The 64,187-nt window shown below is 37.7% G+C and overlaps 3 protein-coding genes across 7 annotated transcripts; 1 reads left to right on the forward strand and 2 right to left on the reverse strand.

Moving 5' to 3' along the window:
• Nucleotides 1–496: 496 nt before the first annotated feature.
• LOC106869851 (V-type proton ATPase catalytic subunit A) lies at nt 497–31,329 on the forward strand. 3 transcript variants are annotated; one of them, XM_014915771.3, is made up of 15 exons: nt 497–738; nt 14,515–14,604; nt 18,449–18,577; nt 19,172–19,261; nt 22,163–22,284; nt 22,692–22,829; nt 23,458–23,609; nt 24,489–24,651; nt 25,155–25,263; nt 26,173–26,410; nt 27,488–27,695; nt 27,853–27,912; nt 28,665–28,759; nt 28,980–29,151; nt 29,352–31,329. In XM_014915771.3, the coding sequence occupies exons 2-15, from the start codon at nt 14,529–14,531 to the stop codon at nt 29,445–29,447; spliced, it is 1,848 nt and encodes a 615-aa protein (XP_014771257.1). In that variant the 5' UTR covers nt 497–738; nt 14,515–14,528; the 3' UTR covers nt 29,448–31,329. The 3 variants fall into 3 exon arrangements, with proteins under 3 accessions (XP_014771257.1, XP_014771258.1, XP_089194067.1); XM_014915772.3 differs by having other exon boundaries at nt 728–871; XM_089337941.1 differs by lacking the exon at nt 497–738 and adding an exon at nt 12,204–12,264.
• Nucleotides 31,330–32,174: 845 nt separating this feature from the next.
• On the reverse strand, nt 32,175–45,006 carry LOC106869850 (conserved oligomeric Golgi complex subunit 8). 3 transcript variants are annotated; one of them, XM_052974934.2, is made up of 14 exons: nt 44,931–45,006; nt 42,498–42,569; nt 41,280–41,404; nt 40,684–40,787; nt 39,708–39,879; nt 38,510–38,671; nt 38,006–38,057; nt 37,295–37,473; nt 36,647–36,846; nt 35,428–35,506; nt 34,753–34,937; nt 33,749–33,917; nt 32,662–33,162; nt 32,175–32,595 (listed from the first exon to the last, which is right to left on the reverse strand). In XM_052974934.2, the coding sequence occupies exons 1-14, from the start codon at nt 44,992–44,994 to the stop codon at nt 32,320–32,322; spliced, it is 2,340 nt and encodes a 779-aa protein (XP_052830894.1). In that variant the 5' UTR covers nt 44,995–45,006; the 3' UTR covers nt 32,175–32,319. The 3 variants fall into 3 exon arrangements, with proteins under 3 accessions (XP_052830894.1, XP_014771255.1, XP_089194065.1); XM_014915769.3 differs by having other exon boundaries at nt 32,175–33,162; XM_089337939.1 differs by lacking the exon at nt 44,931–45,006 and adding an exon at nt 43,057–43,954 and having other exon boundaries at nt 32,175–33,162.
• A 2,890-nt stretch (nt 45,007–47,896) lies between these two features.
• Nucleotides 47,897–58,636, reverse strand: LOC106869841 (glutathione hydrolase 1 proenzyme). The gene is made up of 12 exons (XM_014915743.3): nt 58,340–58,636; nt 57,643–57,813; nt 56,602–56,727; nt 55,877–55,962; nt 54,736–54,928; nt 54,281–54,450; nt 52,421–52,570; nt 51,820–51,959; nt 51,176–51,363; nt 50,404–50,647; nt 49,836–49,949; nt 47,897–49,192 (listed from the first exon to the last, which is right to left on the reverse strand). The coding sequence occupies exons 1-12, from the start codon at nt 58,354–58,356 to the stop codon at nt 49,049–49,051; spliced, it is 1,743 nt and encodes a 580-aa protein (XP_014771229.2). The 5' UTR covers nt 58,357–58,636; the 3' UTR covers nt 47,897–49,048.
• Between the last annotated feature and the right edge of the window lie 5,551 nt (nt 58,637–64,187).

The following is a 64,187-nucleotide window of genomic DNA, read 5'->3' on the forward strand; positions in this document are numbered from 1 at the left end:
TGTCATCCTTCCGGGGGGGGGGGGTTAGAAGAAATAACTACAAGTTGAATAATGGGGTGATGTAATCGACTAACCCCTACCCCACAAATTCAGACCTTGTTCCCATAGTAGAAAGGGTTATTATTATTGCTCAGCCCTCATGTGATTCTTGATCAAAGACATTCTTGCAATGACCAACCTATTTTTTTTTCATACATATATTATCTCAAGGTGATTTATCACCTTGAGACCATCAGCCGTGTCGCTGGTATTTATGACGGAGGGAACAAATCTCCTTCCTCCAGACTAAACAATTAAAATACTGTAGACAAAACAGTCAGATAGATATTACGGCAATGACTACCACCCCCATAATATTATCATGTGATGGTGAGTGAGAGAGAGGGAAAGAAAATTGGTTGTATTAAAAGACATGACTAAGCGAGTCGCACGAGACATTTATCGACGTGGATCTGGAGAGTAGTCAGTGCGCATGCTCTGTCATTCACATGATCTCCCCCTCCTATTGTCTTCACTCTCTACTACTCCGTCTCTACTACTTTAAATCTACACCACCTCTTACTACCTTCACTCTCCATTGCACTCTGCTACTTTCATTCTACACCGCCTCCCACTACATTCATTCGCCTACACTCTCTTTACTACCTCCTCACTACGTCACCTCCCACTACCTTCACTCATCATTACTGTCTCTGCTACTTCCACCGTGCCTCACACTACCTCCATTACACACCACAGGTAAGAAGCAGCCGATCTTCTCTATTCTCTCTATTTTCTGTATTATATATTAACTGTCATCACATCACTCGGCTTCTGCCATTTATGCCACTCCATGTCTAATTTTAGTTTCCAAAAGGAATAATTCGAAGATGTAAGTCATTTTATTTCGTGCTGTGTGTTTATAGACAGGGACACAGTATATGGAAACACGAAACCAGTGTCATGTCTCTGTGTCTGTTTCTCTCTGTGTATGTCTTGTTATGTTTGTCTATCGAACTCTTGAATGGTTGAAGTAGAGGGAGGAGACACTACAACTGATTGATTATAGACCTTTCTCTCTTCCCTGTATGTGTGCGTACACACACACAAATATATTTAATATACATATATATATATGTATGTATGTGTGCGTGTGTGTATTGATATCGACATCGGCTGACAAGAATTCATTTGGTTAGAAACTCCAATGCATTCTACACACCGCATGATAATTGTTTGTGTTTGAGCATATATATTACTTGAACGAGTGAATAGTAAAGTAATCGTAATTTCCAATTTGAATTGTCAGTTTCCTTTTCTCACTTTCCCCATTTTAATCGCTTTCCTCATACACACCCACCTCTTACTCTGATCATCATCGTCACACACACACACACATAAGCATAAACTTGTGGGTCAGGACCGTTCAGCTATCAAAAATCTTTAAGGGACGGGCAACCAGAAGTGTATGTACGGATACAGATAGTACAGATGTATATATTATATTTGTATGAATGTATAAGTATCTTCTGCTGACCCATCGACACAGACCAACGAAGAATTTTACAGTTTCAAGAAATAGCAGCCAAATCTGTCTCGAGTTACACCCTATCATTTTATAGAACGAAGCTACATTGGAGTCTGTTGGGTTTGGTCTGATCAATCGGATGTAATCTGGGGACAAAACTAGTATACACACACAAACACCTGTTTATTGCACCGCCACTGTCTCTATAACATATATGGTGTTCTAAATTAATATATTTATCGATATATTTTACATAACATAGAATGTTTATAGACACCCGCCCCCAAATACCTATAATAAATGTATTTCAATACAAATACCCTTCAGATATATATATATATATATATATATATATATATATATATATATATATATATATATACATATATATATACAGTCATGTGGTATTTGAACCCGTTGTTATTGTGTCAGATAGATAGATAGATAGATAGATAGGAGAGGTGGGTGGCTAAGATAATAGGAAGGAAAATAAGATGTGATAATCATACATTTCCCTGAGATTTCATAAACTTGGATGTGATTGTGCTGTTCTCACTAGGAACTGAAACAGAAGCATGTTTTTCGCATTATGTAATAACAATTAGGCCGTCATAAGTGAAGTTTGATCTCTTGACCTGTGGCACACAAAGCACGGAAACTAGAATAGAAACCTACGAACTGTACAAATACATACATACCCATATATATATATATATATATATATATATATATATATATATATATATTAATGTTTGTATTTATGTCCAGTTATAATTAAAACAATTTTACATTAATCTGATGCTTTTGTAGAGTTCAAATTTATTCTTATTCATGAATGTTGACACTGACTTCGAAGTTTCGACCAGTTATCTATCTGTCTATATATATATATATATATATATATATATATATATATATATATACACACACATACACATGGCATTCATGCATAAGTATATGTGCGTGTTTAACCACATGAGAAAATAAATGTTAATTATATTATTGCCCATTGCACCAATGTCAGATCTAAAATACTTCCTTCTCGCAAGTAATGCTGGTATTATTAGGGTTGGGGCGAATGTAGAAGAGGTGGCGAACATTGATGGGCATAAGGAAATAATTAGTTCTACAGAACAAAATTCAAATCGCGATCACTAATTGGAAAGTAGGAACAGTAGGGTTATACCTAAATATATGTCACCTTTTGGAATTGTGTTTTTGGAAAGATGTGTGTGTGTGCATTGCTTATTTGTAACCCCAGGCCAGCTCCGAGATAGTAAACCCATGATCAAAGTCATTCTAGTCATGACCATCCCATCTTTTTTTGCAGGAATTCTCCATCTATAACTATATTATTCAATATTTTCGCTTGTGTTAATCCGATAGTGCGTACATTAAGGGAGATTTGGTTGCTATTTTTAGTATGTCGACTGACCAGGTAGACATTTCCACGTGTTGTTGTTGTATTAGCTATGGTTCATTAATGTTTATTAGATAAATATCTGAACTCCCGTCAATCAACTGTAGCAGTCGCTAAAAATCTGCCCACCCACGCATATCTTGTGAAGCCGCCGCTGCAACGATACACCGCACCGTTGCCTTACTACTCTGTGTGTGTATATGTATGTTGCTGTATATATATATATTATATATATATATATATATATATATATGTATATGTATGTATATATACACACATATACACTGCACCTAATTCTCTTGCATGCCTTTGGTACCCTCTACAATTTATACAATCAACTATAAACGTATTTCGTTCAATAAAGCTCACTTTAAATAGACGCAGACACATACACACACGCACGGTCTTTTATTTTCATGGCTGACGACCCCTCCTCCTAAAAGTATCCCATTTCACAATAACGTGACAGCGAACCAACCACTTGTAAATTCTCTCCTGCCTCTCTTATTTGCCCCTCGCTATCTCAGTGCCCCTCCCTCTGCCCCTACATCGTCCCAGATTATCAGTTCCCACTGTCAGAAGTGGGGATCACAATATTTGTGAAATGTCTACTGCAGCTCCCATCTTCTGGTCTTCACACACACACAAACACACTCTATCTCTTTGTGGTGTGTATTATGTAAATATCTGTCATATAATAGGGAAAAGTCACCTGACTTGGTCTTGTGTCTAATATCCGTCAACAAGTTCATATACTTATCACTAATCACGGTAAACGCACACAGCTACATACTCAATATTATTTCCCTCTCACACATACATACGTACAGACTTACACACACACATGCAAGTTTTTGTGTATATGTATATGTGCTTGTGTGTTTGTTTGTGTATACACACACAACACAACTTTTTTGTCTGTTTTGCTTACGTAGCAGTGGTTAACACCATTCACACCCTTCCGCTTCAACTCTGCAGTTAAAAAAAAAAAAAGGTCCCTCTTCCGTCTTAACTACAGCTAAAACAGATCTGGAGAGGGATTAACAGCAGACGTTGTGGCATGGTTCCAACGACTGAAGACACTCGCTGTTCAGTGATGTAGCACTTAAAACTAAACAATATCTAATCAATGCTGAAGTCAATATTGACAGTGAACTGTTTAAAAATGTTAATGGATTGATTTTGATTTGTTGAGAGATACTTCTAGTTGCAGCAATTCTTGGATTGATAGATGAGTTTGTTTTTAAGCCTGAAATTGATCTAGAGTTGCCTCCTATACTTGTCAAAATAATTAAAGCAATACTCATTGACTTATATTGTTATTTTTTTAAATCATAGCACAGTTAATTTTTATTAACTTTATCTACATTAAATATGCTAGCACTAACTGACCTCACTATCCAGCTTTCTGTGGATTCAACACTGCCGTTGTTGGTCCACACTCTTCATTACTACACATCTCCACTACCACATGCACCACATGTCCTCCCTGCTACAGTATTATACTGCTTCACATATCCTCCTTATCTCACTGTGTTCCCATACCACACATGACCTCACCACTACACTACATGTAATATTTGATGTTTATCAAGCTGAGGGCCTCAACTTTACCACCTCCTTGTGGAGCTGAGTTGCTGACCCAATGCCATGTCCTGTGAAACCTAACTATGGAACTATAAACCTCACCATCAACACCTTTACATCTATGAGTCTTTCGCAGTCTCTCCTTCCTTGCCCTTTCATTCTGCTACAACTGTTTAAGTATTATTAATCTATTAGCTTTCAGATATTAATCTACTTGACTTTTGATTCTTTTGCAAACTGTTTACAGTATCTAGTAATGTTTACCACCACAACCACCACCTCCTCTTATCTCACTTCCAGTCTCTCTCCTTTCTCTACCACCTTCCCCACCTACTGTTTTCTGTTTCTGTTTTACCATTGTTTTATGTTCACTATGTAAATATTTATCCCCCCATTTTACACACACACAGACACACACAAACAAACATGCACATACTTTTTCATCTCTTATTTTTAATTTGCGAGTTAAAAAGGCGACTAAGAGCTGAAAGTTGCATTGATAAGTGCCATGCGTGAAACTGTTGGTCAATTAATCACTTTTGTAACTTTCTGCCAATTAAAAATAGAAGATGAAACAATGTATATTCATTGAGTTTTTCTCCTACTTGTTCTACCAAGTCTATATATATATATATATATATATATATATATATATATATATATATATATATAAAATCATACATGCATACATCAATCCTAACCTTTAAATATTTAATACTTATTTTAATTGTTATTTTGTCTGTAATTGCAGTTTTTCACTCTGTAATTAATGGTTTTCTATATTTACTTTTGGTTTCATTATCATCATCATCTTTAATAAAATATGACCAAGTAATTATTTGTCTCCATCCTTTTACTTAATATTTGGTTCAAAACAGTATTTGTTGACACTAAAAAAACAATTTGAAGGCTACAATTAGTTGTACTCTCTTGTAATTATACTGTTAGTTGGGGGAAGGTTGGTGTGAAGTTTGTGTGTGATAGGATGGTATCATAAGCACTTTAATTTTGTAGATGATTTTTGCCGTTCATCGTTTCAGGGTTGATAGAACAAGTACCGGTTGAGCACTGGGGGTTGATGTAATTGATTAGCCTGGTTCTCCGTCAGTTATGATGACAAGTTCTGATTGATTCGATCAAAGGAACAGCCTGCTCGTGAAATTAACATGAGCACTGCACAGACATGTGTGCCCCTTAATGTAGTTCTCAGGGAGATTCAGTATGACAGAGAATGTGACAAGGCTGGTCCCTTTTGAATTATAGGTACAACTCACTTTTGCCAGCTGAGTGAACTGGAGCAATGTGAAATAAAGTGTCCTGCTGAAGGACACAATGCATTGCTAGGACTTAAGCGCATGGCCTTACAATCATGAGCTGGATACCTGAACCACTGAGCCACATGCCTTCACTAATTAATTTACTCCTCCCTTAAAATTGCTGGCCTTGTGCCAAAATCTGAAACAGTTATAGTCACAAGCATGTGATTAAGAGGTTCATTTTGAGACCACATGGTTGTGTTTGATCTTGGCAAGTGCTTTCCTACTGTGGTCTTTAGTTCACCAATGCTTTTTGAGAGCAATTTACTGGGCAAAAATATGTATTGAAACCTGTTGTGTGTGTGTGTGTATGTATAATGTATGTATCTCTGTCTGTTTAATGGTATGTTGAGTTGCATCTTTTTGTCATAAAGGCAACTTAGAGGTTTAAAAAGATTGATAAAATATGTACTACAGTGGACATGACTAAATATTCGAAGGCAGTGTCATAGTATGGTCACAGTACAGTAACTGAAACCAATGGAAGATGCAAATGCAGTGATGTTCTATGTAGCAGTTTATATTTTTGAAAGGGGTGTATATTTGTAATTTCAAAATTCACTGGTCTTTAGTTTTTGACATACCTGACTGGGTTTCAGGGCACACACTTCATGGTATTATATTACTGAACTAACTGTTCAAAGGACAGACATTAAACATTTATCTCACATCAAACAGAAATCTGTGTTACTCATTCTCTCTCTCTCTCTCTCTCTCTCTCTCTCTCTCCTTTCTCCAGTGTGTGTGTGTATGGGTGCTTAGTAACTGATAAAGTTACTTATACAGTATTTTGAGTAATACATACTGTAATTATTTTATGATAATAATTGTTTCAAATTCTGAAACAAGGCCCGCAATTTTAAAGGGAGGGGGATACTTGATTATGTCAACCCCAATACTTGACTGGTACTTTTTTTTTTTATTGAACCTGAAAAGATGAAAGGTAAAGTTGACCTCAGTAGGTTTTGAACTCGGAACATAAAGAGCCAGAAAAAATGCTGTTAAGCATTTTGTCTGATAAACTAATGATTTTAGTAGCTTGCTGCCTTAATAATTGGAACTCTGTCCATTCGACGATAAATATTCCAGTTGATCTGATCAACAGAACAGCCTGCTCATGAAATTAGCATGCAAGTGGTTGAGCACTCCACAGACATGCATACCCTTAATGTAGGTATAGTTCTCAGGAAGATTCAGCATGACACAGAATGCAACAAGCCTGACCCTTTGAATTACAGGTACAACACATTTTTTTCCATCTGAGTGGACTGAAGCAACGTCATATATTATCGACCTTGGAAGGATGAAAAGGCAAAGTTGACAAAATATTGTTGTGTCATGGAACTTCAAGTTTACACTAGTTTTAACTCTTATCTTTAAATGTTCAAATTCTGTGAGCTCCTCCTCCTTCACCTCCTTTTCTTCATCACCACCACCATCATTGTAGAATGACATGTTTATTATAGTTTTATGGGATTCTAAAATAAGGAAGACATTAGCACTGGTTTCCCTCAAGAGCAGAACTATATAAATGAGAAAAGAACTGTTACTTTTACCTCTCATATTCCTGATAGTGAAGCACCTTCATCCTTTAAAAGCCAATATATATATAATTTTTACTTACCTTGTTGTTTAGCTCGAGATCTGCCTTGGTCCAGAAGACTTATGATCAAAACATTCCTGTTGAAATTATCTTTTTGTTTATCTATATTGGTCAATGTGTATATAGTTTTTTTCTTTTTTAAGATATTATATAGTTTATGGAAAATTTGGCTGCACTTTCTAGCATGTCAAGCACGCCACATAGAGGTTTCTTTGTTGATTTATCACAACTAATTAACATTAATGGTGGTAGGAAGAGAGTTTCAGAGGGTTGGCCTTATGGATAGGAAGAATTTGCAGGATGACAGTGGGTAGTGTGAGACTTAGGAGTAAAAAACAAATAGTGAGTGAAGGGGTCGGAGGATTCAGATGTAATGAGAAGAGCTATTCTAATTTCCACTGATTATACAAGTCTTTGAGTCTATATGGTGGAAATACCCATCAGAAGAATTATAAGGGATTCCAGTTACCACTAATTCTAGAAATCTTTTTGACCTGTCTGATGGAGGTGTCCATGAGAAGATTTATCTTTCATTCCAATTAACATCAAATCTTGTGAAGTCTTTTGTAGAAGAACTATCTTTACTTTGTACTCCAGCTGGGCTCCTGGTAACCATAGAATTGAACAGTTTCTGATAAAACCTCATTAAATACCAATCTCACCAGATAAAAACTACCAAATAAAGCTTTTAATTAATGATTCTTTGTCAGATATGTATATATATGCACAAGGTCAGATATGTATATATATGAAGGGTCCAGTTGATTAAATTGACCTTAGTTTATTACTGGTACATATCATAATGGGATTTCAGCTAGAAATACAGAAAAAGGATCCTGAAAGACATTTAGTTTGGTTGTCTTTTTCTACCAGTCAATATCCTTGAAATTCTTTCAGTCTTTGGATTCACATGTCACAGTCTCAGGCATATCTGTTATTTTTTACCAGTTCTTCACTTAATTATAGTCACAGCATAGTTTATGGCAAGTAAAAGATGTAAATCATGAAACAAATTTACCAATAAATTTGGCAGTAATTTTTCAGTAAAGGCCTACTGAGAAATATCTTTCAAATGTGTTAAGTTTTATGTAGACACACGTCCTAGATCTTTCTCTGTGACAAACCTCGCATCAGATTTCAATTTAAGAATGTCACAGAAGCTGTTATGTTAAAGCAGATCTTCATACAAAAAACACACACCATAAAATGGAGCATCTGACAGGTTTAATCAATGACTAAAATTTACAAGTCATTGTCTTAAACTTTATTATTTTCTATACTTGTACCTACTGCATATGTGACCTTAACCCAACCCATATTACACCAAACTATTTTATATTATCACACTATTATACATTGGTATTTGAAGTGGTATACTGTATCAGTGTGTGTGTGTGTGTGTAATGGCTCACTCCAAAATTATGTGATTAGTTATTTCTAAGTACAGTGTTGACAAAAGAATGATTGGAAATAACATGGAGTTCATGGGTGTGTAATTAATATCATCAAAACTCTTCTAGCTGAAGTATAACAGGTTAAATAATTGGAAGCAAACAAAATATAACATGTTAAAAACAATAATAATAATAATAAAAAGAATGAAGATGATGATATATTCTTGTTCAATTTGAATATAAACTTTACAAATATATGTCAACAAATGAAGACAGTCTTTCATTCTAGATCAATTCCTCTCCCTCTCTACACCCTTTACATACATACACACCTGAAAACAGGTTCCTATAAACATTTCAGTCTAGGAGTGAGCAACTAACACATTCTTGGACTGAGCTAACTACTCCCATAATCCTTGGTCTTGCTTCATCTGGCTCTTTACATATACAAATAGGTTATTTTCTTTGTAAATATCCTCTTGCCTACATTAAAACATTGAATACTTTTAGACATGACCAATATTTTACTAACCTTTACAGATAAGAAACTATGATTCTACTCTGTGTACCTTAATTCAACATTTCTGATTTAAAAAAATTTCATTTCACATTGTATTTCACTTGGCCAGTCACCTTGTTGATACACTGTCTTGCCTTATCTCAAGTTTTTTTTTCTTATTTTACCATGAGGTCTCTTCTTTATTTGGCCCCATTTTGATTTTTTAGTCTGAAAGTAGTTCAGGGTATAGCTGTATTTGTTTATCTATTTCCCTATATGTATATATGCATGTGTGTATGTATTCTAAATCTTCCTGTGTATATATTTTTATGTAGAACTACCCCAATCATTTGCATTTTTTCCTATTTTTTGTATTATATTTTCCTCGTACTTTCATGATAGTTTAGACCCAATTTTTCTGACTTCTTCCCCACCACACATACATATATGTTAATTTGGTGACCAATAAGAAAGAACCCAATAATACAGAGTAAAGAGACAAGGTTTTTATTGACTTCTGACACAACATGATCAGATATTATGACTCTTATCTTTCAGAAGAGACAAGAGTCAAGAGTTATAATATCTGCTGAGTGGTTGGAAGGGTATCCAACTGTAAAAATCCTACCAAAACAGTCACAGAAGTCTGGTGCAGGCTTCTGCCTAGCCGGCTCTTGTGAAATCGTCCCACCCATGCTAGCATGGAAGGTGGATGTTAAACAACGATGACAATGATGATGATGATGATGTGGTGTCTGAAGACAATCAACATCCAGTTTGTGTGTGTGTGCAGGCAATTTTCTGTTGCTACCCACTATTAAACAGGTGCTCAAGCAATTAAACTATTCACACACCAAAGTTCCTTTGCTTTCTAATCTAACCTTTATTCTACCTGGTCTCTCTTTTCATCCATTGGGCTGAATATTCCTCTCTGCCATTTTCTCTTTTGTCACTTAAATCCACTGATATAGAAGCAAAAATTTAATCCTATTCTTTTAATTCTATCCTAGTGGTATTTATTTTTGTGTTGCCACTATAATTGTTATAATATGTGTGTGTGTAATTTCACTTGTTAATTTCCATAGATGGGATTATTCTATATGAGGTATCTACTGGCTACTTTTCTAAAATTTGTTCTTCAATTTCCAATCTATATCTGACCCTTAGACTTTCAAACTAAACAAACATTTAAACAGTCACACTTTCAGATTTAACACTACCTATTATTTCTTTCATATTTTCACACTGTTTCTGTTAAGCTTTACCCCTCTCCTTGTTTTCCTTCCTTCCTTCTATCCTGTATTATTAATTCACCTATAAGATTTTTCCCATTAGCTCTATAAAAAAAAAAATAATAATAATAATAATTGAAAGAAATTTGTAAGCTGATTTATCTAAATATTAAAGATTCCACTTTTCAAGTATTGAGTTCTTTATCTACACTTGTTCCCATGAACAAGTACATCATGTCGGTGTGTATGTGCATATATACATATGCATATGTGTGTATATATATATAGATAGTATATATGTGTATAAGTACTGTCATTACTACATCATTTTCGCCATTAACACATGGTGGATTAAGCCTGCCTAGATTATTGATAATTACTTATAATCTCTTTATTTCACGTGCATTAGTGTTCTTGTTATTAATATAGTGGACTTCAGACCTAGCATATTCCAAACTACTCCTAGTCATCTCTGTTTACCCTCTAAAATAGCACCACTATTGTTTTATGGGTAGTAAGTCACCATACTCCAACAAGTTATGCAAATCTGAGACAGTGGGGAATCATCTATGTGGTTACTTGTGCTGCTAGATATAGAAGCCAAATATCTCTCAAATCATAGCTAGTACATTTTAGATCATAGGTATGCTGTGTCAGGACTGATCTGGTCTCTAAACATCAACAAAAGCCTGAATACTTGTTGGACAACTGACTACAGCTATTGGGATTTGTTCCTGAATGACAACTGTTTGATCCAGTTTGTATGACTGAACCAAACATACATGTTTTAGTGTAAAGTTACTAGGAATATGTATTGCCTCTTAGGTTCTCTGTTACTTGCAGAAATTATTGTCTTGTCTCTATGACTGAGTTTGTCATAATCAGTGATGGGAAAGTTCAATCTGTTTCCAACAATTGCCTCCAGATTATGTAAGCTGTTCTCTTTTCACCTGCTGTAGAATTAATAAAACAACAACTTACACCTATTTCAGGAAATTTAGGCTTTGTGTAAATTACACATTCTGTTTTAAATTAGACATTTACACGAGAATGTCCATCTATTATTCTCCAGCTTTTGTCAAGTCCTCTTTACTGCTTCTTTGTGTATTATATTCTAGCGTCTACATTTCAGTTACCTGTATAATCAAACCGGGGACCAGCTGAAAGCATTTTCTTTTATTTCAATGCTTACTTTCCAATTTACTAGCTTATTCCACTGTCAATAGTCTGTCAATGGCTTATAATTCTACCAGCTGTTGCAGACACTTATGGCTGTTTATTCTGGCATAAATGACCAATTTGCTGTCTAATTGTTGATGCAAGCAGTTCCATTTACCCACAGCTGAATATATTTCATGTATTTCAGCAATTTTAGATAAATGAATAACTTAATACAAAACATGCATACATACACATGCATGCATGTGCACACACACACACACACACACACACACACACACACACACACACACACACACTCACAGCTACTCGCTACATGCAACACTGCTTCAAGTATTATTTTTTCTTTTAGATTTCCTTTTTTTTTATAATTTCAAAATAAGCTTACTTTTGTTCTTTTATTCTTGGTAAAAGTATTGTGAAAATTCATTTACTTCAAAGTATGCTCCATTTTATTACAGGACTTACCAATATTATTGGTACAATTCTTCTCCTCCTAGAGACAATGGTTATTGTTTTTGCTATAGGTAGGAGTGCCATATTAAATATCTTGCAGTATTTAGTTGTTGTTTAGCCCCAGGTCAGTCTTCACTGAGTAAAACTCTGATCAAAAGAATTCCAACTGCAATTGTAAAATTTATTTTATTCACTCGTAGTGGATTTACAACTACATTATCCAATATCTTTCTGCCTTTACTACATAGGATACGAGGGAAACTTGTTTGCTCTGTTACTAGCTTCAGTAACCACGTTTTGTAAAACTTTTTCTTTGTTTTACATTAAAATCCTGCAGCAGTCAACTTTACATTTTTATCCTTCTATAAGATTTCAACAAAACAAAAGGCCTAATTTTTTGACATGTGTCTAAATTAAAAGGCTCATGTGCGGGCGACACATGAAATCTTTCAAGCGGGATCGTTGCCAGTGCCCCTGGACTGGCTCATGTGCGGGCGACACGTGATAACTTTCGAGCGAGACCGTTGCCAGTGCCCCTGGACTGGCTCTTGTGCGGGTGACACATGAAATGTTTCGAGCGGGATCGTTTTGCCAGTGCCCCCGGACTGGCCCATGTGCGGGCGACACATGAAATCTTTCGAGCGGGATCGATGCCAGTGCCCATAGACTGGCTCATGTGCGGGAGACACATGAAATCTTTCGAGTGGGATCGATGCCAGTGCCCCCGGACTGGCCCATGTGCGGGCGACACATGAAATCTTTCGAGCGAGATCGTTGCCGGTGCCCCTGGGCCGGCTTGTGGGTGACACGAGGTTTTTCGAGCGAGGTCGTTGCCGGTGCCCCCGGGCTGGCTCGTGTGCGGGCGACACATGGGGTCTTTCGAGCGGGATCGTTGCCAGTGCCCCTGGACTGGCTCTTATGCGGGTGACACATGAGGCTTTTTTTTTTTTTCGAGCGGGATCGTTTGCCAGTGCCCCCGGACTGGCCCATGTGCGGGCGACACATGAAATCTTTCGAGTGGGATCGTTGCCAGTGCCCCTGGACTGGCTCATGTGTGGGCGACACATGATATCTTTCATGCGAGATCGTTGCCAGTGCCCATGGACTGGCTCTTGTGCGAGTGACACGAGGTTTTTCGAGCGAGATCATTGCCGGTGCCCCTGGACTGGCTCTTGTGCGGGTGGCACATAAAAGACACCATTTCGAGCGTGGCCGTTTTCGTGCGGGTGACACGTAAAAGCACCCACTACACTCTCTGAGTGGTTGGCGTTAGGAAGGGCATCCAGCTGTAGAAACTCTGCCAAATTAGATTGGAGCCTGGTGTTGCCATCCGGTTTCACCAGTCCTCAGTCAAATCGTCCAACCCATGCTAGCATGGAAGGCGGACGTTAAACGATGATGATGATGATGATGATGATGATGATCTTAGGGTGGTGGATTGTTAGAAATGTTAAAGTGTCAGAAAAAAAATTCCTTGCTCTTTATATTCTGAATTCACATTCTACTAGGGTCAACTTTACTGTCCATCCTCTTGGGGTTGATAAATTAATCCTTTATCATTTAAACCAGCCAAATCTGGCCCAAATATTCTACATGTTTTACATTCAAACTGGCCATATTTAGCCTCCCATACCTAGCTTACACTGACATTCTAAAAATAAACCATCACATCATTGAAACCTAAAAGCTATAAGATAATGCATGATTAATTCAAAACAATTTGAATAAAAAACGTATTATATTTAACAGTAATCTGAATGCTAAAGGGTTAAAGTATGAATACCTTCCCTCAAAAATTACTAGTCTTATGCCAAAATCAGAAGCCATTATTAATTATCATTATTAAGCAGTGAGGCAGTGATAATTGCAGAACACTGGACTTAAGTTCTGACAAAATTAATTTTCATGTTTGCTTCTGAGATCAAATCCTGACAAAGCTGAGTTTTCTCTGTAATGCTTTATACAAATCCCCACTTCTGTTTGTTGGGTTAAGTTCTAGTCTTAAACATGTCTTTGTTGTTGATAATTTCTATTAGTGCTAAAATGTCAGAAATTTGTAAAGGTTTATGGGTGTGTAGTTGATTGAATGAAACTCAATATATAACTAGTAGTTATTTTATGAACCCCACAAGTAGGAAAGACAGAGTTGACTTTAACATGGTTTCAATTCATAGTGTAAAGAGAAGTATTTAATAATAATAATTATTATTTTATTTATTTTTGTACTTGTCTTTCTATGAATTACTTATTTGAATTGAAATGTTTTGTCTTGGTGTTGTGTTCAATATAACTGACCAATTGATTTCTATATTTCGCTGTAGAGAGGTAATCAATCATGGATAAACTACCCAGAATTCGAGATGTTGAGAAAGAAAAGCTCTATGGCTATGTCTATGCAGTTTCAGGGCCTGGTAAGTTACATTTTCTTACTGCTTGTTGTTATTGATCTTTCACTCTTCCTATCAGCTTTGAATCTTGTATCTCTCCTTTTATTTCATTTCCCCTTCATCCTGTCTTTTGTCTTCAATTTTCACTACTCACTCAACTTCCTTGTTAACCTTGAAGTGTCTGTCCCACTTCTGATAGTTTCTGAGATGGTAATGTCTAAACTGTAAGTCACTAAATTAATCTGTTCTCAACCACCCACTCAATTGATTTACTCTTTTACTACTATCTCCCCCCCCCCACCCTCTAGCTCCTCAATCAACTGAGTCTGGTACATTTCAAGGTCATGCTACGCTGTCTCTTGACCTTGATCACTCTTTATTCTCTGGGCTATTGTGATATTACCAATATATTGACCTTGAATGACCTTCACCTAGAAATACTTCATACCAGTGGTTCTCAATCTTTTTAATGTCTGGGCCAGATCTAAAACCTGATCTTTTTTAGGGGGCCACATCAAAAAATGTAAAACACAAGAATGGAAAAAACTAAATCTAAATGTAATTTGGGAAAAAACTGCGTTATTAAAATCTAAATAGAATTTGAGAAAAAGTGTTATTTTTATTTAAAAAAATCCACTTGTTTTTCCTTGATTTATTCAAATTTATTATAGTAGTGATGGTAAAAGTAGTAATTGTTAGACAGTTTTACCAGCCACTGCAAAATTAGTTCACTGACAACAGATTTTATTGTTAAAAATCAAAATTCCAGACAGTATTTGTTAGTTGCTGACCCTTAGTGTTAGAGTCATACAAACAAGTGTTTGTTGTTTGCTTCAATATAAGAAGTAAGTTAACAGGATATAAAGATGTTTGAGGATCGTCTTCAGAATATTTCCAACAAACTCTTTGCTATTTCAACCACTCCTACAGTATTCCCATTACTCTTCTGTAATATACAATAACGGGATATGTAAACTGTTAAACCGAGAGACAACAGAATACAGTATAGTCACCTTACTCAAACAGTCACATGTTAGCCCAATATTACCAACAGTAGAACAGTGACTGTTGACCTAATTTGACAACAGTCGTCGTTGGCCTAATTAGACAACAATACTGGTGTTAGCCCTATCTTTGATAACTAAATCTGTCACAGTTAACCCTTTGCTATATTTTAGACAGTTATAGCTAATGTATATATTAAGCAATCAGCCTCAATGGTAACCTTGTTGTGTATTTTGTAATAGCCATCCATGTTAGCCTTGTAATAATACAGTCCTATACCATATTACACAATTTATAGTATGTTAGCCTTATAGTATATTGTTAGAAAGTAGCAGCCAATATATATATATATATATATATATATATATATATATATATATATATATATGAGAGCTGTGCGAGCCATGTACAGAGATGCTGCCAGTAAGGTGAGGGTTGGAAATGAGTACAGCAATGAATTCCGGGTAGAGGTAGGGGTCCACCAAGGTTCCATCCTCAGCCCCCTCTTATTTACCATAGTCCTCCAGGCAATCACAGAGGAGTTCAAGACAGGTTGCCCCTGGGAGCTCCTCTATGCTGATGACCTTGCCCTAATTGCGGAGTCACTATCAGAACTAGAGGAGAAGTTTCAGGTGTGGAAGCAAGGTCTAGAATTGAAGGGCCTTAGAGTCAACCTAGCTAAAACCAAAATCCTAATAAGTAGGAAGGTAGATAAAACACAAACCCCTTCAGGTAGATGGCCCTGCTCAGTATGTAGAAAAGGAGTAGGTAGTAACTCTATAAGATGTACCCGGTGCAAGCTATGGACACATAAGAGGTGCAGCAACATCAAAGGCAGGTTAACTAGCAAGTTAGTTTTTGTTTGTGGCAGATGTTCAGGTGCAATAAAGACTGTAAACAAACAGGAAACAACTTCTATCTCATTCCAGGGTGAAAAACTAGAGGTAGTTGATAGCTTCCGCTATCTGGGCGACCAAGTTAGTAGTGGGGGTGGGTGCGCTGAAAGTGTAGCTGCTAGAATAAGAATAGCCTGGGCAAAGTTTAGAGAGCTCTTACCCCTGCTGGCGACAAAGGGACTCTCACTCAGAGTAAAAGGCAGACTGTATGACGCATGCGTACGAACAACCATGCTACATGGCAGTGAAACATGGGCTGTAACTGCTGAGGACATACGTAAGCTCGCAAGGAATGAAGCCAGTATGCTCCATTGGATGTGTAATGTCAATGTGAATACCCGTCAGAGTGTAAGTATCTTGAGAGAAAAGCTGAACATTAGAAGCATCAGTTGTGGTGTGCAAGAGAGACGATTGCGCTGGTATGGACATGTGGTGAGAATGGATGAGGATAGCTGCGTGAAAAAGTGCCACACCCTAACAGTTGAGGGAACCCATGGAAGAGGTAGGCCCAGGAAGACCTGGGCTGAGGTGGTGAGGCAAGACCTTCGTACATTGGGCCTCACCGAGGCGATGACTACGGACCGAGACCTTTGGAAATGGGCTGTGCGTGAGAAGACCCGGCAAGCCAAGTAAGATCGTTGCCAGTGCCCCTGGACTGGTTCTTGTGCGGGTGGCACATGAGATGCACCATTTTGAGCGTGGCCGTTGCCAGTACCGCCTGACTGGCTCCCGTAGGATTTTCGAGCGAGATCGTTGCCAGTGCCCCTGGACTGGCTTGTGCGGGTGGCACATAAAAGACACCATTTCAAGCGTGGCCGTTTTCGTGCGGGTGACACGTAAAAGCACCCACTACACTCTCTGAGTGGTTGGCGTTAGGAAGGGCATCCAGCTGTAGAAACTCTGCCAAATCAGACTGGAGCCTGGTGTTGCCATCCGGTTTCACCAGTCCTCAGTCAAATCGTCCAACCCATGCTAGCATGGAGAGCGGACGTTAAACGACGATGATGATGATGATGATATATATATATATATATAGTATTATTATTATTATTATTATTATTATTATTGTTATTTTACTAGTGTCAGTCATTGCATTGCATCTGTGTTGGATTTTAATCACTCATATTGACCCCATCCTCTCCCAGGACATAGTTGGTGCCTATTGATCTTTGGTGAATAACACGCTTTGACATAAGGAGAAGAACATAAGTTTATCCTAGTTAATATAAGCACTGACACATGGTTATAAATAGATATATATATAAGGGAAATTCACTGGCTTCTTGATAAAATTCTTGTAAAAGAGTTTTATCCCTTTTTGAATTTATTTATATATATATAAGATCACCTGAAGGCAACGCTGACAAAGTGTCATATCCCTCCAGACAGTCTCGAATCAATGGCTGCAGATCACACTAGCTGGTGCGACATATGCAAGACTGGCACCACCAAACTCCAAAAAGATCTACTGCAGAGTGATGTGGCATGCTGTGCCTGGCACCACATGCAGAAATCTGAAAGTCAACAGCAGCAAGGCTTTGCATGATCCACCTGCGGATGTATCTGTCTCTCCAGAATCGGACTTCATAGTGATCAGAGGTCACACAGCTTTAAATGATGTTTGGGAAAGTACTCATTACTTTGCGATGTTCATGAAAATGAATGAATGAATGAATGAACAAGTGTTCATAGCTTACATTGGGTGCAGCATATGGAGTTTATACCGACTCCTTTTCTGCATATTGAACAAGGTCTTTTCTCTGAAGGTACACGGGTTCTAGAGTCCTGTCTTCAGGCAGGAAACTGAGGCACACACACACGCACACACATACACACACACACACACATACGCGCACACCTGCACACACGTGTGTGTCTGTGTGTGTGTGTGTGTGTGTGTGTGTATTCGTGTTCTCCCCCATTTATGTCAACTATTCCAATAGCTGTTCTTTTTTTTTATATTTCAGTGGTCACAGCCCAGGACATGTCTGGAGCAGCAATGTACGAACTGGTTCGTGTTGGCCATAGCGAGCTGGTTGGAGAGATTATTCGACTGGAAGGAGACATGGCTACTATACAAGTCTATGAAGACACTTGTATCCTTTTATGACTGTGTTTTCTCATGTTTCAATGCATGTGTGTGTGTGTGTGTGTATGCATGTGTATATGCATGCATATATGCACACACATACAATGTATGTATGTATTATATATATTTATTTATTTAAAAATACTTTGCAAAAAATATTTGATACTGTCACTATTTCTTCCTTCTTTTCTTTTTAAAAGGCTCATGCACTGTTCACTTCCTGTGCATTATTCTATGTACTGTTCATTTACTTTTGGCTACTTTTTCTGATGAGTTGTAATGCACCTAACCACTGTATACAATAAGTTCATTAATATTAAAGTTTTCTAACAATTGACAAAAAAAATCTTATATGTTTCAGGTATGCATATGCGTATGTATGTATGTATACAATGTGTTTGTGTGTGTGTACATGTATATTCTGTATGATAGTGTATACAAATGTCAGTCGGAATGTAGCCAGCATAATCGTGTGTCTTTCTCATCCAATAAACACAACTGCTTTGGTACGGTTTGCACTTACACTTATATTGCCAATAGTCCAATGCCTCCCCCGCCATTGTGTGTATATTCAAAGTTGCCTTCCTTAACATTACTAAAGCTGGTGTAACTGTAGGGGACCCTGTTTTGAGAACAGGTAAACCCCTTTCAGTTGAACTGGGACCAGGAATTATGGGCAGCATTTTTGATGGTGAGATATTTATATTCAGATTTTCACAATACACTGTATTATATAGATTTCAGATTTTAGCACGGGGTCAGCAATTTTGAGGAGGTGGATATGTTGGTTGCATTGGCCCCAGTACTCAACTGATACTTATTTTATTAACCCCAAAAGGATGAAAAATAACATCGATCTTGGCAGAATTTGAACTCAGGATATGAAGATGACTGAGATGCCACTAAGCATGCTAACGATTCTGCCAGCTTTCCACCTCAATACAGTGTTTTATATTAACATGTCTCTCTCTTTACCTGTGGCTAGTAGTGATGATGGTGATGGTAGTAGCTGGTTGCTAGTATGGTGAGTGATGTGGGTGGTAATGGGGATGACCCCTGTGTAAGAGGTATCTTATGTAACAGTAGGGTATTAATCCAGTTTGTAGTGAATGGGGAGTTTTCTGGGGAAGCTACCAACCTTTCTTGGTAGATGTACTCAATATAGTGTTGAGGTCTATAATGATGGTAGGTGGGTAATCGAATATTATTTAGTATTCCTGGTAATATATTAACTATGATCCAAATGGTTATCATTTATCTTTGTATATGATAACCATTCTGGATTTATTGGCTGGATTTAAACATAGGACTCCCAACAAGACTTGTAACTTAAATTATCCAGACCTACACTGTTTTTTAGATGAAGTTGAACCATCCACCACCTTTTTGTAGGTGAGTGTTAGACATGTTGTCTTCACATAGGATACAAGTTGACCTTGTCACCTACCGTAATATGTTGGATTATTGTAAAGGTTTCATTGGTATCTGATTCAGTTGTTTAACTATACAAACTGTTTGTAATAGATATTTCCACATTACCAACCTCATTTTTCTTTTCTCTTTTGGTGTGCTCTGCTTGTGTGCATGTGTGCACTTGCTAATACTTCTCCCTCCCCTTACCCTCTGTTTCTTTCCTCGCCTGTCATCTGTCCCAATCAGGGCTGACTTAAGGCAAGGGTACACTGGGCTGTTGCCCAGGGGCCTCATGGGTCTAGGGTCCAAATTCTGATCTATGTATTTTGTGGCTTGCTGTCAATAAATAAATACTAAAGGATCCTGTTTGTTGATTTGCCTGGGAGCCTATAATGCTGGTTGGATGGCTTTGGTCCTGTCTCTCCAGTGTCACAATGATGTGTCTTTATCCATTATCCTATCTCTTCCTGTTTGAGGAACCAACATCACATTGCAGAAACTCCAGGTTAGCAGGCCACTGTTACTAAATAACAGCCTAAATAAACAATATGTGTGTGTGTGTATTTGTGTGCATGTGTGTGTATGTGAAATATCTAAGAATTTCATTTCTATCAAAGCCAACTTATATTTTACATTTTGTCACCCATTTTGTCTACTTATTGTTAAATTTGCCTTGTTTTCATCATTTCCCACTCCTCAATTTTGTCCCTACTTCTCACTAAATTTGCCCTCATTCTTCTCAAGTTCACCCAATTCATGAAATATAAGAGCTAGAACATTGTAACTTCTTTTCTTTATGATAATAAAAGCTGTCCTAGAATTCCCTTTATTCATACTGTAAATAGAATCTGTCATATGACACCTTTTTAGTTCACAACTGAACATCTAGAAAATTGTTTATTTAAAAAAAATTCCTGATTATCTTTCATTTTGTTTTAAGCATTATTTCCATATTTGCTGCAACACAAAAATAAAAAAAAATTTTTTAAATTATTAAAATATTTATTTTGTTTACTTATAGTCAAACTGTAAAAATTGAATTTAGATAAGATCAAAAAATTCCTTTAGTTGTTAAGAGTATGCAGGAAATAGAGAGAGTTGTAATTTTAGAAAGGTCAGTTGGATTATTGCTTCTAGCGTACACCTACTTTGACAAACATTTCTAAAGTATTCTGTCAACAAAACTTACCATGGATACTGTCATTAGAAAATTGATTATTTTTTCAGACATTGTGTACAGAAATCTCAGAGATTTCTTGAAATATATAATTTTTAAAAAAATGTTTTTCTTCTGTTTAAACCACATTTGTGAAATAGCCAACATATTTTGTAAAAACTACTGTACACCTGGTTATTTTCCTGTTTATTCACTGGCTTAGTTTAAGCTGAGATTAAATTCGAGAATGTTTAAAACAACTGCTGCATGGAAACATCTGAAGCATTTAAAATACTCATGAATGATATACATCTGGGACAATAGCTGTCTGGAGAAATGACAACAAAGATACCTCAACATTTAGTCTTGATAATTGCTTGTTCATCCACTACCTACTATGGTACATCTATAGTGTATAGGGTACCATAACTGCTGTGGTACATCTACAGTGGGTGGAATACCATTACTGGTTAGATAATTATAGCAGAGATTTTATTGAAACTGTATTGTTTTATGTCAGTGCATTGCTGCCGCGTGGCATGGATCATGTGGCACTTTAAGTTTACATAGTGCTGTGCACTGCGGAATGTTGCATCATTGATGTATTGTTAAATACATTTAGGTTAATGTCCCAGTGGTATCTTTTGTGATTAGATGGTATAAGATGTGGTGCTTTTATGATGGTACACATGATGTAATGCTTCTGGGATGGTACAGAATTCTATCTCTTGGTTCTTAAATAAGTAAAATGTTGAACCAGTGTTCTGAGAGTGTGCATCAACTTTATTGGGGATATTATCTTTAATTCAATCTCAAAAGTGAACCTCCATGCTCTCACTCCACTCTGTATCATGCCCCCCTCCACCCTCACTCCACCCCACCCCACCCCCACTCTGGGTAGTGAATTTTCCTCCTCATTAAAGTGTTCTCCCTGCCCTCATCTTCATTTATCTGAAATCACAATAAATGTCAAAAATGGATTCCAGTTTCTAATTTTTACTAATTGTTGCTAATCCTTTCCAGGTATTCAACGTCCATTGGAGGACATCTCTGATCTGACTGACAGTATCTACATTCCTAAAGGTGTCAATACTCCTGCATTGGATCGTTCCAAGAAGTGGGAGTTTGAACCTCAAAACGTCAAGGTAGGTCATCTCTCATGGTGTGTGGGTGGGGTATGGTAGGGTGGGAGTATAGGGATGGTGGCTGCATGGGGTTGTAGCAATCATGTGTGAGTTATTGGATTTTTGTGTAACTGGATGTGGGTGTGTCACTAGATATGTGTGTGTGTCCCTGGATTTGTGTGGTATACTGATGTAGGTGTGTGAGGTACAGCTTATACAACTTGCTGTGTCAATATAGCTGAGATAAGAGACAAGGTTTGAATTCTCTGCTATAAATAGCTACAATGAGGAGGCGTGTTGTGCAACCTCAGTGGCACCATCTGTGATAATATTATACAATACCACTACAACATCTTGTAATTTTTTTCCTAGATTTAGAGAAATCATTTAATTAATTGATGAATAATGCTAATTTCTTTCACTTACAGATTGGAAGTCATGTGACAGGTGGTGACATCTATGGTGTCATATATGAAAATATATTGATCAGACATAAACTCATGTTACCTCCACGTTCAAAAGGCAAGGTGACTTATATTGCTGAGCCTGGTATGTATGACTGCAGCGTAAGTATAGGGCTTTATCTTCACAATCTCAATTCATTTAGTTTATTATAAACTGTTTCACTGTAGACAATAATATCTTCAGTACTTCGGTAATCTATATATAAGGCATTTTGCATTACTACTTTCTCATTATTTCTTCTATGTTTCTACATATCAGCTAATATCATGGGCTTATAAATTCTAGTGAGCTAAGATTCTACATCCTTGTTAGAATTACTTCATTTCTCTCTGCAAAGCTCTTGGGAAAGGCATCATCATTGCAATCTTCCATTGCTCTCACTCCAGAAATCTGAAGGTTCATGCCTTTGTGAGAATCTGTTCCAAAGTATTTGACAGCAAATACCAGGGAGTTGTATTTGACCCCATAATCTAGGTTCAAGGCCATTTAGGAACCAATTCACTTGTTTCATTAGGATCTTTAAAGAAGGCATGCATATCACAACTTCATTCTAAAATATCAAATCTCGGTAAGAATTCATTATCATAAGAATTTGCTTATACTTTAGAAATGTCTTTGAAATCTGAAGAAAAAATATGTAGCAGACATTTGTTTAATTGATTTGTTGACTGCTTCTTAAGTTAATATTGAAGGAGATGTATGTTGATAGTAGGTTTCATCTGTTTTCAGGATGTTGTATTGGAAACTGAATTTGATGGAGAGAAGACAAAATATACCATGTTACAAGTGTGGCCTGTCAGACAACTTAGACCAACTGCAGATAAACTTGCAGCCAACTATCCACTTTTAACTGGACAGCGTGTATTAGATGCTCTGTTCCCGTGAGTTATTCTTATTTCCTTGTATTTGGAGGAATATTGCTTAAAGTGCTGGACTACTGACTGCATAGTCATAAGTTGAGAGTTTTACTACTACAGCCATTGTGTTTAGGGTGTTGCTGCCTTGTAAAGTTATGTCAAACAGCTGCTTTTGCATGTGAGATGGATTTAACTATCAGCCAAGCCCATTGGGATGATTGCCTCACTTCCCTGTCTGATGGCTACAGCAAAAGAAGTTGTGTGGAGAATAAGGTTGAAGGGCCTGGGGGCAGACAGTTTCCTCTTTAGTTGAGCCCTCATTGATTTTTTTACAAATTTCCCTTGGAAAGGAAGATGGGGTGGAAAGGAAGTTTCTCTCTTGAAGTGGATTTAGTGAAAGGTGGATGAGAGTCGAGAAAATGGCTAATATAGAAAGGTAAATATCTAAATCTTGTGTATTGTCCAAGCCAAACCCAGTTACTAGATGGTTGGACAGGATTCAGTGTTCAAAGATCAGTTTGCATAGCCTAGTCAAAGGGTTTTTGCTATCATCTTATCAGATCTTGGAGGGCCTGTGAAGGCAATGCCACAGTTCCTTCTCATATGTGTGTGTGTGTGTGTGTGTGTGTTTGCCTTAGCATATCTTTGCATTGATACCTTTTCGGTAGCATTGCCATTTGTGTTCTGAATAAACAATATGTACCACAACTCAGTGGTTTCAGTGTGCAAAGAACTGTGATCAATGTGGCACATCCCTTCCCCAGGAGTAAACCATAATAAAATAGTTGGACAATACACATACAGAAGGAAAAGGATCTGTCTATGGCCTTCTTTCTATATCTTGATATCACTATATTAAATATGTGTAATGTTTATTTTTAAAATCCATGTTCTTTATTGCAGCTGTGTCCAAGGAGGTACGACCGCTATTCCTGGGGCCTTTGGTTGTGGTAAGACTGTCATCTCACAGTCCCTTTCCAAATTCTCAAACAGTGATGTTATCATTTATGTTGGTTGTGGTGAACGTGGTAATGAAATGTCTGAAGTATTGCGAGATTTCCCCAAGGTAACTACTCTAACATGTTTTGCTTATTGTTATTGTTTCACCCTTAATTCATCTCTCATCAAACAGGCCTCTGCTCAAAGGCGTTCCTGCTACGACCATTGTGCTTTCATATCTTTTTCCCTCTTCATCTAGGACTGAGTAATTCAATATGCTTCCTTTGTCAAGACAATCAAGTGTAATTTGTGAGAGCTAGGCTGATATGTCTAGCATGTCAAGGGGCTTGGTTTCGGATATCTAGGTTTCACCATTTCTCTCTTGTTACTTGTCTGTGAGGTGTTCATTAAATGGACATAGTTGAGAGAGATTACAGAGGACAGGAATCTTTCATTTCACTGTTTCCCCTAATTCCACAATTGCAAGAGAAACGTTAGTTGACAAATGCTCTTACATGAAATTATGCACACGCCTATATCTACCACAATTGATACATATGATTATATTAGTATCTTTAATGTAGAATCTAATGTAGAAATGTGTTAACTAAAGATGACTTTTAATTGTAGTTGACAATGGAAGTTGCTGGAAATCCTGAGAGTATTATGAAGAGAACAGCCTTGGTAGCTAACACCTCCAATATGCCTGTAGCTGCTCGTGAGGCCTCTATCTACACAGGTATGTATGTATTGTGTTTACCTGCTGTTACTATAGCAACTAATTTGAAGCTCTCAATTCTTATCTGACTACAGAAAAGTGCCCAAGTGTGTTGACTGTATCTGTCTTAAGAAATATCTGGCCTAGCCCTGTGTGTTGAGTGGATCTTATCAAATTGAACAGTTAGTGCTGATGTGATTATTACACGGATATACTGTACTGCAGAATATATTGAAAGAATATATTGTTAACGGGGACAAAACCCGGATTTAAAACACTGGATGATGATGATATCTATTTATCTGTCTATCTATCTATCTATATATGTACACACACACACATTTAGATATATATATATATCATCATTCGACGTTCCCTTTTCCATACTGATGTGGGTTAGAACGGTTTGACAAGAATAGACGAGCCAGATAGCTGTGCCCAGTTCTATACCAGTTTTGACATTTATTCAGCTGGGTGCCTTTACTAATACCAACCATCCAGGCATGGCTGTGTGGTAAGAAGTTTGCTTCTCAACCATGTGGTTCTAGTTTCAGTCCCACTGCATGACACCTTGGGTAAGTGTCTTCTACTATAGCCCCAGGGTCAACCAAAACTCTGTTCAGATAGTACTTTTTATGTGCCACTGGCATGGGAGCCAGTCAGGGAGCACTGGCATCAGCCACATTTGGATGGTGCTTATATATATATATATGTGAGTGTATAAAATCTTGATCTGTTATGTCACATCTAACATTACACTGTAATATGTTTTTAGTGTATGCACTCTTACTGAGAGTACTTTTGTTGATTTTGTCTTATCTGTTTCCATCGTGGTTGGTAGGAGTTCCTAATGTTCTGTATTTCACTATAAATCAAATACTTGTTATTGCCATTTCTCTAATAAACCTACTTTACATTCCATCATTTCAGGCATCACCCTGTCTGAATATTTCCGTGACATGGGTTATAACGTATCTATGATGGCTGATTCCACATCTCGATGGGCTGAAGCTCTGAGAGAAATTTCTGGACGTTTGGCCGAGATGCCAGCAGATTCCGGTTATCCTGCCTACCTTGGTGCTCGACTAGCTTCTTTCTACGAACGTGCTGGTCGGGTGAAATGTCTTGGTAATCCAGCTCGTGAGGGCAGTGTCAGTATTGTTGGGGCGTGAGTACCACTGTTTACTATCTTTGTTTTATGATACCTTAGTAGAAAAGAAGAGTATACTAAACTGCATAGTGCTTGACTGTATACACACCCTAGTAGAGCAGAGTGTCCTGCACATACTAACAGAGTATGTTATACACTATAGCTAGGTACTGTACATGCTCTTTTGGTGTTACTCTAAACACTATATTAAGAGTATTCAACACATTCTGTTTGGGTACTTATTCTACACACACTATTCGGATACTCTACTGGTATACTCTACACACTCTATTGGGGTACTCTACACACCCTATTAAGGTACTCTGCATGCTTCAGTAGATATCTAGAAATAATGTTTACCTCTACACCTTTGGTCACAATAATTGTATCAATTTGAAATGTCACTTTATGGTACAGATGACATTTACTTCATTGTTTGTCACGTCTCTGAGAGATACCATGGCACAGTCAATCTCTACCCACCTATCTGTGTTAGAATGTGTTACCTAAGTGACAAAGGCTTGAAACACAAAACAGTGATAGGGTCGTCCTCTCTTCACAATTTCACACTGAATAGAGTTAACTACAACAGTTGTTATACATGTCCTTACTGGAGGTCATACTACCAGAATAAGTTGTCACTATAATTTAATCAAAAAATATTTATGAAGTAACACAAGTTGTGTTCATCTGTTTTGGTACTGATCTATCAGAAACCTTGTCTAGTTCTAAGATACAAAATGTTCTCTTTTTATAATGTTCATATTTAAATTTGAAACCTTTTTTGTAAAAACCATTTGTTGTTTTCCAAGCCTTGATTAATGAAGTTAGTTAATTTACCAGTCCCCTCCAAATTCTTAATTATTTTCAACATTGACACAGACAGACTTTTGCACTAGAAATGTGACCAGAAATGATTGAGACAATCCAGTAGCTTTTCCTATGATTGACAAACATTATCAACAATATTGCCTAAATTGATATCAAAGAAGAGATGTCTTCCCAGTTCCAACAGTGAAATATGGAATTGGCCAGTTGACACCTACAATACTGTTTTACATGATAAATCTTTAACTCCTTGTATTTCTCTTGCAGTGTGTCCCCTCCTGGTGGAGACTTCTCTGATCCCGTCACATCAGCCACTCTTGGTATTGTACAAGTCTTCTGGGGTTTAGATAAGAAACTGGCCCAGCGTAAACATTTCCCTTCTATCAACTGGCTCATCAGTTACAGCAAATACATGCGTGCCCTTGATGAATATTATGACAAATCTTTCACAGAATTTGTGCCCTTAAGAACAAAGGTAATGTCTGTCTGTCTGTTGCTTGTTTGTTGCTGTCATGATGTGAATGGTTTATGGAGATGCTTAATAAATGTGGATTGTGTGGTTATAGTGTTGATGTTGTGTGTTATAGAAAGGTAACCACTAACTTGAATTTTGTTTTTTTCTATTTTACTAGTGCAAAGAAATCCTACAAGAAGAAGAAGATTTATCAGAGATTGTCCAATTGGTCGGCAAGGTAGGTAAACCAATGGTGATAGTCATATACTACAAATTCATGTCTCTGTTTCTCTCTCTTTAAGGTTAGGGTCTTATATTATTTCTATCTAAGGTTTAGGGCTTTTTTCTTTAGTATCCAAAAAACCAACATCTTGAACTGATACCAATTAGAAACATGGCTATGATGAAGTGGAGAAACTAAGACATTAATGTTGCTTTCAATTTTTGACACAAAACCAGCAATTTCAGGCGAGGAATAGATCAATTATGTCGAGTCCAGTATGTCACTGGTACTTATTTTATCAACCCCGAAAGGATTAAAGGCAAATTTGAACTTGGAATGTAAAAACAGACCACCAAGAATTTTGCCTGGTGTGCTGACGATTCTGTCAGCTCCCCACCTTCAATGTTGTTAACATTGAAGTATAAATGATGATATCAACAGTGACAATTATTATTATTAATAATTCAGTATTTCTGTTTGATTTCGTTTTTGTTAAAGCCGAAATTATGTCATACTGAGATAATGAACACTTTAGAAACACATTTTTTATTGACTTGATCTGATTATTTCTTCTGATTATTCAGCTTTAGGAGTAAAGCAAAAAACCCAGTATTATCGCTACATGGAGAAACATCAACGTATAAGGATGAGGTCTACAGCCAAAATAGTTCTAATTGTATTTACAAGAAATGATCTTAGATACTTAGTTAGCAACCAAACTTGTAGGTTTGTTGCTATACCAATAAAAGTTGTAATCTCTATTCCAGGGTTCCCTTGCAGAATCTGATAAAATCACTTTGGAGGTGTCTCGACTAATCAAAGACGACTTCCTTCAACAAAATGGTTACACACCATATGACAGGTGAGTGCAGTGGTCACCACTAATTTTTATAGGGAAGGTGGTTGTGAAATAGTAGAAATGACAGTGGACAACACCCTGGTTTCATATCCTTATGTCTATGGCATGTCTTTTTTTTTCTCACCAACTTGTGTCTAATTATATACCTCTCTACTTTGAACAGTCCTGCAATGACCGACCACTTGTCTACTTTCTTAACATCTTGTCTCTTCTTTTTTGCCAGGTTCTGTCCATTCTACAAGACTGTAGGCATGTTAAAGAACATCATTACATTCTACGACCTTTCCAGACATGCTGTGGAAAGTACGGCCCAGAGTGAGAAGAAGATTACCTGGGCTATCATTAGGGAACAATTAGGAGACATTATGTATAAACTAAGCAGTATGAAGTTCAAGGTAAAGTATTTTTAATTTCATTTTAAATTTACATCCAACACTCAAATTTTGCTTCATTTAAACCCAGGCATTTTTATCATCTCACACGAATCTAGAAACCCTGACATTTTGAGTTCATGTTTCAGTTGTATCCACCTCACCCCCTCCCTCTTATATCTCACTGTTTTAAAGGTTTCATTCCAATATTTCTGTTTTTGTAGGACCCAGATAAAGATGGAGAGCGGAAGATCAAAGGAGATTTTGATGAACTTTATGAAGAAATGCAGACAGCATTCCGAAACTTGGAAGATTTCTAATTTAAGATCTTGTTAGTGTCATTTTCTAATTAAGATCTCGTTAGTGTCATTTTCCCATCTTTTGTACAGATTTTGATTCTAACTTAGCTGTATGGTGTATAAATGTTATTTCAGCCCCTCCCCCACCTCTTTCTATCTTCTCTCCCAGTGTACCATTGCAGTCTGTGTTGTAGTGTAACTACTACTACAGTCTCTGTTGTATACTTACCATTACAGTATGTGTGTTGTAGTGTATCACTGCATGCTGTTGTAATGTACCTATTACTGCAGTCAATGTTGTAGTGCATCACTGCAGTGTAATGTACCTAGCATGGCAGTCAGTGTTGTAGTGTACCTACCACTGCAGTCTGTGTTGTAGTGTAACCACTACACACTGTAGCAGTAACGCTACAGTTGTTGTCTCCCTTTACTTCCAGTGTTGTGTAAGTCAGGATAACCAAACCCTACGCCCTCATCACAAGATGCTGACAACTAGGCTGTGCAAAGGATTCTTCCGGAAACCTCCATCTCTTTATTAACAATCTTATTTGATGAATCATGGTCAAGATTTATTGTGCTGTGTATATTATATATATATATATAGATATATATATATATATATATATATATATATATATATATATATATATATATATATATATATATATATATATATATATATATATATATATATATATATCTATATATACACACACACACACACACACATACACACATATACATTCCCTTGTCTTGTTGAGGCAAAGAAATGATGCTGTAGAATATGGCACTAAAACTAACCCCAGGAACCAACTGCTTCTCCCCACTTCTTCATCTCACCTTAATATTCTATATAGACCCTACTGATGATAATGGGGGGAATTCCCTTTATATCAAATTGCTGTCTTCATTATCATGATGATGCAAACACACACAAACACACACCTCTCCCCACTGCTGGGAGTTGTACAGTGTAGCTCCATTAATCAATGGCTCTCTGCTCCCATTCTTTTCATGTAGTTGTAGCTGCTGTGTGTAGTTTATGTCCTGCTTTCTTTTGCCAACTCTGCAACTCCAATGGTTTAGTTTGTTTATGCTGATTAAAGTTGTATATTTCTTTAGGTTGTCTTTATTATTAATCAGTGGAATTGGATGTTATAGATGTGTTGGCAGCAGTGACTTGTGTCTGTGTATATATATATATATATATATATACACACATAAACACACCCAACTGTGAATAACAGATATCAGGTTTGTTGAGTGACATGTATACATACACAGATAGCTGTGTCCTCACATTAGAAGATTCTCCCTTCTGGTCTCTTTCTCTTCACATATTGTTCCAATATCTCTTTGTGAAATCTAAACCAGTTTTCCGTTTTACCAGAGATTTTCTCTGTCTTTTTCTTTCATTTCCATTGAAATAATGTTTGTTGTTTTTTTTTTTTTCCAACAACTATTTTCCATTGATGTGTAATCGTTAGACAAAGAAATAAAAATGCTGTTGTGAGTAGTTTTAAAGAAACCCAAATGAGCAGCGTTCACTGCTGTGTCTAGCCCCTGTCCTTAACAGAAAGCTGTTAAGGCTAGCTGAAAGCAGGGACACTTATTTGCTAACGTTGTCCTTAAACAATAGTTGTTCTGTTTGTGCTGGTTAGGTAGAGCCAAGCCAGAGATCTTCTAGTCATCCTATCAAGTTGGTGAATCATTGTTAATCAAAGAGAAACAATCAGGTCTTCTCCCTAAATAAATCTTTTTTTTTTTTATTATTTCCAAAGTTTCATAAAAGGAATTTGTTGTTGAAACAAAGAAAAAAAATATGGAAAAAAAAAAAAAAAATCTATTAAAATAAAATGACTGTCTGCTGTTTTAATAAAAGGTTTCTGGTAAATATTGTTAATATTTCTGTCGTGTTGTCTGTTGTTGAGAGGAGCCTGGTTTATATACAGTTACAGATGGTGTGCATGAGTGTAGAAAAAAAGAAAATGGTCATATGCAGAATGTGTGAGTATATATATAAAAACAAATATTTATACTGCTTGTTCCAAAAGTCACTGATGGGTTTCAATTTTTAATAACTTCCTTGACTTTATATCAAAATTTCATGCATTTATTTGTAAAGGACATAATTATGCACAAGTCAAACTTTGAAGCCCCACTACATCACATGAAAAACGGCGGGAACTTAGTTGCCAGCCCAATATTTAACATAGACAACCTAAGGAGTTATTTAGAGAAATATCTCTAACTAGGAATTGAAATTATGTCCCAGGTGTTATGTGTGTGGGTCTATCATAAAGGTTAACTCTCACTGGCTCATTCCACTTAATTCTAAATAGGTACCATGATTTGTAAATTGTAACCACATGGGATACATGACAAAAGTTTTATTTAAGTTGTGGTGGGATTTCAGCTCAACTAGTTGAGGCAAAATATACTGTGCCATCCATCTCTGATGATGTAATAGAGTTGAAGGAGTCTAGTTAATCTCTAACCTTTGTAATCTATAGCTTAGCTCTACTGCCTAGATTAACTGTATATTGTTGCTCTCTCTCTCTCTCTCTCTCTGTACATTGTTGGATGATTTGCATTGCTTCCCCTGCTTTCTGCCTGTCTTGATTTAATAACCTACAGCTGTACTGCATGGCTTAGCTGTAGCCTCATGAAAACTCTGTCAAATTAAAACTTCAGTGCCCTTAGTCAAGTTAAAACCAGTGTTTATGCCGTCAGTCAATCAACAACACATTTATTTGAAAAATATTTTAATGTATTTACAACCAAAATCTATAAATGTCCAAAAAGTTAATAAATAGTTCAGTAAGACCAAAGAATCAATAAACGAGGAATGATGCAAGAACTGTCCCTCCCAACACCACCACACTTGGACTGGTCAGTTAGTGGCAGAAGTTTCATCTAATTTAATATCATCCAAGTCTATTCTGTCTAATGATTCAGTGGTTAAGATCATGTTAGGATCATTGTCTTGAGGCACCACTTGTGACAGGGGGAGGGAGGATAAATTGACTCTTGTAGGATCTATGGTAAAAGCCATGTTAGATATGGTGGTTGGAGACTCATCAGTAGTTGCTTCAGGGAAAGGAGCTGCTGTGACGGGGCTCATCTCAGGAATAAAGGCTAGGGTCTTAGGAGGGACATCAGGGGTGGCCTCAGGAACAAAGGCTGGGACATCAGGGGTGGCCTCAGGAACAAAGGCTGGGACATCAGGGGTGGCCTCAGGAACAAAGGCTGGGGTTGCCGGGGTTACAAGACTTGCCTCAGGAACAGAAGCTGGCATGACAGGGGTTGCTTCTGGAAGAGAAGCTGGCATGACATGGGTTGCCCCTGGAACAAAGATTGGGGTGACAGGGGTTGTCTTAGGAATGGAGGCCGAGGTCTCTGTTGTTGCCTCAGGAACACAGGCTGGGATGACAGGAGTTGCCTCAGTTACAGAGGCTGGGGAAATAACCAGTGTATCCTCTGGTGTAGAAGCTGCAGATGTATTAAGGGTTTCTCCTGCTACAGTGGCTGAGGACATCTCTGGGCTAAGTTCTCTCTTAGTAACTGCGTTTTCAACTTCTTGAGCATTCTGCTGGGATGCTTCTACATTGGTGTCTTCCAGAGGAGGAAGGTTCATTTCCATTGCTGCTGTTTCCATGACATCATCTTCCTTTTCAGGAAGCAGGTGACTGACTCCCGCTTGGATAGATTCAATGTTTAAACTGCCAGGATTTCCCTAAATAACAACAACAAACATTGTAAGAAACATAATCAATGTTGAACTGTAGAAATGAAATTGTAATGATCAGATCTTTCATGGAAGTATTAGCAAAGAGATTGATATAAGCTCCTTAAACTCGGGCTATAGATTGTTAAGTAATTCAAATGTTAGTGCAATTAATTGTGATGAATTCCCTAGGTACAACACACACACAACTGGTTTCCATCTCATGGTCGAGTGGTTATTAGTGGGCCATGTCAGATACAGATGTTGGAACTAATCTGGTGATAGAGAGGGATTATTGTCTTTCAGATATTTTGAAAGATTAAGGCTTCAATACAGTAAAGATGTAGGGAGGAATTGTCGGGGGATTGTGAACTCTTTTTTTTTTTACAAATAAAAGGTTCAGAGTTCCAAACTAGTCTAGGAAGCAATTTGTAACAAGATGCTCGGGTGTATGAGAGTGTATGCAAAAGTATGTACAACTGGAAGCTCCATCACTGAAACCCAAAGGCATCAAATTTACATTTCACCTGACAGTGATGTGGTGGCTAATCTCTGGCACCATCATCCAGAGGATGTAACTTAGATGGATACTTACCATTGCTGTGAGGTCAACAACTGTCAGTCCCAGTGTCTGAGCCAGCTGTGACGGAGGAAACAATGTTAACATGCATTTCTGTACATAAGGCAGAAAATGTTTGGTGTAGACTTGAAGCAGGTGTTGCAAATGGTCAGTCTCGGCATTGCTTAATGTACTTTCTTCCGCCCTGGACATAAGAAAGGAAAATAGTGACTTTAAACAATGTTAGCATACAGAGGGATTTGATGAGAAACTGTAGCAGGGTTGGAGGAAGTGAGATTGTGTGGTGTTCAGACCTTTCTAAAAATGAAATTAATAATAGGAAGTGAAATAGCTGGGGACCAGTTGGTGACCCCAGATTTTGCCCCATAGAACTATAGCTATGTTGAATTTACAAAAAAAACTGTAACCCTGGCAACAACAGGATAGTCTCAGACATATTGGCCAAGCAGCCTAAATCATAAATGGGGAGGCACAGCTGTAGAGTTGCAAAAGTACAGATATAAAATAATAATAATATATAATATATAGTGCTCAGGTGCTCTACAACTCATCAGAAAAAGTAACCAAAACTGCATGAATAGTACAGAGAATATGCACAGGAAGTGAACAGTGGAAAAGATTTAAAAAAAAAAGAAAAAGAAACAGGGGTGGGGGGCATCAGGCGAATTTCAGGAAGCATAGAAGTCTTGACAGCTAACAACTGATGCAGGTAGTTTATTCCATGCCTCAGCAATTCTGAGTGTGAAAAAACGTTTATGGAGATGCAGATATGAAGATACAAATGCGGAGGTTACAGCATCACACAAGGAAAATTATAAAACAGTTGAGTATATGGATGTTGAACTGAGAGTTCTTTTACAGGGATTAGAAAAACCATAGGACCACTGCAATAAGTGTGTGAATCTGAGAGGAGAATATGTTGAATAAAATCATAATTAATTGAACCTCCTGCATTTTCTTTTACCCCAAAACCAGGAACTTTTCAGCACCCCCTTGTAATAGAGCAACTGTCAACTCACCGATGAAACAACAATATGACATCATTGACCTTCAATAAAGACTTCTCCAGTTTGTCGCTGATGTCACAGGCCAAAGAGATTGGCAGACACAAACGTAAATCGTTAAAGGCAGTCAACACATGGTTACAATAATTAGCCAAAGGTTGAAAATCCAGGAGAACTGAAGGCGGGTATAACTGACCAGGCTAAAATACAAAGTGGACAGAAGTAATGGTCAAATACGGATTGCTATTATTAGAATGGCAAGGCAGTGTGTTGGCAGAATCGTTAGCACGCCGAGCGAAATGCTTAGCAGTATTCCGGCGGCGTCTAATCCATTAATCATGGCTGTCCAATGATTAAGATGCATTGTTTTATATTAAATAAAGACAGTATCCATCTATTCGACACTATGTCACATTTTCGTACTCAATACAAAATAAGATATCTATATTTTTATCCATTATTTACTATTGTAAAAAGGAATTAATGATAGGATATTATAATTCATACTAATTATCATTATTAACTTTACCAATACATATTGACTAAATTAAATAATATATTTTCTGCTCTGCATGGCGATAGATACATTAATTTCTCCAATAACATTAATTAATTAATGTGAAATGATTACAACTGAGAATAGAAACCAGATCACAAGAATAAGTTGTTTAAAGAGGTGAAAAGTGTTACCTGGGTTGACATGTTGTATGCAAGACCTCCAGTAAATGTTAAACCCATCAGATTGTAAGACTGCATCATTTCAGAGAACCTGGCAGATAATAATGTAGAAAAGATATTATTGAGATCATGTAGAGAAGATGTAGAGATAGTGGAGAGTTCACGGTATACGATGGATGATACATAAATTATGAAGAGATATTATGTGGATAATACTCAGAAAAAAAGATTTCAAAAGCTGGTAGCTCCTCAGTTAATAAAGCAGTTGCCAGTGAGGTCTTTTAAGGTTAATACTATGACAAATGTGGGGTTTGTAAAGTGGCAGATTGTTACTGGTTGGTCAATATAATCTACTGGACAGCATACAACACAACACCACACAATGCAACACTACCACCATCACAACAATCACATACAACCTCAGATAACATGCCCTAACACAAACAGTAAAACACTATATGTATGATATTGCCATCATCATCATTTTAACATCAATTTTTCATGCTTGCATGGGTCAGATTTATTGAGGCAGATTTTCTATGGCTGGATGCCCTTCCTGTTGCCAACCCTTACCCGTTTCCAAGCTTTTTATGTGGCACCAGCATGGGTGATATTTACATGGCACCAGCACCAGTGCTTTTTATGTGACACCATCACCGACAGGGCCACCAATTACCTTGCAAGACAAAATCATTTCCATTTTTTAACTGAAGAAGTTTTACTGAAGAAGCTTTCCTTCAAAGCTGCTGGCTTTGTGCCAGAGAGTAGAAATGGGGGAGGGGGTATTCTGATGTAGAAGATACATAAAGCATCAATAAATTAGATGATGGGGTGACTCACTCTCCTGAATGAACCTCTATGTGATCACCTGACCTGCTAGAAATTGCAACAACATCTTAACCATAATGTCAAAAAAAGAAAAACATATTGTTAATGAGGTCTGAAATAAAAAAACTAAAGATGAAAGATTGAATGGTCATGGTTGGGATGCTTTTCTTTATAAGATCAGGGCTAATTTGGAACTAAATGACAACAACCACTTCATTTAAAACAGCCACAGTCACAACGGTGAAGGCAGAGCTGGGAGTAATATCTTGTTATTTCACTGTCTCCATAAGACTGTAAGAGAAGGAATATACAACATCATATGCCACTACAACCACACCATCACATCCACTACACTACCACACAACCAACACCAACACTACAACCTAGACAGTAAAAGACTCACTTCTTGTTAGCATTGTTGAGTGTCACTTGAAACGAGTTGAGGGCAGCAGAGTAGAATATTGGCACCAGGAGACTGCGGAAGTCAGCCCCTATACGACTGAAGGACAGACTGAAGTACATACACTGACCAACCAGGGAGTCTAGACGGCCTCCAACACCTTTAGACAGGTCACACTCCAGAGTGCTGAGGAACTGGTTCACCTAAAGATAACAAAAGACAATCATCTTCATGACCACTACCATCGACGAATACATCAAAAAAGATATTTACAGTATGTATGAGTGTTTTAGTTCTCTATTTCCCCACCCATAGGTTATGGGCCCATCCGTATTCTATTATCATGGTCAGACAATTATTGTCTGCTATATAACTCAGTGATATTTCTATTAACATTGGTTTCACATTTTGGCACAAGGCCAGCAGTTTCAGGTGAAGAGAAGAAAGTCTTTTACATTAACTCCAGTGATCAACTGGTACTTATTTTATCAACCCTGAAAGGATTAAAAGCAAACTCGATCTCGGCAGAATTTGTCATAAATGCAGTTTTAAGTTTATCATTATCATCCAATTGATACACTAACAACTGTGTACACCCCAATACCCCCCCCCCCCCCAATACCACCCCACATCTGTTAGAGTGTCACTTACCTTGAGTGTGAGCCAGCTATAGAAAGGTGAGGAATGTTGGAGGAGGTCGTCGCGTGGTGCTGACGATGACGATGATGTCACAAGTGTGTCATCATCAGAGAAGATGGCACGGTACTGTGTTATGATGTCGAATAAGTGGACGCGACTTGCTTCGATTATCTTGGTGATGTGGACATAGGCTGGACAAGAGGAAAACAGTACATTAGGGATATTAGTTGTAGTGTTGTTATAATGTTACTGTAGTGTTAGTTATGATGGTAATTACAGTGGAAACTGTAATGGCAATTATAGTGTAAGCTGCAGTGGTACTACAGTGTAAGCTGTAGAGGCAATATAATACACAGACTGTCAAAGTTCTGAATGTGTTATGGTCCTAATTCAGGTATTTTCAGTCTGTTACCTATTAACAGAGTTGTAGTGTCTTCCTAAATCAACTGATCAAGCTGTAAACAGGTATCGTGTGGAGGTAGCTATTTAGGAGATTTATATACTGTTAGAGTAAATGAGTCTACAACTGGATGTCTAGCCTTCTGTTAACTATAAAGTGACAGGTGGTGGGGAAGAGTGAAACCTGTTTATCAGTTAGGCAGCCTGAGGCAGTTATGTGTGAAGTGATGACAATATACACCCCAAACATCAGCCAATTAAAAGAATTTACAGCTACAACCAACCTCTGTTGGTGAGTGAGAGTTTGAGTATGGAGCAGCTTACCATCATCTGTTGGGATTCCATCAATGATACACTGGAACCATGCATCGCGAGCCTGAGGAAATATAAAGAACAGGTTAGGGAACCTGAAATGTAACTACATTAACAACAGTAGCCATTCCAAAATTACTCAATAAAAGTGTACCAATACTCAGTTCACAGACACACACGCACACACACAATAGCCAACAACACCAATTTGACAGCAAAGTTACATCATATAGCATTGTTACAACGTGACACTTCATGTGTGTTACAACACTGTCATCCACATGGGCTACAATACTCATCACATGACATGAGTTACAACAGTCACACCACATGACAAAATTATCACACGACATGATACAGCACTGTCACAGCTTGTGTTTCAATACTCTCATATCACATGCATTATAATATATAGTTCACAATATTGTCAAACAATGAAATACAATGTCACACCATGTTACAATCCTGTGTTACAGTAAAATTCCAAGGATACACAGACACAAGACACATACTGACCTGCAAAAATTTGATGCGTAGTTCAGCCTCTGAAAAGACATCCATCCTTCTTAAGTAACCAATAACTCTTAGACAAAGAGGCAGTTGGATGTTGGTCCGCAGTTGTTGGATTAACTGATTCAACATCAACTGTGTTGATCCTTTAACTTCATCAACGATGCTCTGGGAGAGTAAAACACGCGAAGTAATTAGTGGTGTGAATCCTTTTATTTCATCAATGATACCCTTTAAAACATCAAGTAATGAATATTACACACTATTAGTCGGGGGGGGGGGGCTCTGAAAGGGGTCTCTTAGAAAACATATTTTTGTTGTGTCAGCATATACAGAAGAAAAACAAACAAACCATCCACTTGTTTTGACATTTTCAGAACTATTTCACTTGTGCTTTGTTGACCTTATTTGAAACCTTACTCTACATTTAACACCATCCTTCAATGTCTCGCCAACTATCTCCTGACCCCAGTACAATATGGTCCTCAACAAGATGGGGGTACCTATCCTTCCTCCAAGGAAGCTGAAGGCTGCTAGAGGTAGACAATCCTGAAGACAATTATACATAGAAAAGCTAAATTAATATCCTGTGAAAATCTGAAAGGCAAAGTTGACTTCAGTAGAGTTTGAACTCGGAACATATAGATAGCAAAATGCCACTAAGCATTTTGTCATGCTAATGATTCTGCCAGTTTGCCACTTTAATAATAATAACAATAATAATTGTTTCTACTAAAGGTACAAGGCCTGAAATTGGTGGGGAGGAGACTAGTTGATAACATTGATCCCAGTGTTTCACTGGTACTTAATTTATTGACCCTGAAAGCGTTAAGTTGACCTCGGCAGAATTTGACCTTAGAAAGTAGCGGCAGACGAAATACCACAAGGCATTTCACCTGGTGTACTAACGATTCTGCTAGCTCGCAACCTTTCTTAATAATAATAATAATAATCCTTTCTACTAAAGACACAAGGCCCGAAATTTGGGTCGGAGGGGGTTAATCAATCACATCGACCCCAATGTTTCACAGGTACTTAATTTATGAACCCCGAAAAGATGAAAGGGAAAGCTGACCTGGGCAGAATTTGAACTCAAAAAAACGTAGGGATGAACAAAATGCCGCTGAGCATTTTTCCCGGCGTGCTAATGATTCTGCCAGCTTGCTGCCTTAATAGTAGTAACAACAACATCAATAATACTTACAGCAATGACAGGAAGATTGTAGTGTTTCTTCTCCAGCCGTTTCACATGAGCAGTTAGCTCCAGAGCCTCTTCATAGTAACCATTTCGCACACAAGTGTCCATCAGTTGTGGCATCTCTAGGATCTCCAGTAACTGGGTGTGACGTTGCAGTGTTAAACTGTTCATACGACGGCTGTAATAACATGACAGAGAAACAGAATAAAACATGATGCCTAATATATTTACAGTTACAATATATAATATATATAAACATTATATAATTATATTCTTTTACTTGTTTCAGTCATTTGACTGCGGCCATGCTGGAGCATTGCCTTTAGTGGAACAAATGAACCCCAGGACTTATTCTCTGTAAGCCTAGTACTTATTGTATCGGTCTCTATTGCCAAACTGTTCAGTTATGGGGATGTAAACACACCAATAGCGGTTGTCAAGGGTTGAAGAGTATACTTGGTGGGTTGTGTTATGGCACCAGCGCTAGAGAGGTTACCATGCCATTGATAAAATTAAGAGTCCTCTTAACTCTACACTTTATATATATGCGTGTATGTGAACAAAGCAATAAATATTTGTTAAATATCTTCACACAAATGACATTGACATAGAGAGATGCAAATATTCATTCATATACACTCACGTATATAAGTTATGAAGCAAATATGTAAAAACAAAAAAGTACACTTACATATACAGACACACTTACATGGACAAATTTAAACACACATGTACGCATGGAAATTGACACATACACACACACGCAAAGAAATATTTATACAGTAGAGATGTTGGGAGACTGGACATGACGGTGATGGTAGTAGTAGTAATGATTATAATGGTTGCGGAGGTAGTGATGGAGGTGGTGGTGGTGGTAGGGAAGATGTTACTAATAGATAATGGCAGGTGTTGTGGTTTAGATGAAAGTGTACATGCTGAAGAAGAGGAAGAAAAAAAAAATGAAGAAACAGCTGAACCTCACCTGGCATTAATCTCCTGTGCTCGTTTAGCAATGTTCTCACATTCAGAAGAGAATGGTGGCAACTGTTGTAATAAGTTACTAACATGTTTCTCAATGATTTGAAACTGGAAGAAAAAAGATGAAACAAAAAGAAAAAAAAAATTAATGAATGGTTATGAACCTGGAACAATGTGGTTTAGACTGAACCTGGAACAATGTGGTTCAGAAGTAAACGTTTTACCACACAGCCATGCCTGCACCAACATGCATGTACTTGTATCAAATATTGTAAATAGAATGTTTATAGTGAATTGTCTAAGTAGATATATTAGGTGACTAACTCTGAGGCTGAGAGATCAACAACAGGCCTAGATTATTGTGTCAAAGACCAGCTCAATTCTCCTAGCTTTCAGTAGGCTGGCTATTAGAACTGTTGAAGAAAGTTATCTGGTGATAGACTAGTACCCTATCCAAGGGAGGTGTACTCTCTCATTCATTTTAAGCTACAGAAATCAGAGCTGGTCCCTGTGGATGACAGAGACATTCTTAACTTTATTGTGCTGTTGAAAGAAAAGAACAAGAGGTTAAACAATGTCCATTTGTTTGTATATACTCACATCTTCAAAGATCTCTCTAGAACATTCAGCTGTCTCAATAAATGTTTTGTAATTATGAAATGCTAAATCCTGAGTTTCCTCGAGAATCTGTGCTTTCTCTTCTGCAAGTCTCTCTGGTTCTCGGCCTGCAATCAGAAAATATGGTGCATTTATAGCAATACTCATAGAATGATAATTGGTGTACATGCTGCATGGAGTGGTAGCATGTCGTGTGTACAGTGGTGTCTCAGTGCATATAGAATATGGAGTGGTAACATGGTGTATATACAATGATAATATAATTTATATGCAGAGTTCCGTGGTAACAGTGTGTGTGAGTACGTATATATATATATATATATATATATATATATATATATATATATATATATATATATATACTGTAGAGTGGTAACATGGTGTTACAGAAGGAATTTTAGATAGCACTTCACATGTAAGGATTTAAATTGGCACACTCATTTCCCCCATGTTTGTATTATAAATACAGTAGGGGAAGACACATGGCCTATGGTTAGAGTGTCAGGCTCACAGCCATGAGCTAGTGAGTTTGATTCTCAGACTGGGCTGTGTGTTGTGTTCTTGAGCAAGACACTTTATTTCATGTTGCACCAGTTCACTCAGCTGTAGAAATGAGTTGCGACGTCATTGGTGCCAAGCTGTATTGGCCTTTGCCATTCTTTTGGACAACATCGGTGGCATGGAGATGGGAAGCTGGTATGCATGGGCAACTGCTGGTCTTTCATAAACAACCTTATCCAGACTTGTGCCTTGTGAGTGGGGGGGGGACTTTCTAGGTGCAATCCCACGGTCATTCATGACCGAAGGGGGTCTTTAGTAAGGATAAAAGTAATTTGTTTGAAGCATTGTATAAATGTATGAATAATATAATAATGATATGTCAGTAATAACATGTTTCTCCAGACTCTTGGATTATTATCTTTCTTATATTTGATAAGAGGAATCTTTCCTGAAATGTTACAGAAACATTAAACAACCCATATAAGGCAATACAATATTTTCTCTATATTTTCATTTCTTGACATCACTTTACATATTTTGTGTTACTTCTCACCTGCATTGTTTAAATTTTTTTAAAAACATTTATCATATATATATATACAGTGGCAACATGGTGTATACACACTACAAAATGGTAACAGTGTGTATATAAATAATAAGCAGTAAAAGTAATAATTCAAAGGTAGTCTGTGTACTTACTCAATTTCTCGATGCCATAAGAACTTAATTCTGCTAGGTATTGGACAAAATCAGGGTTTTCTTTCCAACTTTCTAGAAAAAAAAAAAACCCAAATATTATTATTTAGTTTTTATATTTCTCTTAACAATAACAATTTTAAATGTAGGAAGGTAAAGTAGACCCTGCTGGGGTTTGATCCCAGAACCTAACTGCATGCACATAAATTGGCAGGGAAGTTTGTGTAGTGCTCAACTAATTCTGTAATTGTGCACAGACAATTATAGAATTGGTAGACTGAATTAATTATAATAATTCACATGGTGACATAGAAATGGTAAGCAAAGCCGCCTCTTGCAACAGACAGGTCATCCAGGATACACTGGACAATATAGTCCCCAAATACATTGCACATGACAGGATGGTCACAGCTGGAATGTTTATGATTATTAATCTTCCCTATCAGGACTGACTTGATGTCTGAACAACAACCAGGGAAGGTGTGCAAACTGCAGGGACATTTTCAACGCCACCATGTTGAGAGGGTGAAAACAAATGCAAAACAGAAAGATGTTTAGTTACCTCCCTTCGTTTGTATAGCTTTCCAAGAGTGGCCTTAATGTAAAAAGATTGGATGGTTACGGTTGGAATGTCATTGATCATAGACCGGCTGAATTAGGGTTGAACTACTGTTAAGCAACTTTCCTTTATTCTCACAATAAAGTAAATAATTAAACAAATATTTGTACGGTAAGAACAGATATACTAAAAATATTGTTTGAATTTCGGAGAAGTATGATCTTCATTAATATACAAATATATTCAGACTACTGCCTTCATTTTAGTTGTCATAGTCATATCTCGGTTATTGTACTCTCCAGCCTTCTTCAGGAATTTTCAGTATTATATACTGATATAGTCACACTAGTGTCCTCATCTTGGTTGTTATAGTCACAACAGCACAGTCACTGTTCTTTCAGTTTTCTCTATGGATTATTATTATTATTATATCCGCATATAACCAGACCAGTGTCTGAATATATCACTAATTAACCTCATATATTCAGCAATGTTCATAGGATTCCAAACCAAACTATTTACTCAATTCATATCATTGTCCATGTCTGAATTATTACATGGTTTATACCAGTAAAGTAATTTTGTAAGGAAATGAAGGAGAATTGTCAGACTTTCAGAATAACTATCTCTACCTTACGGGGAAGGGAAAAGGTGTGGAAATTGGGGAGTAAAACAGTGAAAAATAAAAATTAAAAAAACATTGTTTGGTAAATGAATTCTTCCACAATCGTAATTCCTGTTGCATGAAGCAGGAATACTAAAAAAAAGGAAGTGAACAACAACTACACGATTATTTTGCCCCTTTCCATCTCCGTAAAATAGTGATAGCTATTCCAAAAAGTCCGTCGTAGGATTAATCTAAGTACAGAACTGAAAGGTAATCTTCCAGTTTCGAGAGGTTAAAAAAGTAAATAAAATACAAGGGAAATAACTGAACGTCATCCGTACTACTTTGTTTATAAATAAATCACGTGATTTGATTGACGTTAACTGTTTATATATAAATCACATACGTGATTGAACATCATAGTTTCTTATGAGAAATCTGCACAACATCTAACCCTAAACTTTTATAAAAAAAAAAATTCCGTCGCATGCTGTTTGTAAAAAGAAAAAAAACATTCTAAACTTTTATAAAAAAAAATTCCGTCGCATGCTGTTTTAGAGAAAAATTAGTACGGATAATACTGGTAATTCGTTCAGTTATTTCCCTTGAATATTTTTATTTATTTCTTTTACCACGAAACTGGAAGATTACCGAACTGATATTTACTTTTTATGAACTCAGGAAGGATGAGAGACATGTTAAAACATTGTAGGATTTGAACTCATTAGAGTAGAACGACTGTCCTAATAATTATTAATACTAAAAAGGTTAGAAATCTAAAGCTTTGTTAGAAGCGAACTTATGACCTGATTTGTCACAGGTTCACTTTAACTACATAGCTATTAACAGGGAGAAAGATATGAACATTAAACATTCCTGTAAGCCCTTTATATTAAATCTCAACGAGGTAGCATTTATGCAGTCGTTCGATCTGCTAGAAAATAGCACAGCAGCCAAACTGCCCTAAAACTACGCCCTGTTGCATTAAATATGGAAAGACATAGTAAATAATATGGCTTTAGAGGTGCTATATTTGTTAAAAAAAAGAAAATGATAAAAATAGAGGATGACCATCGCTGCAATGTCTTTGAACATCGATGTGTTCGGTCAGGTGTAACCTGGTGTTAACGACAAAACAATCTCTTGTCTCAACAAACCAAATAAATCAATAAGAGAGTTATACGGCGGAGATATTAATGTTAGGAGTATAACTGTCACCAGGTAGTGGATTGTTGTTGCAATTACCACAAAGAAAAACAGTAAAAATTACCGGGGAAAGAATCTTTAAATATCGCCGTCAGAATTGTTTCATCTTCCACGTCAACGGTAGACATGTTGGTGACACTAGAGAGTTCCACTCTGTGCCGTAATGTGGCAGACGATAATGTTTAGCTGTATATAATTGTGTAATGTTTACACTGTAATGTGTAAGATGCGTGCATACTATGTATATAGCTGTGTATTATTTACATAGTACTGTGTAGTTTAGTACAGCAGTTGTCAGTGGTGGCCACATTAGCTAGTGATACTAGAGAGTTCCACTTAATAGTAACCGGGGCAGACGATACAGTTGTTGATTTGAATTTTGGAGTTGTCTCCCTTAAAAAAATTAGTACACTTAAAAGTATTTTCTTTTCAATAGGGACAAAATTTCGATGAATCAATAATAAACGTTCACCAGTTTTTCCTTACTTGGGAAAACAGGTGAAGGTTAGTGACAGTAAGAGTATTTGGCTGAAGAAAATCTGCTTCACTCAATTCCATGTGAACCACATAAGCATGGAAAAGTAGATGTTAAAACAATCTGAGGAATTTCAACCATGTTTCGTGGTCTGCTACCACAACAGCTCCTTTATAGGATCCAGTTAGCTGAAGATATCATCAGGAGGAACCACGTCCTGTTTCGGCCCCTACTCCTCTACCGTTTTGACGTGGGGGGCCCACCCCCTTTCGGAGGTGTCTTCAGCTCTGGTGTTGGGTGCATGTCTTTTTTCACTGTTTGTGACTGTTCTGATTCAACTGTGGAATGTCCCTCGCTATGGTTATTTTCCAGGAGGTTCTGGCCACACGTCTTACGGTTCATCAACCCGAGTTGTTGAATTACTTTCTTCTGGCATACCTTCCCTTGGTGGATTAGGATCCAGTTAGCTCAAGACATCATCAGGAGGAACCACGTCCGGTTTCGGCCCCTACTCCTCTACCGTTTTGACGTGGCGGGGCCCCTCCTTTCGGAGGTGTCTTCAACTCTGGTGTTGGCTGCATGTCTTCTTTCTTCTATTCCCTGGCGTCTTCGATGCAGCATCAACGAGTGTCAGCGTCCGACTGATCGTCCTGTCAAGTTCCCCTTTTTATATCTGCTGCTAGGCTCCAGCAGGCAGCCCCAGCTAGTTGTCACGTGACACTGTCTAAATTTCCCGCTGCTAGGGTCCAGTAGGCAGCACCAGCAAGTTGTCACATGACACTGTCTACAATGATGTTAAATTGCTGGTCTTCACTAAGTTTACCCTGAGGCTTCCCAATTCATGGTTCTGCTTCCAAGTCTGGAATTTCTTCTTTCAGTGTTCAACAGATTCTGCTGTAAGAACTAAGTCTCAGCCTATAGGAGTTCCTAAGGATAGCTGGTTTTAAACTCCTTGTTTATAGCTTGGAAGGCTATAGTAAAAAAGAGGGGACTAAGAACTGAGCCTTGGTGAACACTAAATTCCTCACTGAACTCATGGTTAACCATTTTGTTGACTGCATCTCTGTACATAGTTTGCACTGCTCTCACAAGCTATTTATCAACACCTGGTTTCCTTTAAGACCATAAGACTACTGACTATAATACCCTGTCAAAGGCCTTTTTCAAATCAACAAATGCTAGTCACAGAAGCTTACTCCTAGCTAAAAATTTCTCTTGCAGCCGTTTCACTGTGAAGAGAAAATCAGAAGTACTCTGGCCTGTATCAAATCTGAACCTAATCTCATTTAATCTTATTCTCTTCCTAATTAATTATATTCATACTCTTTCTGCTAATTTCATAACTTGGTCCATCAGTTTTCTGTCTCTGTAGTTGCTTCTTATATTGTTATATTAATCACTGGGTGGGACACTTCCCTGACTAGCTTCAGCCCTACTCAGATATTTCAGTATCTTAATGTCTATGCATGAAGAACCTACTGCCTTCTCTGTCTTCATATTTTGATGTCCATTTACATTGAAATACTGAGGCAACTTGCTCCTCTGTTCTTCTCATTACAGAATACTGGAAAATATCCTGCTTTTTGCTTCTTTCAAACTGGATTCACACTTATCATCTATAACTATATTATACAAGTTATTTGTTGTCTGCTTTTTTCCAGTCTTTCCATGCCTCTCTTGTAGCTTTTATTGCTCTATCTATAGTTCTACACTACCATATTACCTTATTTGGCTGGTACCTTGCCCCAGCCACAAAACTTGTCTGTAACTTTTATAACTTTCAGCAGGTTGTGTTGTTAAAATTCCCAGTTGTCTTCTGTTATAGGTTTGCCACCCTGTTGTCATCACCACCACCACCTTCTTCTTCTTCTTCTTCTTCTTCTTCTTCTTCTTCTTCTTCTTCTTCTTCTTCTTCTTCTTCTTCTTCTTCTTCTTCTTCTGTTGGCTTACACAGGTCTGCTGTGCAACATATCTCAACACTCAATCCTATTTCACGTCATCTGTGAATCTCAACACCCTGAGATCTAACCTTACTACTTTTTACCATGTCTTTCTTTACTCTCCAACCCACTACATTCCTTCAGCTGCTCAGACAGTGTCAAAGACAAATGTACAGCTTTGACATAATGATGGAAAATTGGACACAAATCTTCAATTTAATCTAGTAACAATCATCAGCAACATGACCTTGACCTTAATAGATGATGCCAATATAAATAGTAGGTTGTTAAACACTGAGTCATAAAAGGCTAAAATTTGGCTGTTATTTCTAGCAAGACAGGCTGCTCTATAGAAGCTCTTGTTGGCTTGAAAGCTTGAGCATAGTTAATGAGAAATAGAGGGTTTTATACACACACACGTAGAAATAGCCAGATAGATACAGAGAAAAAGAAATAGCGAGATAACTAGGTAGTCAGACTAACAGATAGGTAGATAGATAGATAGATAGATATAGAGTGAGCAAGTGAGAGAGAGAGAGAGAGAGAGGAGACGAAGGAAAAGACAGAAAGAACATAGTAAGTAATGGGATTACAAAAACAAAAGAACAATTTTAATTCTATTAATAAAGGTGAGTCTTTATTTATTTGGCCATTATGTTTCCTCATTAACAAAAACAACATATATTTTGACAACATTAATTTACACTTTCAATGATCTATTTTAAATATTAATGAAATATATTTTAAAGGATATTTCGTTATAATAATAATAATGGTTTCCGATTTAGGTACCGGGTCTTCAATTCTAAAGGAAGGTTTTTAGTCAATTACATTGACCCCAGTACTTGACTGGTACTTTATTTTTATCAATCAAATATGAAGAAAGGCAAAATTGATCTTGGTAGGATTCAAAACTAGAATGCAAAGAGCTGGAAGAAATAATGTTTGATAGTCGAATGGTTCTGCCAGTTTGCTGCTCTTTTTAGATATATTTATAACAATGCTATTGTTTGGTACCAGGTCAACCATGACAGACCTGCTGTTTGTTGAAAAATACTCCAGCCATGACAACCCTGCCTTTATAGAGCTATGTCTAAGACTACATTAGCTAATATATATTGTCTTCATTTAAGAAGGTGAAGTGTAATTTGAGGGATGTTTGGCTGTTATTCATGGTAAGTTGTGCAACTACATGGAGATAATTCTTTTACTGGCCAATAATAATAATAATAATAATAATAATAATAATAACCCTTTCTACTATAGGCACAAGGCCTGAGATTTAGTGGAAGGGGACTAGTCGATTACATCAACTCCAGTGTTTCACTGGTATTTAATTCATCAACCCTGAAAGGACGAAAGGCAAAGTTGACCTTGGCAGAATTTGAACTCAGACCATTAAGACAGACAAAATATCGCTAAGCATTTTGCCTGGTATGCTAACAATTCTGCCAACTTTACACCTTAATAATGATAATAATCCTTTCTACTGGAAGCACAAAGCTTCAAATTTAGGGGAAGAGATTAAGTTGATCACATCAACCCCAGTATTTGTAGGATGGAGTGATAAGATTTTTGGGGATGGGTGATATATCTTATGGGGTAAATATTAAGAGCGGAAATGTGTGTGTGTGTGTGTGCATGTGTCTGTTTGTGTGTGTGTGTGTGTAGGAGGTGTAGGATTTTGTTTGGAAGGGACATAGATTATGTTTGAAAATAGGTTCAGTTTCATTTCTTTGTCCTTCCTCTTTAGAAACATTGCCTCTTTTAAAACCCTGCTGGAACAGCTCCACTTCTATAATCAATGTTGACAGAAAAGGTGCCATTTTTCTGGTATATTCCATGAACAAATGAAGGAGGTCCATAACTAGTGATATCATGACCAATTTTCCTCAGTTTCTCAATCACTTTCTGAAATAAATGAAAATACACAGAATTTAATAATAATAATAATAATAATAATAATAATAATAATAATAGTGATGATGATGATGATGATAGTAATAAATGCCCTGATGCAGTACCAGGCAGTGGCTCTCATGGCTTCTGATCTTAATTGATTGGAAGTGTTATCATGTACATTGTTTTGTCTTGGTATAAAAGATGGGCTGCAGCAAATATTCTGCTTAATACCACAGATTTGCTAGTCAGTTGTTTGACCGTAACCAGTTGAGCATGTCCCTTGGTGGCTGACAATATGTGCATCTCTAACCATGAGCAGAAGTAGTTGGGGAGCATCATAGCCATGTGTTGAGAGGAATTCTTTGAGGTTTGGATAATTCACTTCTGGAAACATGGGTGTTTTGTTCAACATCTTTAAACAACTCTTATTCAGGGACCTTTTGAACTGGGCCACACCAGTGAGGTCATGCACTGTTTATCTTGATATGAAATCACCATGCTGTGCACATATGGTTGTGATGCTTCACATATTTGCTCCCCGGTGTCACTTTGATGGTATTCACTGCTCTCTCACTCCATAATAATCACAATGGTTTCACTGCTTTTCTGTATTTAAATAATGAGAAGTAATAAAACATTGTTGTTTCCTCACCTTTGGTAAGTAGTCTTCAGTTTTAGTCTGTGTTGGAAGAATCTGGTTGTGAACTCTGAGGGCATCAATGGCTTCTTTGATAGTGTCATTGAACCACACTAGATTGTTCATCACCTGTGTATATATGCTACATTATATTATGTTTTATATATATACACACACGCACACACAAGGGTTGGACAAAATAATGGAAACACCTAGCATCATAATTTTGAAATATCTGTAAAACAGTCAAAAGCTTGTTATTTTTTTCATGTTTTTGATTTATTATTAGTGTTGCTTAATATGCTTTGCTAAAATTGCTGTTTTTTTTGGATACCATCAGAAAAAGGTAATTAAAATTCATTAAAATGACAGATCTATCGAACTTTCAAAGCAGTCAGATTGCTGGCGCTTGTATGGCAGGCACTAGCATAACAAAAACAGCCAAAATGTTTGGTGTATCAAGAAGTACTGTCTCAAAAGTAACGACAGCCTTTGAGAAAGAGGGAAAAACCTCCTCATCAAAACAAAACACTGGAAGAAAACCAAAATTTTCAGATAGGGATCATCGGACAAACCAACTTACATAGGAGAGAGAAGAAATAATTTTAGTTCCTCCAGAGGCTCCAATAACCAGTTTGGTGCTGCCTGCTTTGTCTGTCATAATAATTGGTGACACATAGGACATAGGAGACTTGTTGGCCCCAATCAAATTAAGGAGACGTTGGTTTATTGAGGCACTGCGATTGTGTCTGCTTGGTGTCGAGAATGCTGCCATTCCATTGTTAAACAAAATTCCAGTCCTTCGTCCCAAAATCTGGGCACCAAACCTAAAAGACAAGACAGTTTGCATGTGATACTGTAAACCCTGTAGTTGGTATTGCTGGTGATGCTGCAGTGAATACATTTGTTACCTGTAGTGTATTTCTGATTGTGTGTAGTAGTAGTAGTAGTAGTAGTAGTAGTAGTAGTAGTAGTATTGGTCTTTATATGATGCGTATGTGTGTGTATACACACACATACACGTACACACACACACACACACAAATATGTATATATACATATACACACATGCATATGTATATATATATTATATATCCAACAATGCTGATTGGATTCATCACGATCAAGGTATTGTCTCACCTGTTTGATACCTGTTTAGAATTTTACTTGAAGATGGTGGATTGTATGTCATGGCGTAATCTAAGAATACATCAATAAAATTCTACTGCAACAGCTGTTGTAAATTTTAAACCTCATTTGTGTTCTTTTATTTATATGTGTGTGTGTGTGTGTGCATGTGGGTGCATGCATGTATGTGTCTGTGTGTCTGTCAAATAAAACTGTATACCACATACCTATGATTGAGTGAGCTGGTCACTGCTACAGCAATACCATCCGAGCCGATGCAATTCAGATGAGTGGTCCCTAAACCTTCCTCATTGAGGGTACCAGGGTTATAATATCCACTGTCATAGGTGCTATGGTCATTAATCCGTGATTTAATCCCTGTGGCCCACTCTGTTGATGTTAAATTGACAAGGAACTTTAAAATAAGAACGAAAAATAAACTAACATCAGATTATACCAGAGTTTGCTGTGGATGACAGAATTCATGTGTTAAGGCAACGGTGCTGTCATTACCATCACCATCATCATCATCATCATGATCACCATCATCATCATCGCAACCACCACCACCACCACCACCCTCTTCATCATCATCATAACTATCATCATCACAACCACTACCATCATCATTACCACCACCTTCATCATCCTCATCCTCACCACCACTGCCACTACCACCATTACCACCATCAACATCATACCACCACCACCACCACCACCACCACCACCACCACCACCACCACCACCACCACCACCACCACCATTACTACCACCGCCACCACCATTATCAACAGTCACTCATCTGTGTTACACTATCGCCAACCACTCACTTCTGTTACACCATCAACAATACCTCGCACCTGTTACTCACCTGTGAGACATTTTCATCAAAGCTGGGGTCCTCTAGTCGGGATCGGATGCCATACGCAAACTTGAATGTTTCGATGATTCTGTGTAGTGTTGTGGCGAACATGTTGAGGTTGGTGCGGTGGTTGGGCTTGAACTCATACACTGAAGCATCAGAGATAGAGTAGTATAAGATATTACAGGTACTCAGTGGGTAATGTGGGATGTGGTGGGTGTATGTTGAAGTAGAAGGGGAAGTGGTGTTAACGGAGATGTAGAATGTTGTGACATAGCAGCATACTTTCTTTGTGTTAGAGAGAGAGAGAAATAGATAGATAGATAGATAGATAGATAGATAGATAGATAGATAAAGATAGAGAGGGAGAGAGAGAGATAGGAAGAGAGATAGATAGACGGATATGGCTAAATGGTAGGTGAGAGATGACAAGGTGACAGGTGGTAAATGGCAGGTGATATATGATTAGATGATAGGTGACAAATGACAGGGATTGATGACAAATGACTAATGAAAAGATAACAAATGACTGATGACAAGATGACAAATGACACAGGCAAGGTGACTATGACCAGATGACAGGTGACAAGTGACAAGTTAAAGATCTTACGGTCAAGAACATTGAGTATCAGTTGCACTATTGGGCCACTCGATGGAGGTGGTGTTGCCATTACTTGGTCACCGTTGGACAATCTCGTCCTTAATGAGGCTGGAAACTTTACATTATAAGAGGTGAGGTCACTCAAGGACATAAGAGATCCTGAAAAATAAGGGCAACAAGAATAACAGCATCAATGGTTTCTTTATGAAACATAAATCGATTTTGTTTGTCAACTGGGGCCTTGAGTAAGTGCCTTCTACTATAGCCCTGGGCTGACCGAATTGTCATGAGGGGATTTGGTAGAGAGAAAATGAAAGAAGTCCTCTGTGTGTGTGTGTGTGTATGTATGCATGAGCACATACACACACACATACATATATATATGTGTGTGTGTCTATGTATAGACACACATATGTGTGTGTGTGTATTTGTTAACATTTGTGCTTCAATGAACTGCATGAGCTACAAGAAGGGATGAAGATGATGATGATAATAATTATATATATATAACTTGGAAATAACTTGGAAATAAGGAAAAAACAAAACACAAAAGAAAACATTTGAGGAGTGTGCATAGTGATTCATACTTCCCTCACAGATCAAGTTTCATAAAAGAGTGACAAAAGTCTGGTCCATGTGAATATTTTGTCACAGATCTTGTTAATATGATATTGTAATATAAAGGTGCAGCTAGCTGGCAGAACTGTTAGCATGCCAGGCAAAATGCTCAGTAACATTTTGTCCATCTTTATGTTCTGAGTTCAAATTCTGCTATGGTTAACTTTACATTTGACGGATATTTGTCCTCATCTTGTTTGTTGTTAACACAACGTTTCGGCTGATATACCCTCCAACCTTCGTCAGGTGTCTTGGGGAAATTTCAAACCCGGGTTCTCATTCCTAACGATGTTACTATTATTATTGTATTATTATTATTATTATTATTACTATTATTAATCAGGTCGCTGCCGTGAATCGAACTCGGAATCTTGGGGTTAGTAGCCCGCTCTCTTAACCACTACACCATATGCCCTGACGAAGGCTGGAGGGTATATCAGCCGAAACGTTGTGTTAACAACAAACAAGATGAGGACAAATATCCGTCAAATGTAAATAATGTAAATAATTCCTCATCTCTTAAATATAGAACTGTGAGGTTAACTTTGCTTTCATCCTTTTGTTATTTTAACCCTTTAACATTCAGATTATTCTGCCAAATGTAATGCTTATTTATTCACATTGTTTTGAATTAATCATGTATTGTCTCATAGCTTTGAGATATCGATGAAGTGATTGTATATTTCTAGAATAACACTGTTGGGTAGATGTGAGTGGTTGGATCTGGCCAGTTTGAACCTAAAATAGGTAGAATATTTGGGTCTGATATAGCCAGTTTAAATGCTAAAGGGTTAAGGGTCCATGAAAAGCTTTGGTTTATATGTATAGCAAGAAACAATTATGTTTCTTTCTCTAACATTTTACATAGTTCAGCCTATACAAGTGAATGAGCGAATAACGAAATAGGAATTTTGAAAGAAGTATCTACAAAATTAGTTTTTAAATATCGAATGGCTATGGGGGTCCACCAGAATAAAATGGTAATCAAAGGGGTCTAAAGGTAAAAAATGGTTGAGAATTACCATCATCACCATTTAATGTCTGTTGTCCATGCTGGCATGGCTTGGATGGTTTGACCAGAGCTGGAAAGTTAGGGAGCTGCACCTGCCTCCAGTCTGGTTTGACATGGGTTTTACAGCTTGATGCCCTTCCTAACGCCAACCAATTTACAGAGTGTGCTGGGTGATTTTATGTGGCACCGCTTACTCTAAAAAATAAAAGTGATGTAAATAAACCAGAACTTGAACTCACCTTCACCAGCTTCTCTCAGATCTTCAACAATGGCATTAGACAAGGAGCCATTATACACAGCAAGAAATCCTTCATCAGAGATTATCCTCAATGTTTTTGCTAGTTTTGGGTGTTTCATGAGATCTCCTTCTTGATAAACACGTCTTGTTGCCTCATTGACATACAGCTCTCTGATTGGACAAAATCAATGCAACATATTGATATTACTTATATCTTCAACACTACTATCAATAATATCAAATATCAGGTGATATTATGAATGCATATAAGCTAAGAAGATGAAAATATATTTAATATTAGCTAATATAAGTAGGGTATTATTGTTTACAGGTTATATAGGGCTTATATAATGAGAAAAGCTGCATGTATAATGAGAAAAGCTGTATATAAAACGATAAAACCCTTGAAACAAAAAGATCCCATAAACAATAATACCAGATCTCTATTTCACTTACCTGAGTAGGGGCTGATCCTTAATTTCAGACTCCATTTCTTTGAGGGTATTAGCCAATGAATGCGACACATTAAAACCTTGTGTTGCAAGTTGTATCACAGGAACAAACAAGTGTTTCCATGGTAATGAGCCATACATCTGATGTGCCTGCCATAAACCGTACAGTTGCCCAGGAACAGTCACTGATGAAGGACCTACATCGATTGGAAAGGTCATAGGAGTAAGAGGTGTACTGAGAGGGGGAGATTCTGGCTGAGATGGTCATGTGACTGTGTATAATTCAGAAAGTATTGTTGTGGTTGCTAAGGGAACACTCTAGTCAGTTGGTATTATTAAGGGGAATAGAGTTGGAAAATCAAATATGTGGCATCATTTCACAGATCCATTGCATTGACATATATATGACATAGTTTGGTCTCTATATTGACCATCAGGTTGTGTTTAGGCTGTTGGGTGGTTGTAAAGGCATGCTGTGTGGTAGTGAGAGCATGATGGTGTGTGTTAGTGAAGGAAAGTTGTGCTGTGTGTGAGGGCATGTTGTGTGATACCGAGGGTATGTTGTACTGCAGTGGAGGGTAGCTTGCATGTTAGTGAGAGCATGTTGTGCATAGAGAGGGCATGCTATGTGATATCGAGGGCATGTTGTACTGGAGTGAGGATATCTTGTATGGTAGTGAGATCATGTTGTGTGGTTGTGAGGACATGGTGCTTTGTGGTGAGGGCACAGTGCTTTGTGATGAGGGCACGGTGCTTTGTGGTGAGGGCACGGTGCTTTGTGGTGAGGGCACGGTGCTTTGTGGTGAGGGCACAGTGCTTTGTGGTGAGGGCACGGTGCTTTGTGGTGAGGGCATGTTGTGCGATTGTAAGATCATGTTGTGTGGTAGTACAGTATAGTGTATGGCAGTAGTGTTACAGAATAGTGTCTAGGGACGTTAGCATTAGTGTTTAATCACATGTCTGATCTATGATGAAAGGTGTCCCAGTCATGGCCATCCCATTTTTGTTTAAAACATTACATTATTCTAGATGCACATGACACTTTGAGAGGGGTAAATAGATTGCTGGATACAGAGAGAGAGGGGGAGGTGGAGAGAGAGAGGCAGACACACAGATAGGTAGAGGGGTAGAAGTAGTGTAGTTACCTGTCGGACGAGACATATTCTTCAGGCTAGTCACATGATACGGTGATTTACCAGAGGCATCTATGATGACATTCTTCTGAGATTTACTGCAACAACGACAACATCATGATCAGAACAATGCCTTTTGAGGAAATTTGGCTGATGGAAGCACACACACACACACACACTTATATACACAAATAATGGGCGTCTTTCATTTTCTGTCTACCAAACCACAAAATTTTGGTTGACTTGGGGGTCATAGTAGAAGACATTTCTCAAAGTCCTTTTTTTAGTGATGATGATGATGATGATGATGATGACAGTATCGATTGTGATGCTGCAGCAGATGATAGTAGTTGTGATGATGATGATGATAATGATTGTGATGATGATGTTGATGATGGTTGTGATTATGGTGATAGTGATGGCAGCAAGGACAATGATAGCAATAGCGATGAGATCACAGAAACAATAACCATAGCAACAACAAAACTGAAAATGAAAAAGAAAAAAAAAGTATATTTTAAGACTAACCTCTCCCTCCCCCATCACCTCAGGTCCAAGGGAAGGACACAGTACACTTGATAGGTGTTGTGTTAGTAGTTATCGGTTCAAGATTCTGACAGTGATCTTCGAACAGAACCAGAAGAAGAAAAGAAGATGAAATGAGAGAATATTCTTGGACAGAGCAAGAATGGTTTGGAGTTAGTTTGTGGTAAAAGTAAGGGAAATGTTGAACTGACCTGTCATAGATATTCATAATCAAACTGCCTCCGATTCCAGTGGACATTGGTTGGTCGAGTGCCATACAGACCAAAGTGACAATCACAGAATCAATTGTGCTTCCGTTCTTCTCTCTCAGAATTGACCTGTTAAAACACATGTAGAATTGGAGATATTTTAAGGATGTTGATACTGTAGATATATATCAATATTTAAATATATACTGGTGGTGCCCCAGCATGGCCGCAGCCTCAAAGCTGAAACATAGAAAAGAATAAAAGAATAGTACATATACAAATATTGTCGGTCTGTTAGATAGTATGTAAAACAAATGATAGAGATGGAAAACACAGGAAACTGTCATTTGTTTTATACTCAATGTATACAGAGGAATTCCTGAGGTAGATCCAACAACAGTTGTGTAATTACCGTGGGTGACGTCAGGTAACCATAAGCAGTGAATGTGCTTCATTAGTGTACTACAAGGAACATAGCCAACACTCAAATATTAACTTATATTCATCATCATCACCACGATCATTTAATATACATTTTCCATGCTGGCATGGGTTGGATGGTTTGACAGGAGCTGGTAAGGCCAGGAACTGCACCAGGCTCCATTATCTGTTTTGACATGGCTTCTATGGCTGGATGCCCTTCTTATTGCCAATATTGTAAATATGTAATATTTTATGCATACTAAAAGCACTCTGTACATTCTGTAAAGTGGTTGGTGTTGGGAAGGACATCCAGCCATAGAAACCATGTCAAAACAGACTGCGGAGCTTGGAGCAGTCCTCTGGCTCAGCAGCTTCTGTCAAACCCATGACACTATGGAAAACAAATGATAAATGGTGATGATCATCATCATTGTCATTGATATTGCACATATTCCAACAATGTAGATACATAAATATTGCAAGTATATGAATATTATAAACACATAATTATTGTAAAGATGTAAACATTGTAAATGTCAATATTATAAAGATATGTTTGGAAGATGAAATTACTAGTGTAGGGAGGCAAAAAGATAATCTTAACAAGAGAGAATTACTTACATGCCAAGTTGGGAACACATAGATGAATCACTTGTGATTACTGCCTGGTTGTATTCCAACAATTTGGAACTAGATATGGCAAAGTGGAATCTGCTCTTTTGGATCAAGTAGAAGTAACAGACGAGGATCATAGCAACCAACACTCCAATGGAGAGGACAGCCAACTTTCCTCTGTAAGTCGCATAAATAAATAAATAAATATGAATGCATACATAAACACACACACACACATGTATTCCAGCAGAGGTACATGACATGAATTTGAGACCAAATATGTAAGAACATTACTTTTTTGTATGTGGTTATAATTCATATATTTTTCATAGTAAGGCAGATACATGTCTAAAGTTAGAATATTCCATGTTTCTCTTATGCATAAACCGTTTTGAGACTGTGTTTATTGATAATCTTAACTGGTTGCAGCATGAAAGCTGCAGCCATACAGGGGCACCAACGTTGGCTTTGCTACACCTTCATTATTTGAAACCTCCTCTCAAAAGTGGCATTTGGTGAATGAGGGAGTTTGATGCTGCTGCCCTCCTCTGTGTTTCCTGCCATGTGGTAGGCTCATCCGGAACCCTTGACAGGAAGAGATCCAGTTTGGTGCATGTGTGTGCATGCATGTGTGTGTCCGTGTCCGCACTTAACAATATAATAATCCTATTTAGAGACAGTAGAGCTAAAACATAAAACTTACCTTTTAGTACAATGCATGCTGATAGGAACAATATGCCTCCAGTGTTGTAGGGGTTATTTGGAGTTCTTAAAGACACTTGCTGTTGTTGTTGTTGTTGTTGTTGTTGCTGTTGTTAAAGTGCTAATTCTTCAGTTGTCTTTGGAGGTCATAAAACAACTAGAATGCAATGCAAGTCTAATGATCTCTCCCACCAACCACCACCACCACCACCACCACTTTCATTCATCATCATCTCTGACACAACTATCACCATCAGCGAGATTCCTTCATCATCAGTGCCACCATTATCGACTACCCCCTGGCGCTGCCAATACCATCACCCCCATCTCCAAACTTCTTCATTGCTACCACCACCAATTGCTACCCCCACTCGACACTACCACCATCTGAAACATCACTGCCATCATCATCAACAGCAGCAACACTGCAGTCTCTTGATTTTTCCTCATTACCACCACTAATGCAGCTGATATTCTATATCTTATATTTGTACAGATTTATATATATATATATATATATACATACACACACATATATGTATACACACACACACACATATATATATATGTATATATATATATATATACATATACATATGTATATGTATATACATATACACATATATATATACATACACACACATATATATATATACACGTACACACACACACACAGAGTCTACCAAAAAAATGTATACACACTTCAGGAAATGAAAACTCTGTATAAACATTTTAATTCAGTGTTATTGCAATTTATTCAGATTTATTGCAATTTGATAAAACATCAAAAGAGGTCTTTATATTTATAGGGGTACTTATACAAGTTAAATATTTAAGCAGATTTTTCCTCTCCTGGAGTGTGTATACATTGTTTTGACAGACTCTGTATGTATATATATATATATATATATATATATATATATATATATATATATTATATATATATATATAGGTTTTGTCATGCAAACAGGGAAAATGGAACTCAAAACATAACTAGATATATATTTTTATTAATATTTAACAGAAGTAAGAGAGAGGCTCAAGTTTGGTAAGTGCCAATGCATGAAACTCTCGGCCCTTGAGTCACTCTCTCGCTTCTGGTAAATATTAATAAGAAAAATATATATGTATATATATATATGTATACACAGCTATACTTTATGTGTGTGTTTGTATGTATAGATTCACCTGTGTGTCTTGTGTGTGTACATGTGTATTTACGTGCACAGGTGTGTATTAGACCTATCCAACCCATGCCAGCATGGAAAAACAGATGTAAAATGATGATGAATGTACAATGAAAATAAATGTGCAGATGAGTGCGTATACACACACACGTATGTATATTTAATATTGTACTAATTTGGCAGTGTTCTTTTCTATGGTCTTACTGCTGCCACCGCCACCACCACTGACCCCCACCGTCACTACCACCACCATCAATCTGATTCACCACTGCCACCACCACCACCACCACCATCAATCTGATTCACCACTGCTGTCACCACCACCACCATCAATCTGATTCATCACTGCCGCCACCACCATCAATCTGATTCACCACTGCCGCCACCACCATCAATCTGATTCACCACTGCCGCCACCACCACCACCATCAATCTGATTCACCACTGCCACCACCACCATGGTGCTGTAAACCATCACCTACCCCCACCCCCACCCACTATCCTTAATCTGATGAAATAAAATGTAAAACAGATCAGATCCCTGACTTCCATTGTTCTAATAAAATTTCTCTCATAATGCCACCACCTGTACTATTACCCCCACTACTACCATTGCTGTGGCTGCTGCTGCTGCTACTACTACTACTACTACAGCTGCCATACCACTACTGCTACTATAACAACTAAAGTACCATCTGTACAACTACCACCATACTATTACAACCATACCACTAACACTACTACCACCACAACAACCACTACTATTACTACTACAATAGCAGCTATACCACCAACTGGACTATCACCACCTCCACCACCACTAATCAGTTACTCGGTATATATATGTGAATATATATATATATATATATATATATATATATATATATATATGCATATAATCAAATATAGACACATGTATACATGCATCATCATCACCATCATCGTTTAACATCCACTTTCCATGCTGGCATGGGTTGGACGGTTTGACTGGAGACTGGCAAGTCAGGAGGCCACACTCGGCTCCAATCTGATCTGGCAAAGTTTCTACAGCTGGATGCCCTTCCTAACGCCAACCACTCCGAGAGTGTAGCAGGTGCTTTTTATGTGTCACCGGCACGTAAATATATATATATATAGACAGAAAAACTAACTAAAATAGACTACCATATTTGCTGGTATATAAGACACACTCTTGCAGAAGATGCAACCTTGCTTTTACAAGTATATTTTCATCGTACACTCACACACTCAGTCTCTCACCCAAAACACAGTTGAAGTTGACACATGGCAATTTTTTGTTACATTTAAGAGTTTGAAAAGTGCATCTTAAACGCCATCGTATACAATAGCAATACAAAATTAAAAGAAAGATACAGGAACGTTTCAGACATGTTATCCTTTATTAAGAAAAACAGAGAAGGAAAAAAAAACGTATCTTAAAAATACAAGGAAAATAAAGATATTTATCTGTTACTTGTTTTAGTCATTAGAATGCAGCCATGCCAAGACACCGCCCTGAAGAATCTTAGTCAAACAATTATATTTCAGGCCATCTAATCAATTTCTTACAACCCCAACTGTTTGCTAAATAATTAAATATATTGCTTGTCTATAAACATTTTAATAGTTTAAATATATTCACTCACATTCAAATATTTCCAGTCTCTTTCTTCTCGTCTATGTAATATTTATCTCCAGCATATATTCATTTACTTCACACATACTCTTTTTTCCCCTCTTCCTATCATTAAACATGTACATATAGATATATATAATATACAAATATATACAATATTACACACACACATATAAATATATATATCAGCTATCCGAGTTGATAGTACCAGGGTAGATAAAGCAATTAAGAGTATGAAGACCGGGAAAGCCCCCGGCCCATCAGGAATCACTGCAGAGATGCTCAAAATATCTGGCAGTGTTGGCTATAGCCTAGTCACCCGTATTACGAACCAGGTGATACACGAAGGAGTCATACCCTATGACTGGTGTAGCAGCATCATAGTCAACTGCTACAAAGGTAAAGGTGACGCTTTAGATACAAATAATTACAGAGGCATCAAGCTGTTAGATCAGGTTATGAAAGTTACAGAGAGGGTCATAGCCCAACTAATTAGGGAGCGAATCAATTTAGATGAGATGCAGTTTGGGTTCGTGCCAGGTAAAAGCACTACTGATGCCTTATTTCTAGTGAGACAGTTGCAAGAGAAATACCTAGCCAAGGATAAACCTCTGTACCTGGCTTTCGTTGACATGGAGAAAGCCTTTGACAGGGTCCCCCGATCCCTTATCTGGTGGTCAATGAGGAAACTTGGGATAGAAGAATGGCTAGTGAGAGCTGTGCGAGCCATGTACAGAGATGCGGCCAGTAAGGTGAGGGTTGGAAATGAGTACAGCAATGAATTCCGGGTAGAGGTAGGGGTCCACCAAGGTTCCGTCCTCAGCCCCCTATTATTTACCATAGTCCTCCAGGCAATCACAGAGGAGTTCAAGACAGGTTGCCCCTGGGAGCTCCTCTATGCTGATGACCTTGCCCTAATTGCGGAGTCACTATCAGAACTAGAGGAGAAGTTTCAGGTGTGGAAGCAAGGTCTAGAATTGAAGGGCCTTAGAGTCAACCTAGCTAAAACCAAAATCCTAATAAGTAGGAAGGTAGATAAAACACAAACCCCTTCAGGTAGATGGCCCTGCTCAGTATGTAGAAAAGGAGTAGGTAGTAACTCTATAAGATGTACCCGGTGCAAGCTATGGACACATAAGAGGTGCAGCAACATCAAAGGCAGGTTAACTAGCAAGTTAGTTTTTGTTTGTGGCAGATGTTCAGGTGCAATAAAGACTGCAAACAAACAGGAAACAACTTCTATCTCATTCCAGGGTGAAAAACTAGAGGTAGTCGATAGCTTCCGCTATCTGGGCGACCAAGTTAGTAGTGGGGGTGGGTGCGCTGAAAGTGTAGCTGCTAGAATAAGAATAGCCTGGGCAAAGTTTAGAGAGCTCTTACCCCTGCTGGCGACAAAGGGACTCTCACTCAGAGTAAAAGGCAGACTGTATGACGCATGCGTACGAACAACCATGCTACATGGCAGTGAAACATGGGCTGTAACTGCTGAGGACATACGTAAGCTCGCAAGGAATGAAGCCAGTATGCTCCGTTGGATGTGTAATGTCAATGTGAATACCCGTCAGAGTGTAAGTATCTTGAGAGAAAAGCTGAACATTAGAAGCATCAGTTGTGGCGTGCAAGAGAGACGATTGCGCTGGTATGGACATGTGGTGAGAATGGAGGAGGATAGCTGCGTGAAAAAGTGCCACACCCTAACAGTTGAGGGAACCCGTGGAAGAGGTAGGCCCAGGAAGACCTGGGCTGAGGTGGTGAGGCAAGACCTTCGTACATTGGGCCTCACCGAGGCGATGACTACGGACCGAGACCTTTGGAAATGGGCTGTGCGTGAGAAGACCCGGCAAGCCAAGTAAGATCGTTGCCAGTGCCCCTGGACTGGTTCTTGTGCGGGTGGCACATGAGATGCACCATTTTGAGCGTGGCCGTTGCCAGTACCGCCTGACTGGCTCCTGTAGGATTTTCGAGCGAGATCGTTGCCAGTGCCCCTGGACTGGCTTGTGCGGGTGGCACATAAAAGACACCATTTCGAGCGTGGCCGTTTTCGTGCGGGTGACACGTAAAAGCACCCACTACACTCTCTGAGTGGTTGGCGTTAGGAAGGGCATCCAGCTGTAGAAACTCTGCCAAATCAGACTGGAGCCTGGTGTTGCCATCCGGTTTCACCAGTCCTCAGTCAAATCGTCCAACCCATGCTAGCATGGAAAGCGGACGTTAAACGATGATGATGATGATGATACATACATACATATTGTGTGTGTGTATGTATATATATATATATATATATATATACATATACACACACACGCACAATATTTCTTTCCAATAGTTCTTCTGTTACAATTTCGATGATTTGATAGATGAAACTACAGTAAATTGTAGTTATAGATTTTTCAGTTTTATTAATTAAATATGTGTGGGTGCGAGTACACAGGTGAATGTATATACAACATACAATACATATATATATATACATGCATATATCTATATATACACACACACACAAGCACACGTAATACAAATCATAAACAAGTTATGAAGATTGATACCAATTATCAGTACTAATCAATAAATTTTCATTAATCTAACAGTAGACAGAAGTGGTGGTTGGTGTTAAGCTGTAGTGATGGTGGTGAAGATAGTAATAATAGTAGCAGTAGTAATAGAAGTGTTTGCTAACTCTTTTAAATATTAGATACCTCATACCAGATACTCACCGTTCTACATGGTGAAAGTACATGGCCTAGAGGTTAGGGAGTTGCACTCACAATCGCAAAATCAGGGTTTCACTTGCTGGACTGGGCAGTATGTCCTTGAGAAAAACACTTAAATGAATAACTCTGCAATGGACTGCAATCCAGTGTTGTGACTTCAACCACTTATAGGCCATTGAAACCGGCCCTATAGGGTTCCAGGACTTGAGTCAGTAAATGCTTAGGGATTGATGCTAATGACTGTTGTTCTAGATGTGTTGTTGATGAAGGTACATGGCTTGATGGTTAGGATGTTCAACTTACAATTCTAAGGTC

This window comes from Octopus bimaculoides, chromosome 20 (genome assembly GCF_046866305.1).
Source record: "Octopus bimaculoides isolate indiv1 chromosome 20, ASM4686630v1, whole genome shotgun sequence".
In the NCBI taxonomy this organism is placed as follows: domain Eukaryota; kingdom Metazoa; phylum Mollusca; class Cephalopoda; order Octopoda; family Octopodidae; genus Octopus; species Octopus bimaculoides.

Excerpts from the sequence above, each read along its gene's own strand:
- LOC106869851 (XM_014915771.3), top strand. The coding sequence starts at position 14,529 with ATGGATAAACTACCCAGAATTCGAGATGTTGAGAAAGAAAAGCTCTAT. Across the intron at positions 14,605-18,448 it reads CTATGCAGTTTCAGGGCCTG|TGGTCACAGCCCAGGACATG; the intron begins GTAAGTTACATT and ends TTTATATTTCAG. Across the intron at positions 24,652-25,154 it reads TATTGCGAGATTTCCCCAAG|TTGACAATGGAAGTTGCTGG; the intron begins GTAACTACTCTA and ends TTTTAATTGTAG.
- LOC106869850 (XM_014915769.3), bottom strand. The coding sequence starts at position 44,994 with ATGTCTACCGTTGACGTGGAAGATGAAACAATTCTGACGGCGATATTT. Across the intron at positions 41,405-42,497 it reads TTATGGCATCGAGAAATTGA|GCCGAGAACCAGAGAGACTT; the intron begins GTAAGTACACAG and ends TTCTGATTGCAG. Across the intron at positions 40,788-41,279 it reads CTAGAGAGATCTTTGAAGAT|TTTCAAATCATTGAGAAACA; the intron begins GTGAGTATATAC and ends TTTTTCTTCCAG.
- LOC106869841 (XM_014915743.3), bottom strand. Across the intron at positions 56,728-57,642 it reads ATGTGTTCCCAACTTGGCAT|GTCAATTCTGAGAGAGAAGA; the intron begins GTAAGTAATTCT and ends GTGTTTTAACAG. Across the intron at positions 55,963-56,601 it reads ATTATGAATATCTATGACAG|TAAATCTCAGAAGAATGTCA; the intron begins GTCAGTTCAACA and ends TCGTTGTTGCAG.